Source organism: Carya illinoinensis, chromosome 11, assembly GCF_018687715.1.
Source record: "Carya illinoinensis cultivar Pawnee chromosome 11, C.illinoinensisPawnee_v1, whole genome shotgun sequence".
Lineage (NCBI taxonomy): Eukaryota > Viridiplantae > Streptophyta > Magnoliopsida > Fagales > Juglandaceae > Carya > Carya illinoinensis.
The window spans coordinates 9,749,295-9,821,383 of record NC_056762.1 but is presented as its reverse complement, the minus strand read 5'-3'; the positions used below and the strand labels follow the sequence as shown (position 1 = coordinate 9,821,383).

General features: G+C 34.8%; 6 protein-coding genes across 12 annotated transcripts in view; 2 read left to right on the top strand and 4 right to left on the bottom strand.

Moving 5' to 3' along the window:
* Positions 1 to 5,868, bottom strand: part of LOC122281661 (protein LEO1 homolog) — a 9,233-nt gene extending 3,365 nt beyond the window's left edge. Inside the window, exons 1-6 of one of the 3 annotated variants that reach the window (XM_043093385.1) lie at positions 5,662 to 5,868; positions 4,487 to 4,827; positions 3,570 to 3,696; positions 3,051 to 3,236; positions 2,201 to 2,377; positions 1,234 to 1,365 (exon numbers count right to left, since the gene is read on the bottom strand). In XM_043093385.1, coding sequence (XP_042949319.1) covers positions 1,234 to 1,365; positions 2,201 to 2,377; positions 3,051 to 3,236; positions 3,570 to 3,696; positions 4,487 to 4,827; positions 5,662 to 5,775 — 1,077 coding nt within the window. In that variant the 5' untranslated portion in view covers positions 5,776 to 5,868. The remainder of the gene's footprint in view (positions 1 to 1,233; positions 1,366 to 2,200; positions 2,378 to 3,050; positions 3,237 to 3,569; positions 3,697 to 4,486; positions 4,828 to 5,661) is intronic. The other 2 variants (XM_043093384.1, XM_043093383.1) reach the window with 2 other exon arrangements.
* Positions 5,869 to 17,426: 11,558 nt separating this feature from the next.
* On the top strand, positions 17,427 to 31,931 carry LOC122280518. Of its 5 annotated transcripts, none has more exons than XM_043091460.1 (11): positions 17,427 to 17,696; positions 23,458 to 23,567; positions 23,661 to 23,718; positions 23,855 to 24,073; positions 24,278 to 26,907; positions 27,067 to 27,191; positions 27,492 to 29,411; positions 29,669 to 29,717; positions 29,806 to 30,050; positions 30,171 to 30,275; positions 31,659 to 31,931. In XM_043091460.1, the coding sequence occupies exons 4-11, from the start codon at positions 23,881 to 23,883 to the stop codon at positions 31,891 to 31,893; spliced, it is 5,502 nt and encodes a 1,833-aa protein (XP_042947394.1). In that variant the 5' UTR covers positions 17,427 to 17,696; positions 23,458 to 23,567; positions 23,661 to 23,718; positions 23,855 to 23,880; the 3' UTR covers positions 31,894 to 31,931. The 5 variants fall into 5 exon arrangements, with proteins under 5 accessions (XP_042947394.1, XP_042947395.1, XP_042947392.1 ...); XM_043091461.1 differs by having other exon boundaries at positions 23,828 to 24,073; XM_043091458.1 differs by lacking the exon at positions 23,458 to 23,567.
* A 2,907-nt stretch (positions 31,932 to 34,838) lies between these two features.
* On the bottom strand, positions 34,839 to 39,281 carry LOC122280443. The gene is made up of 8 exons (XM_043091343.1): positions 38,956 to 39,281; positions 38,374 to 38,458; positions 38,037 to 38,078; positions 37,106 to 37,274; positions 36,474 to 36,526; positions 36,147 to 36,368; positions 35,562 to 35,608; positions 34,839 to 35,223 (listed from the first exon to the last, which is right to left on the bottom strand). The coding sequence occupies exons 1-8, from the start codon at positions 39,228 to 39,230 to the stop codon at positions 35,169 to 35,171; spliced, it is 948 nt and encodes a 315-aa protein (XP_042947277.1). The 5' UTR covers positions 39,231 to 39,281; the 3' UTR covers positions 34,839 to 35,168.
* A 4,977-nt stretch (positions 39,282 to 44,258) lies between these two features.
* LOC122282094 (expansin-A23-like) lies at positions 44,259 to 45,405 on the bottom strand. Its single transcript, XM_043094038.1, has 2 exons — positions 45,306 to 45,405; positions 44,259 to 45,061 (listed from the first exon to the last, which is right to left on the bottom strand). The coding sequence occupies exons 1-2, from the start codon at positions 45,403 to 45,405 to the stop codon at positions 44,436 to 44,438; spliced, it is 726 nt and encodes a 241-aa protein (XP_042949972.1). The 3' UTR covers positions 44,259 to 44,435.
* A 12,095-nt stretch (positions 45,406 to 57,500) lies between these two features.
* Positions 57,501 to 60,869, top strand: LOC122282193. The gene is made up of 3 exons (XM_043094143.1): positions 57,501 to 59,752; positions 59,884 to 59,971; positions 60,072 to 60,869. The coding sequence occupies exons 1-3, from the start codon at positions 57,501 to 57,503 to the stop codon at positions 60,867 to 60,869; spliced, it is 3,138 nt and encodes a 1,045-aa protein (XP_042950077.1).
* Positions 60,870 to 71,251: 10,382 nt separating this feature from the next.
* LOC122282034 (expansin-A23-like) overlaps positions 71,252 to 72,089 on the bottom strand; it is a 1,204-nt gene continuing 366 nt past the window's right edge. The window contains exon 2 of the mRNA XM_043093945.1: positions 71,252 to 72,038. Within this exon, the coding sequence (XP_042949879.1) occupies positions 71,413 to 72,038 (626 nt within the window). The 3' untranslated portion in view covers positions 71,252 to 71,412. The remainder of the gene's footprint in view (positions 72,039 to 72,089) is intronic.

Here is a 72,089-nt window from a genome sequence, read left to right as displayed (position 1 = left end):
ACATTCTAGGAAACGGAAAGTGACGACAGAAAATCATAAAGTATTTGTTAGAATATAGATTAAATGATTAAATTTACCAGTTTCCATTAGCTTCTATTCCCACCGATATAGATATGGCCATAAATGAGAATAATCTCGTCCTGTATGTGTACATTGAGTTTTAGTTTGCTAAAAGAAATTCTTTTTAGAAGTAATTTGATAAAAGAATATATGACGGCTCCAAGGACTTCATCCTTTCTGATCCAGCATCCAGTTCAAGGGAATCCCAGTACCCTGGCTTAAAATTCAGGTCCTAAAATAGTAAAAGCAGCCAAAAGGGGATTCCAACAACTTTACCCTTAGCACAAGCAAAAAAAAAAAAAACAATATGTAAAATAGCAACAAACTTCCAATAGGGGGAGTTAATTCTAAATCTTGACACAAGAAAGAAGCATGGACATCAGGGGTATGCCTATGAACTCTAAATACAGCAGCAGTCCTATGTAAACTTCCAAATAAAAAATATCAGAACTCACAAATTGCCTCTTTATTGGATTTATCTTCAACCCAAAGAATGAACACTACCATGGATTTCCAGCAAAGCAATTACAACAAGAGAACAAATTAAACTTATAAATAAATAAGAAAGAAGATGTAAGAATGCTCTAATTCCCCTTAATACTGACCATCCCACACACACACACATATATCAACGACCCCTCAATCTACTATGGTTTGGGAGCTCCATGCCTGACCTAATTGTAAGGGTTAGTGTTCAACTTACATGTGATATGATGTGCTCATGTGCTTGCAAGTACATAAAATGGGATAGTGGGATGGTTAAAGGAAGTTGAGTGATCTGATGACAATTTCGATGAGTCAAGGGATGCTATCGAAGGATGGAGAAATTTTCTCACCTAAATTATACAGGAGAAATCAACACAAATAGAAGTTTCTGACACAGTTAAACATGCCATCAAGAGAGAGTGAAAGGTAAAAGAACTTATTTTTTTATAAGCAAAATAAAATTTCATTGATATAAGAAAATAGGCATAGCCCAAATACATAAGAAAATATATGCATCTTACTAGACTGTTTACTCAAGGTTATCTTGAATCCATTTGGCAGTTCACTAGATTTGATAAGGAAGCAAAACAAATATGAAATCATTAAAGATATTATATTTATGGATCACATGAGATATAAAAATAATAATTAACTAAATGATCAGAAAAATCAAATGGCTATACTCACCTTTCCATGTCTGAGAAAAAGATGTGCTTGATCATGCTGAGCATCTTGCACAGATATGTCTAGAACTTCATTTCCAATTTGTAACTGCAAACTACCATCAGACCATCTCACAAAGCGTGCATTGCTTTCATACTGCAAATCACAAGGAGATATTGAAAACACTAACTGAAATATGATAAAAATGTTGCATTGTCAAGGTAAAATGTGCTCTTATAGTAGAGTTCAACATATTTCAGGATTTGAAGTCAGAGGACAGACAAAACTAAGAATCAATTAAAAAGGAAAAAGTTATAGAAGGTTGAAGAACCGCTATGTTTTTTTATTGGCACCAGGTGTCTGAGAATAAAGTCCCGACTAATCCTGAGGGTGCATAGGCCCTCGGCAAGGAGTTTCCCACAAGTGCACCTCAGTTAATTCAAGGTGAAGTTCCCCCAGTCAGATGGTCCCTAGAAATTGTGTGCACCCAAGAGGATTTCAAACCTTAGATCTTGAGAGAGAATATCACCAAGACCAAGGCCTTCACCACTTGAGCCAACCCCTAGGAGAACCACTATGTAGAAGGCGTTAATAATTGGAAAATTTATATACAACCATCAATCACTCATAATTTTGGTCTGAAGTAGACATTTGTGCAAAAGATCTCTAAATTCACTTTTTAAAAAGCATTTAATCTAGTCGACATCAAGCAACTTTATAAAACAATACGTGCAAGAAATTTGGTACTGTATTTTGTGCAATCTCCAATTGTACACATTAATACAAGAAAAATTCTCTTTAAATCTTAGCAAGTTTGAGAAGAAATAATCAGAGGACCTGCGACTTGTATTCATCCTAGCAGATTTGACTTCTGCCTTTTTCATACAAAAATAAATTTGTTTGAACTTATCAAAAACAAAAAATGTGTTTGAAACCTCTGTTACGGTGCATGTGTATGTATAACAGATAACAGCATAAGATAATTACTTACAGATGATGTGCCATCTGGATTTCTAACTGTCCTCCAGCGCACGATATTGTTCTCCAAGCGTATACGTTTCTTAGATCCAGACTCATCTGTCACAAAAGTATCCTCTTCCACGTATGTTTTAGGATCAAACGGTTTTGGAGCAATGCCCATTATATTAGAAACTTTGATCATGTTCATCTGCAAACAGATAACAGCTGAGTTCTAAATTTTGTGCTAACTCGTGAGAGTAAATTATCTGTGATCCTTTCTATAAGAAGATCTGAATGCAATCATAATGAAGAACAAAAACCATCAAGTACAATACCATGCACAAAGCTTGCAAAAGAAAAGTAAGAAGGCAAGCTATAAAGAACTTTTTTTTTTGTTATAAGTATAAAGAACTTCTTAACAACAGATAGATAGAAGAATATAGAAAATTTGTTGATACATATTGCCACACTTCAACCATGCATGTGCATGATGCCAATAGCGATATAAGTTGGAAATATTTAGCAATTTCTGCCAAACAGGTAAGTAAAGGCAGTTCTCCAAGATCTTTTTCAAATACAAGTTGGTCCCAATCCTCAACCTCCACCTCCATAACTGCATCCTATGCAAGAGGATATGCCTTGCATCCTATGCATGGCACCTAGTAATTCAAGAGGACATGCAGACGAGACCATTATTAAAATTTGAAGCGATGAGCTCAAAAAGCAGGCAATCCAGATAAGTTTTAACCTCAACTTTATGCTATACAAAACATGAAAAAATGCATATAGGTTTGTATAAGTTGTGCAAGCACCATGTAAAGCAAGAAAGGCAGATAAATAAAGAAAACATCAGAGCAGCACGTAGTAGAGAAAGTATAAACCTTTTCTGGACGAGCTGGGGGTGGGTGTAATGGAATCTCCAGCTCCAATGGCGGGCCAACCGGCTTCTCTTTATATTTAGCCTCAATGTTTTCCTCTTCTGACTCATATTGAGCATCTTCATCAGCAACTATATCTTCTGGTCTTAGACTCTTCCCATAGCTCCCTTCATCTTCCATAGGAGATCTCTAAGGCAGCAAAACACTTTACATTACACTTTTATAAGAAAAACACTTTGCATTACACATTGACCATGTATATATATATACACACACGATAATAGCATCACTAAGGCCTGGTTTGGATAGTGAAATCATCTCAACTTATCTCATCTAATCTCTACAATTTTCCCAAACTTCCAAACAAAATACAATAAACAATTGAACTTTTTCAAATCTGAAAACAAAAATAATATTCCAAAAATATTTTATTCAACTTTCATCTCATCTCATCTCAACACTATCCAAACCAGGCCTAAATTTAAAACATAAAGCCCATGCATCTAAACATCTGATACTTACATTTGAATCATGCTCAACATCTTCATGAACTGCATAGTCAGCTTCTTCTTCGTCATCAGACTCACCAAAAACATCACGAACAGCTGAATGTGAAATATGATTCTGATCCTTCTCTTCTTCTAGTGATCTACAGTTAAGAAGTCAAGGTTCTAGTCAAGTTAGCTTGCCACTTGTCACAATTGAGCATCAAAACAATGATTATGCTTTTGTTTTGATCAATGCAACAAACAATGCTTAGTGAACAGGCCAAGCATGCCAGCCCAAGCATCCAACGAGAAATAATTTGACTTCACAAAGAAAGACAATTTTATAAAGCTGTAGAAATCAAAATTTTGAATTATCAAATAAGGCATGGAAATAATGAACAGAGCCTATCAAAAAATTAAAAATAACTTCTCAAAAAATGAATTAATGAACAGGGAAAGAGAGCAATTTGAAAAGACTAAGTCAAAGCAAATGTTTCCGTATATGTAGCTCTAAAAAAGATAAAAAGGGTGGCCCAAGCAAAATAGAGGTTCACAAAAAAACCTTACCTAAAAGCACCTAATATTGTACACTTCTCATTAACATCCATGTCTCCTTCCTCAGAAAATTATGAGTACTACTCTCATAACATAGATACTCTCACTTACCTATTACCAGTTATTTCTAAAGGAATTAATTCTCACTGTCAAAAGCCTGTTGAAACAAATGCAACCATAAACATGCAGACAAGACATGCATATACAGAAATTTAAAACACAAAAAGCCCCCAAAAACATGCATTGAAACAGCAGAGATAAAGTAAAAGAGATGAAAAAACTCCTAATAAGCATAGTTGAATAGTAAGAGAACCAAAGAAAAGAGATTCTTCAATCGGCATTTGATTGAATTTGAGTGTGCACATGCACGTGTGAGAGTACTTGTAGACAGATTACCTTGGACTTCGACCCTGTTCAACCTCCTCATCTTCATTGTCAGGATAATGGCGTTCCTCAGATCTCTCTGATCCACTTTCAATAACATCACGTCTCTTGCTTGTTACTACTCTTTGACCATACTCTTCTTTTTCATCACTGTCAGTATCCTTTGCTTCACTTTCTTCCCTTTGATCACCAACCTCTACTTCTTGGGAGCTTTGATCTCTTTCACCCTCACTTTCTCCAGGATCAGGATCTACATTGTGCAACTCACCTTCACTCTCTACTTCTACCTCCCCATGCCCCTCCACTTCACCTTCACCTTCAGCCTCAGGCTCCAGCCCTCCTTCTGCTTCATCCTAGAAACAAAGTCATCACATTATGGTTTTTTTTTTAAATAAATAAATAAACAATTCCATGTGTATTTAATTCCAACAAACAATTCATGTGTAGAGAAATTTGCATCTTCTCTTGCATTTTATTTCCAAAAAGAGGAGGGTTATATTTTCATAAGCTTGATTTTAAGGGGAAAAGCACAAATTTCTAGCCGCAACTGTAATTTTTCTTACTAATTTCCTTCTTATACTTCGATCAACAAGACCCAATTTTAAGCATTTCATATATATGTATATACATATGCACGTATATACTTATATGCTTAACTACATATTATGTTGCTTTTGTACGGTTTCCTGGATTCCTCACCGTCAAAAAACAAAAAGTAGATGATCGAGTGATGAACAATTCAGAAGCAATTCTTGCTTCCAAAATCAGAATGTGAAAAATGCATACACATACACAAAATGGAAATATTTACCCATTCCTTAATTTTTATTCTTCCAACATTTTTTTTTATAAATATCAACATAAAGCATCAACACCGTTTCCCAAACCAAAAACTTCTAACATCGATAGTAATTAAGTAATTGGTACTTCAAATCTCAAATACACGTATAAAGATTAAACAGAAACCATCAGATAGGTATATGTGCATGAATTGCTCCTTAAATAAATACTCAACTTAGCAACAACAAAACCTACGGAACCTAAAAGCCACAAGCCAGATCCAGAGCCAAAATAAGAATATTTTTTAAACTGCTAAAGCTGGCATTCGGGGCATGAAATTGCATATTGAAACTTTTTGTTTTTCTATATAGTCTAGATATCAAAGAAAAGTGAGTAAGAGTAATTACAGAGGCGTAGTTGGGCTGGGGATTGGACTCGTGCTCGGAATCAACCTCTTCCTCCTCTTCTGATTGATCGCCAAAAAGGTTCTGCATCATCTGGTGCCGCTTCTCTTCCCCCATCTCTCTCTCTCTCTCTCTCTCTCTCTCTATGCTCGGAGCTTTCAGGGTACTTCTCTGTATGATCGGCCTCCGCTCCGCTCGAGTTTCTTTTGGGTTTTATCTATCAATTATCAGCCCAAAATATTCTCGACACGCCATCGTTCGGCGAACGGACGGGGGTCCCACTTAACTCAATTGATCGGATTTTTTTTATTATTATGAACAATTCTTAGTTAATTTAAGTAAATACTAAATACAACATAAATTTCACGTATTTCTTTTTTAAAAAATAAAGTTTATTTTTAAAAATAATTTTTTATATAAATTCTATATTTATCTACATTTTTTTAAAAGAGTACGCAGAACTTTCATACTTTAATACTATAAATATCATTTTTCTTTATTTAATAAATAATTTTCAATTTTATTAAAAATAAAAGAATAAGGTATTGTTTGAATCATGAGTTGAAATGAAAGTTAAAAGTTGAGTAAAATATTATTAGAATATTATTTTTGAATATTATTATTGTTTTATGATTTTAAAAAGATAAATTGTTTATTATATTTTATGTAAAAATTTAAAAAAATTGTAATAATGAAATGAAATGAATATTTTTAATATCTAAACAGGACTTAAGTCTTATATATCATCTTAGAGCATTCGTATTGGATTATGTAAATGCAAATATAAAATTTACATAATATAATATGATTATGCATTTGGCTTACATACTGGAGATTGTCTATTATAATCTCTTTCATCGTTTTCAGTCACTTTGGATAAAATGATGGCCCCATTCAAAATGGTCTTCCTTGATGTTATTTGTCAAATAGAGGACAATTAAACCATGCAACTTGTTTTGGACAGTGTAAATTAAAATTATTTTTTGTATAATTATTACTTGTAATTGACCATAATTTCGTAATAGACAACTTTGGTCAAATGTATTATTTATAAAATAGACAATTAAAAAATTACCATTTATGGTTTGTATAATGTATTGCTTGTAATTGTCTATAATTTTGTAGTATTATAGAGTGATTGTAATTAGGTAGCGTAATGGATTGCAGTCTAAATATTAGAAAAACATACCTTAAAAATAATGCTAATTTGAGTCCCTTCTATTATATGCACATCTAGCATATTATCTGAAATTAAAAGTTAGTGTCAAAAAAGAAAATATTACATTAGTAACAAAGTAAGAAGCATAAAAGAAAGAGTTATAATTTTTGTTTCATTTTATTTATGGCATTAAGGTCCTCAACTCTTTTCTCCTTTGAATTTAACATTTTTATAACCTTTTCAACTATAGAAACCCTTCGCCGTGTTGGCAGCCTCCATTTACCTCTTACAAAATTTGAATTAAATACAATTTTATCATTGCCTGCAATTCTATCAATCATAACTCTTGGTTTTGAAGATTTTGGTGCACACATTAAGTCATGGCAAATCTCTTTCATCGCAACTAAATATTCCATCATATTCATGTAATGCTTCTTACTTCTTGATATGAGTAGTGTTACATCACAAGTCAGTACCCAAAATGTGTGCTCACTGTATAACCTACTCAATCATGCATTACTATGAAATTTTGTATCTTCCCAGTAGCCTCCCCCAACTCTCCTCAAAGCCATCATATGTTTGACAATCACTCCTGAATGGAGGGTTTTAGATCACAATTATATATTGAATGTGAGCTAAGCTTTTATGAGAGTTTTTCATTATATGTCACAGACAATATTTATGTCTAGTGTGTGGAAAAATAATTGCAATTACAACCTATATTGCACAATTTTAATCAATTATGATTTAAGCTGGTGCGGGGCCATTTATACACTTTAATCATATTCGAAACAATCTTCACTTGATATCAACCCTGTGTCTAGAATATGAAATGGTCATGATGATTTACATCGACAAATAGTGCAAATGGCATATAGTGCTTATTAATCAAATAAGTCAAATAAAATATTATGACATCTCCAAAATATAAGAACGATACTCTACTCCCTATATTAGTTCATAATATATTTTTCAATTTTAATTTATCATCCAAACCCATAATGACATAAATATCATTACGCATCATCTTAAAATAATGTAAAAGTATCTTAGAAACTTTTTTATATAGGCTAAGGTGTCTTGGCATATCAATGAAATTTCGACAATTTTTTTAATGAACTCGAGGTTTTCAAAGCTTCCAGCTTCAATGACCAAAAAATTAAATCTCTTATTCATTCTTATCCCAGTTATGTCATTCAATTCTAGCTTCTATTTAGAAATTGAATCTATATTTTAATAGAATTTATAATATCTAGAGTTGCGTTAGCTCAATCCATGATTGTGAGTAAGTTCTATAATAATCAAACACCTCACCATTAACCAATCAAGCATTAGTTTTGGCCTTACATTCTTCTTGACTTTTAACACATTACTACCAGTACTTGCATGCTTTCTGTCCCTTGAACAATCAAATGTGATGTATTTAATTGTCTCATACTTTTGTTTAGTCCTTTGTGTGTTCATCCTAAATTTCTTTTGCTTGCATATTATTTGTAATATGCAACTACAACATCTTCATCCTTGTAACTCATTTTAGATTTGGGTCGTCAACAAGCATAAATCCAAAATTTCTTACACTACCATCCTCATTAACAACCCTTTTAACATTTATTTCAAAATCTTCTTCTATTATTTCATATTAAACATATATAGTTACATAACAAAACATTACGTGTTTAAAATCTTAAATCCTAGTTTGGTTATCGAGATTCTTATCTCATCTCATATAATTACTATAATTTTTTAAAATTTTCACATAAAATATAATAAATAATTTAACATTTTTAAGTCTCAAAATAAAATAATATTGAAAAATTATATTCTAACAATATTTTATTATACTTTTAACTTTAATTTTATCTCATGTCATCTATATAACCAAACAAGACCTAAGTGTTGAAAGAGAAAAAAATTGACAAACAATTTTAAAAAGTACAATTTGTAGCTTGCTCAATATTATGCTCACTTGAGTATTGGAAGCTCATAAGTTAAATTAATAAAATTAACATTTTGTTAATAATGTTAAATATAATAAATTAATAAAACCATATTATATTCACCTGACAAGCCCATATATAGGGCTAAAGAGTCGAACGAGCATTATTAATATTTGAGCGCGAATAATTAAGATATGGAGGAATAGCACATGAGTTTAGAGGGGGAGCATAGTTTGATTAAGTGCATGATGAGCATATGGGCTTGGAGCATAGAGGTTTGAAGTGAGTGCATATGGACTTGGATGAGAATAGGGATTTGAATGGGCATTGCGGGTTGGAGGAGAATATATAAGTTGTGTCTCAATAAAAGGAGTTGAGACTCTTGACTTAGCACCATTATAAGCTTGAATAGAAAATAAAAATATTAGTTTCAATTTGTACCAACAATAGTAAGAACAATATTGACCAAAAAAATCTATACGCTAAGACATCACATTCATAGAGCTTGACCCATTACCAATTTGTCAAAGATATATTTGATGGGTCATTATCTATCTATTTGCCCATCAAACTATTTGACCAAAAAACAACATACCCTACCCTACAATGATATTTTAAAAAATGGATATTAAGTTAGAAGGCTGTTGATAAGAATTTCATTCCAAAAAACTATTAAGGATAAGAATCTCAATATATTTCATATTGTTATTAAAATATGTTATTTTAATACAAATAAAAATTTTAATTTTTTTAAAACAGCATTAAATAAAGAATATTATTCTTTATATATTTTTAAGGTAGAGCCATAGTTACATAAAAACTTATTAAACTTTGGTCTTATTTTATAGAAGGGAAAATGGTCTTATTTATTTTGAAAGCATATGATCAATTAGAGAAAAAAATGAGATTTTTAAAAATCTAACTAGAGCAAAATATTTATTGAAAATATGACCATATTAAAAAAGCATGATCTTTTAAAAATATAACTCTTAAGAAAAGATAAATAATTCAATATATGGATATTAGAAAACATAAGCATTTAAGAAATATGATAATTGGCTATATATTTGTATTTGAAACATTTATTTTCTATTGAGAAATGTTTTAACTATAAAGAGATCCTATTAAAATGAGTTTATAGTCTGACGTGATTTTATGTGTTATATTAGATTGTAAAATTACTTTTATTGTAAAATATATTTAGTGTATAATATGAGACTATTTCAATATTAACACTTATTTTCATACCTTGCTCTGTAAGACAATATGCAACCTGATTACATTCATGTTTTACATGACTCACTTTTCAAACTAATATAGATTATAGTATTGTTTTTATATCTTCCACAAATTGCCAAAATTGCCCTCGAGGACTCAATTCTCATGATATATACTTAATGAAATATGTGATATATTTTGCATCACCTTCAAATTCATTTCATGGAAACATAATTCAGAGTAAATCATAATGTTGTGAATGCCCCCTATCTTACGCTATTGTAGGTCAAGGACAGTAACATCTCAGTAACATGCTTAATGCAAGAACTTGACCATTAGTATTTCGTACAATAATTCCAATCTCTATCATCTATTTTGACATATCTAAAGTTATATCCCAATTGGTTTTGATTGAAAAATCATTTGAAGATTGCTAAGTAGAGAGAATAATTGGATATAGTTGCAATTGCTCTTCTCAACACCTTTAGAATCTTGAAATTCCTTTAATGACATCAGAGCTCTTGTGGATAATGCAGTAGAGTGTTAGAACTTACCTTCATAGACTAGATTATTTTTGCCGAACCAAATCAATCTTGCAATACAGGACATGAGTTCTATATCCAACTTAGTGAGTTCTTTAGACTACATTGAAAAAACTTCAGCAAAACTAACCGTAACAATTGAAAACTTCTAAGAACCTCTAGGACCAACACTCAATACATATGAAGAAGATAGATATTTCAATAAAATATGTATAGTTATTTCCTCAGCTAAGTTGCAAATTGGATAGAAGGAAGTTTGAAATATATGTCTTCTAAATAAATTGTTTCGATTAGCCAATATATCCTGAAAAACCTTTCCTTATGAAGTGTTTGAAATATTCAAATCTCAAATGGTTCACCAATATGGACTACCTCTATTAGAAGAAGAAGAATTCCCTTTATATCGATGTTGAATATCTACCAGAAGATTTAATACATTGCGAACAAGAAAATAACTATTCTTAGTTTCCCTCCATAGCATCTTATCATCCCCATCTAATGGACTCACAGGCATTTGAATAATCTTATGGGTATCTTCATCAAAGTTTTGAATACCGTTTTGATGACCATTTCGGTTAAAACACTGAAATGAAATATTTCAGTACTGGTATGTTTCGGTGTACTGTTTCAGAATTAATTATATATTATATATAAATATTTATATGTATATATAAACTAATAACTAATAAAATAAATACATATATATATGTAAGTGTGTATCATGTTAAATATATGCTGAAAAAAAATCACAAACTTGAGTTAAGACACAAAAATAAAGAAACAAAATAAAAGAATAGATAAATTATTAAAAATAATAATATTTAAAAAAAATAGAGAATGAGGGAACATATTTAAAGTTATAAAAAAATTAAAACTATATAAATATATTTATATTTTATAATTAGTTAAATATGATTTGGATTTAAAATTTACAAAAATGTCATTTAAATATAAAAAAATAAAAAAATAGTCTGAAACAGAATGGGGACCGAAACACTCAATTCTGGCTGAAATGACCGGAATTTGACTGGAATGGCTGAAATGGGACTAGAATGATCGGAATTCGAAGCGAAACGGAATGGGGTGGTAGAGTATACCGGACACTACACCAGAACGGCAAATTCCGGTCGGAACAGAACAGAATTCAAAACCTTGATCTTCATCTAGAAGTAAATCCTTAATCAAACTAGTATTTCACTAACCCATTGCTGGATTAAGCAAGCTATAACTTTTGCATCCCTTTTAATACATTGTGAACAAGAAAATAACTATTCTTAGTTTCTCTCCATAGCATCTTATCATCCCCATCTAATGGACTCACAGGCATTCGAATAATCTTATGGGCATCATCTAGAAATAAATCCTTAATCAAACTAGTATTTCACTAACCCATTGCTGATGGAGCAAGCTACAACTTTTGCATCCCTTGAGAAAACTAAATATTGGGATAAAGCAATATAAAAAAGAGGTTTAAAAATATACCAATTACTTCATATCCTTATTTGTTGTCTATATATAACCCTCCATATAAGACCTTCTTTGAAATGATTTCTAGCACTCCATATACTTCTCCATATAAAAGATGGTTTAATACCTTGATTAGACTCTAACACACGACCATCTGAAAATACTTGACTTTAAGTAAAAGAGCAGACAAAGAATCAAGTTTCTGGAGAAGTCTCCACCATTGGTCTTCAAGAAGAGCTTAGTTAAAAACTTCCATGTCATGAAAACTCAAACATTTTAATTTAACTTGCCCCAAATTCTTCAAACTCATCCAATGCATTCTACCTATATTTTCCTTATGACCCTAAAAAATGCACGGCATAAGGTGATTAATCTGTTGTAGAGCATTTTTAGAAGTTGGAAAATACTCATGCAATATGTGGGAATTGCTTGGATCACTGCTTTCAACATAATTTATTTGCAGGCTTGAGACAAAAATTTTAATTTCTAACTGTTAAGTTTGCTTTGAATCCTATGAAGAATATGGTTGAAGGTTTTGATTTTCGATTTCTCAACCAAAGAAGGAATGCCTAAATATTTATTATAGTTTCATATAGCACTGACCCTAATCAAAGAGGAAAGATTATCCTTTATTTTTCTTCTTTGTATTCCTGTTAAAAATAATGATGTTTTGTTTTTGTTAACTTTTTAACTAGACCCTTTCATTTACTTCCATAATACTTTATAAATTGCTCTATTCAAGTGAGCTTTTTAATTTTTGCAAGATAGAAGAGAATCATCAGTAAAAAAAAATAGATGAGAGACTCGGATAGAACTTTCAGCTATTGAAACTCATGTAATGACACATTTCCTTGCCTAAGTCTTCTTGCCTAAATAATAAAAATGTAAGGAAATAAAAGATCTCCTTGCCTAAGTCTTCTTGTAGGAGAAAAACTCTGCTTAGGCTCTCCATTAAGTAGAATTGAATATGAAATGGATGTAACACATCCCATAAGGAGATTAATATAGTGCACATGGAATATCATTTTCATAATTCTAACTTTTAGAAAATTACATTCAACTTTATCGTATATTTTATCCATATTTAACTTCACTGTCATTTAACCAATTGCATTGTATGAAGAGTCTTATAAGTTGCTAGAATGTTGTCTAAAATAAGTCGATTCGGGATAAAAATACTTTGTATAAATAAAATATTCAGAGGTAAAACTTTTTTGGAGCGATTTGCCCGGACTTTAGCAATAATATTATAAAACACATTATACAAGCTGATCGGTCTAAAATCTGTCAACTTTTGGAGACTTTTTACATTAGGTATAAAAGCTATATAAGTTTCATTTACTAAAGTTATAGACATACCAGAGTTTAAGTATTTCAAAACAATACTTGTAATATCTCTCTCAATAGCAATTCTAACTTCATTCTTTTCAGTTACACAATGTTATACCACAACAAGACTAGTCTCCATACAATCTTAATCAGATGTTGTAAAAAGTTTTTGAAAATAATTTGTAAAAGAAACACTAATATCCTTAACATTATATAAAACATTTCTATCTTCAATTTCCACGTTAGGAATCAAACTGATATTCCTTCATTAATTTGCACATATATGATAAAAACATGTGTTTCTATTTTCATACCATAGCCGATTTTGTTTTGCCCTCTACTATCATATCAAATTCTCTTTGTCCATCATTTTAGTAATCTCTCTTTGGAGAGAGGATGCTTAAGATAGAAACATTATCTATCTTGCACTACAGTCGTCTCATTATCTTTGTTTTTGTCTTGAGAGTTGCACCTAAACACCTCATCTAAATCTTATTTCAATTAGTAGTTGTTGCTTAGTGCTACCAAGCTTGTCCAAAACCTATGACAAAGTTTCTCTAACTATCACTCTTTGACTAAATGTCCTTAATAATAGCATAACATTCCTCTTCTAAATTCCACCTAGCCACATATTGAAAGAGGGTTTTCTATGTATTATATCTTTGTAATCGAACAATAATATAACAAAAAGATTTTGATTCGAAGATATTGCAAAAAGGACCAAGATTTTATGCACAACAAATTTAGAAAACCATTTTTAATTGGCGACAACTCGACTAAGTCTTTTTGGGTGAAAGTTGGACCAAAGTAATAATTGCACCATATGTACCTAGAGCCCGATAATTCAATTTCACTCAAATGACAATCTACCAACACATCCTGAAAAGCTTACATTTGAAACTACTTAAAAACAAGTCAATGGTTAATTGCATAAACCCATGTTTAGGTGCAAGGGAAAGTCTTCTAAAATAAAGTAGTTTCATTTATAGAAAAAGAAAAATCTTCCTCAACTTTTTCTCCAAATATACAAAACGCGTTATCTCAATATCTTTTATATTGTTATTAAAATATGCTATTTTAGTACAAATAAAAATAAATTTTTTTAAAAAGAGCATTGAAAAAATAACATCAAATTCATTATATATATAAATATATCTTCAAAATAGGACCCATATTTAGAAAAAAAAAAACCTATAAAACTTTGTATCTCTCATCCATTTTTCACTATTTATAAAAAATCTTTCCATCATTTTACATCCAAATGTCTCCTAAATATCCTACAAATATTGTTGAGAATCTTCTAAGTTACTCTCTATACTGTACAATAAAAATAAAAATAAAAATAAAGAAACCATCTGCACACTATGTCAAGTTGTGTTTCAATCTTATCCTCTTTTTTTATTTTTATTTTTTTATTTTTTATTTTTATTTTTATTTTAATTTTTTTATTTGAACTTCAAGATAATAAACTTTTCACTTTTTAGTCATCAATATTACTTTAAATAAGTCAACATTTGTCGACAAGTTATGTAAATCTTAGGTTCGATTAGGATACCGAGATGTGATATAAACGGTAATCTCATATAAGTTGTACGATAATCTATTTTGCCTATCCAAATGACATAAGTTGTTTTTATTTCATATTTAGATTTTGAAATTAATAGCTGGCATAAACAATAAAAAGTGAAGTAAACAGTATAAAAATGATGAAAAACCTTAAATGAACATTGTACAATTAACATAAACAGTAAATGAACGGTTCAAAACAGTAATCCGTTTGTTTACCAAAACCTAAATTATATCATCTCATATCATCGTTACAATTTTTCAAATCCTCATACAAAATAAATAAATAATTCAATTTTTTCAAATCTCAAAACAAAACTAATATTAAGAAAATTATATTATAACAATATTTTATTCAACTTTCAATAAATATCTCATCTCATCTGAATTGTGTAATTAAATGAAACCTAAATGAACAGTTTAAAATAGTAAGTGAATAGTGCAAAACAGTAAGTGAACGGTTGCTGTCCAGATAGTAGGATTCACGCCTTTATCAAATCTTAAAAAGTAAAAATTATCTCATCTCCTCTTAACTAAAAATTTCACTATTATTCAAAATATTTTATCACATCTTATCTGAACTGTATAATCAAATAATGCCTAGATGATGAGGAGCAAAAGCTAAAGAATGTTTTTTTTGTTTATTTTAAATTTTAAAAAGCTTAAAATTTTATTTTGAGCTATTTGGTTGGTTGGATTTCCATTTCGCATTCCTCTAAGAGTAATTTATAACTCTTTTATAATTATTTTGTAAGTTTTATATGGAGTGGTGCAATCTTTTTTTTATTGTTTTTGATTGTTTGTAAATGAATAGTATATAATTTCCTTTCATTCAATAGTATTAATTTAATAAACAAAAACAACTTATCACAATCCAAGTAAATGCGTAAACAATTTTATGAAAATGGTCTTATTTATTTTAAAAGCATCTGATCAACTAGAAAAAAATATAAGATTTTTGAAAATTTGACTATGCAACTTATGAGAGTAAAACAAATTTTGAAAATACGACCATCCGAAAAGGAAGACTTTTTAAAAAAAGAGTCATGCTAGGTTGCCGCCTAGCAATGACTGGCAACCTAGCATGACTGCTGGGTGTGTCGCTTAGCTCAATTTTGAGTTTTTATTTTTATGTTCTTTTTCTTTTCATATTTTTTTGATATATTTGAATATTAAAAAAATAAAAAAATATACTAATATACTAAAAGTCACTTCCTTAATAATTAAGTAAAAAAATTTACAAAAATTAAATTGATAAGCGATCATTTGAAATGGTATAATTTAGGCAGCATACTATCATTCCTGTTAAAAAATTACTGTTAATAAAAGACAAATAGTTTAATATATGACTATTAGAAAACATAGGCATTTAAGAAATATAACGGTTGGCTATATATTTGTTTTTGAAATATTTTTTTATTGAGAAATATTTTAACTATAAAAAATTATATAAAAATGAATTTATAAAATAATATAGTTTTATATGGTACGTTATGTAAAATTAATTTTATTATAATGTATATTTAACATATAATATGAAGCTATTTTAATTTATGAGTTTACTTTTATGAAATTTTTTTACAGTTGTAACACTTCTTTTTTGATAATATTGTTTTTTGAAAAAAATATTTAAACAGAATAAAAAAATAAAAAGTAAGATGTATGCTATTGTGAAAAACAGGATTAATATTTTTTGGCCAATATATCTCTATTTTTATCATAAAGATGGATTCATTATAGACTTTTGACTAAAATTTAGAATTCTCAAAATCTAAAATGTTTTAAACATTTAAAGGCAAGTGCAAAGTTATTTTAGGACAAGTTTGAGAAGTGAAATGGGGTGAAAATTTTATGAATAATAATAAAATAGTTTGTGAATAGTAGAAGATAGTTTGAGTTATGATTTGTTTGCTATCTCATTTTATCTAATCTAATATGATTATTACAAATTTCTCAAATTTCTATAAAAAAGATAATAAACAATTCAAAATTTTTAAATTTTAAAACAAATTAATATTAAAAAATTATATTATAACAATATTTTAACTTTATAATATTTTTTATTTAATTTTTTCTCTTTCATTTCTTAAAATCCCATAAAATATTAAAGGTTGAATTGGTTACAGAGTTCAAATGAGATATTTTGTTGAAAGTTTAATAAAATATTGTTAGAATATAATTTTTTAATATAATTTTTTGTTTAGAGATTTAGAAAAATTGAATTATTTTTTATTTAAAAGTTTAGAAAAATTGTAATGATTAGTTTGAATAAATTATAATGATTAATTTAAAAATATTTATTTTTGAATGATGTTTGTAAATAAAATAGAATGAAATGAGATAAGATATGATGATAATTTTGAAATGAAATTTTATTCAGTCAAAACCTGAAAGTGTTATTCAAAATTGCCTATCAATGGCTCCACTGACACGTGGCAGAATGTAATTGCAGGACCACCTAATTCTCTCTCTACTCTCAACAACTCTTCAAATGCCATCTCGCTGTTCCCTCCCTCCTCCGGCCCCTTTAGACGCAGAACGCTTCCTTTCACCGAGAGACCAAATGCACCTTAGCTTCGGACCCGAACCACATCGCTTCGTCCTCCTAGCCTCAGCCTCGGTCCGAAGCTCAGTTTTGTTTCTCAGTTCGTTGAAATTTCGCACTATTTCCATCACTTTATCTCTCTCTCTCTCTCTCTCTCTCTCTCTCTCTCCGTGTGACGCCCATTCCTCTCTCTTCGATTCGAACCCTAAAGCTTCAGAATCAGACACTATCAGTGGATAGGTTCCGAGCTTCAATGGAGGCAGCACGACGTGACTGTGAGTCTATAGTCTCTCTTTCTCCTTCTAAAATCCCTAATTTTCACTTTCTAGGACCATTTCCATTTAGCAAGTAAATCTATGCTAGGGTTTTGTGTTTTAGCGTTGGGCAGCTTTCTTGCAGCTCATATTGTCGTTTTGCGTCGCTTTGTTGGTTTCATCATTGATTGTGACTTCAAATTATGGTGTTCTCTTCTCGATCTTGTGAGTTTTGGTTATGAAATGCTGGATTTTGAGAAAATTTCCGGCTTTAGACTCGGTTTGGTTGCTGTGAAAATAGAGGAAAGGGGATGAAACTGAATTTGACTCTTAGGTATATTGCCCTTTTTGTTTATTAAAAATGAAAATTTCGGCTGCCAATGCTAAAACCTCTTTGTGGAACCGGGCTTTTGTTTTTTCGTTTTTGCGGGAATTAGTTGTACCCGTCTTGCTACAGATTTTTTTTTCTATCATTTTCTTGCGTCTTTCTCAGTTCCTAAATAAGGAAAGTTTAGCATTAAATTGAATTCTTTTCTTTCTTCTCAATTGCCTACAACCACTCGGTAACTAAATGGAGAGGAAGGGTTATTTTGTCAGGTATTTACTGGTATTTACTGGTACATTCATTTTCAATTTGCTCCTGTTGTTGGTGTTTGGATTTTTCTAGAGTTGAGATTTGGTGACTTGGGTATGGAGATATCAACTGCTACTTGATAAGTTTACGGCCTAGATTCTAAATCTCTGTTAACTATTGTTTGTAACGAGCAAATTTTAATCTTGATTTCATATGTGATATGATATGAGTGGTAATTAACATCTGAACTTAAGTTGTTTCCTTATGATGATCCATGGCTTCAGGTGCATGCATTTCTGTGCAAACCAATTTACCTGGTAACAAGAAAATGTATCATAGTATAACTGTGCAGGACAGCTTGTGAAATGGTTAGATCTGTATCGTTTTGTAATTTAATGAAAATATCTGACTAGAGTTATGGAAATGATGCTTATTTGTTGTAGGAATAATGCTATACACTACACTCTCGCCCCACTTTTATCCTGTTATGTAAGATGTGACACATGTATTACCATTGGATGATAAATAATCATTCAATAGAGGATCATTTAATGGATGATCATTCAATGATAATAAATATGTCACATCTTACATAGCGGGATGAAAATGGGATGGTAGCGTGGTGTATAGAATTTTCCCTTGTTGTAGTAATTAGTGAAATATGTGGAACATGGAAAAGAAAGCTTTTTATTTTTTTATTTATTTTTATTTTTATTGGCACCGGATATTTGGAAACAGTGTTCCGATTAATCCTGAGGGTGCACAGGTCATCTGTAAAGAGTTTTCCGCAAGTACACTTTGGGTAATTCAAGGGGAAAATCCCCCAATCCGATAGTTCCTAGAGATTGTTTGCACCCAAGGGGATTTGAACCTTAGACCTGTGGGGAGCATACCCGCAAGCCCAAGGCTTTACCACTTGAGCCAATCCCTAGGGGTTGGAAAAGAAAGCTTTAACCGAAAAGATGCCTATCCCTGTGGTTGTTAAACAAGATTTTATCCTTAATTGGGTCAAAAAGTTCTGTTGTTGGGAATTTTCTAGAGTGTTGTCAAAGTTATTCTAGGGCGGTAGGTATAGACAATATTTATGATGGCTTATTCTTGTAGAATGGTAAACACTGATGAAAGAAACATGCTGGGTGGTTAGGCAGTTGAGGATGGTCAGGTGGTGGGATTACTGTGATAAATTCTATTAGCAAGAAATGCTTGAATTTTACAGATTAAAAAAATCTGTCTCTGTGTGCTTGTGCTAGGTTTTATGATAGGGAAAAAGTTACAATCTTGGGGTTTGTTGTGGCGAAGGACAGAATTTAGCACTTGCAGATTGAATCAGGGTATGAAAGTTTGAATTTTTGTGGCTGAAACAGATGATGACGGGTTGTAGAAATCATGGGCTTTGCCAAACCTAGGTATTTTATAGCTGGTTTGATAGGTAATTACCGTAACTTGGTGGCTAACTTGTAAGAGAAAATATGGTGTACTATGGTTTTGATAGGTAAGGAAAACGGCTAGATTTGGGGTTGCAAAGAAAGAAGAAAAAGAAAAATTTCTTGGAATTTAATGGGCAGTGATGAGGAAATTACAGCTTTAATTTTTGTTTTGATCAATGAAACAAAGATTTTATTGATGATATAAATAGACATAGCCCATGTACACGGGGCATATACAAGAGTAACACCTAAGCACAGTGTCCAGCGATACAAGAAAATCATGGCTATTCAAGCCATAGGTGACATGAAAAGTAGCAATGTGCTAAAGGGAGGGAGGCAAACTTTAAGACACACTAACTCAAAACTCAAATCATTGATATTTCATCAATCATTTTTTTAATTCATTGAATACTTTGAGGAAAAAAAATATTTTTTGATCGGTAAACAAGATTTTTTTTTATAAGTAAAAATAGCATATATATCAATAGGAGTAACCTATTATACTAGACGTATACAAGAAAACACCTAACCCATACTAGAGAGCTCCTAATGACCCAACAAGCCAGTGAAAATTAGAAATCTATCCAAAATACACCAAGCCTGAATTGGAATAGAACACATCTTCCCATCCCCAACCCCTTGTTTCCATTAAGACTAATACTCCTCCCAAAACTCCCTCTATGAGGATGTCTTCATAAAACCCTCCCGTTAGTCTTCCCTCGACTTGAGCTACCTCCCTTAGCGTCATAGTTGATTGCCCAAGAAAGATGCTTTAACTCTATGCTTTTCATAAAACTTGATTTGATTTCAAGTGAGTGGCCCACCTCAATTGCAGTGAGTAGTGTTTTAAATTGGTCTTCACATCCTCCATATGAAAGCCCCACAATATGTTGAATTTTGTTAACCTTATGTAGAACCTCATCCGATGGTGAACCCGCTATATTTTTTATCGGAGGGAGAGAAACTAGGGGAACAACATTATCCCCAGACACAGTTCCCAACTGCACTCCTGACCCTAGACATTTATCCTCACAAGGCACTAATGACAAACCAATAATTTCCTCCCTGCCATATCTTGCTTTCAAATCTGAACCTCCTCAATAGCTATATTGTCGCTATCCAATGTTGCTGTCACCATTAAAGGTTCCTTCTCCTCCAGCATAGGTGTCCTCGTTCCATCAACGAGGACATTGCTTGTAGGTGCCCCACCCCCCGACGATCCTTTCTGTGCCACTTTGTTAGAGACCCTATTGCTTCCTCAGGAGGCATAGAACAGGTAGGGGAAGCACTATCTTCTGTTATCCCATTTCATCTTCTGAGAGAGGCTCGTTTGCATCTTCCAAAGTACTCAAAACTTGGAAGGACCCCCATCTTCAACTGAAAGTGAACCGTGGAAAAAGGCACCAACCCCATTTGCAATTGGTGACTGAGGGTAGTTAGATGGCAAGCTGTTGATCTCCTGAGTGATAGTGGCATGAACTGTGATGCCGGCTTCCAAAGACCCTATCTGTGATGGTGTTAAAATGCCCTGTGTTGACGTCCTTGAGGCCTTCCAACACATAGGATCTACCCCCGGCCCCCTCGTTTGTTTTTGACCAGCCACCCAAACCCATGACCGGGTCTAGCGCATTATACACTTTAATCATAAGATCTCTTGCATACCCTATAACTCCCATCAATTGAGCTCTTAGAGCTCTTACAGCCCACAAAACCCCCTCCACCCCCTCGCTCTTTCTATAATGTCTTTTAGTCCTCATGGTAATAATTCCTTTTCTTGGAAAAAAGTTTGGCAGACTAAGGTTCCCCCAAGATTTGTGTTTTTTGCTTGGACAACCTCTCTAGGGAAGATTCTCACCATGGGCAATTTGAGGAAAAGAAACATTGTTGTGATTGAGTGGCATTGCATGTCTAAGAGTAGTAGGGAATGGTAGATTACTCCATTGTGAGATGGACACCACTTTGTGGATTCATTTTTTCAGTTGGGTGGTTCGGTGTGGGTCATGCTCTGCAGAATTGTGGACCTTTTTGACACTGGGAGAGGGCTAGGAGGCAGTTCACAATTTTTGTGTGGAGAATGGTTCCTACATTCCTCATATAGTCTATTTGAAGGAAATTAGCTGATAAGAGTTTTCGAGGACTGAGAATGGACAATGGAGGATTTCCTGACTTTCTTTTTCAATTCTCTCTTCATTTGGACAGCGTCTATTTACTTTAATGCACTCAATTCACATGATTGTCTCGTATCATTTTTGCCTCTTGCAATTCTTAATTAAATTTTAATACTAATAAAAAAGAAGGGGGGGATTTAGCTTTTGCACTTTGATGGTTAAAGTATGAAATTTGATGGTTTTAGGATTAAAAAAAAAAAGAGAGGAGGAATGCAAAGACCCTTAAGAACTGGAAAGGCTTAAGATACGAATTAGAATAAGCATTCTATCCTTCAGACCCTTGCCTCTTATATTTCAGTTTCGATATGGCCTTGATCTTCTGGTGAGATGGCAGTAATGTGAGCCTTATTCAATCCCTTTTCCAACCAAGGATACTGAGTCTGAGGAGAAGGACATCTATCTTGGCTGTCTGGCTATGACTGAAAAACCTACTTGTGACAACTTGACACTGGAAACTTTGATGATACTCTTTTTTCCAGCACACGACTGTAAGCTGTCTTGGCTTATTTCCTTGCTTAGCTACCCTTGAATGGTTTGGTACACGCTTGCCGGCCCCTCACCCCTATTAGTTAGATGCCACCTTTGTACCGAATCAAATCCTTGAGAGGGATTTATAATCATGGGCACACAAAGAACAAAGACCCTCATAGGGGATGTGTAATAACAGGACCTGAATATTTTTTCGATAAGTACCAGGCACCTGAATATAATGGACAGCAATTATCAATCAGCATATTGCTGGGTCAAATATTCCACACTTCTCTCTCATTCTCTCTTTTCCACCGTCTTGCTGATCGCCATTTCCGGTGTTCCTTGCTGGAGATAACCATTTTTAGCATCTTCTTTTCCTAGTTCACAATAGAGTGAGGTCACTAAATGTTCGCAGGGCTTTGCATCTTGGGTGAAGCATTGGTTGTTTGTCTTGGTTTCCTGTGGAATCTAAACTCTTTACTACTCTTTCGCCACACTGGGTGGTAGCCCACTTTTGTATTCCGAATTTTAGTACCCAGGAGTTTTTTGGCCTCTTCCCGCTCTCTTGTTAGGCGAATTTGTAGTATACTTGCTGTGTGTCACTGCAATTTGGAAGATGGTTCCCTTATGTCTCATGTGGTGCATTTGGCTGGAGAGGACTGACCGGAGCTTTGAAGATAGTGAATGTTCTCTGGAAGAACTTAGAAGATTCCTTTTCAGTACTTTATTGTTATGGGCTTCTGCTATTGATTTCAGTGGTGCTAGTTTTCATTATTTTCTTGTGTATTTTTCAAGCACCTAACTTTTTTTTGTTAAGTAATAAGAAATCAAGCACCAAACTTCTTATAGGTGTTTCCTCTTGTATACATCTTGTGTACATTTGCTATACTTATTCCACTTATTCAATATAATTTTACTTCTACCAAAAACAAAAAAAAATTGATGCAGACAACCCTTGTTATTGTTAAAGCTCCAGAATGATGCTAGATAACTGGCCATTCCCCTTTAAAGATTCCATTTCATGACATCACTTTTTTTTTAAGAAGTCCATTTCATGGTATTGCTAAACATTTGGAATTTGAATAATAATAAATAAGATTTTCATTTTTTTCCCGCCTTTGTGTTGATGCTTTTGTATTCAGTTTTTAAAGGAAACTGTTGAAGAGTCACTTTGCACAATCTTTACTCTGTTGACTTTGTGATCATTGCATCTTCTCCTGCCCCTTCCTTTTCTATCATACTCTGATTACAGGTGACTTGATATGACTTCTCGTACAAAATTTTAATAATTTTATTCTGCCAAATGACAATAGTTAAGTTATTTTGTATGCTGGACTGTGTGCAGGATAAGTTTTAAGGCTTGGGAACTTGGCATTTGCAGTGACTAAATGTACATGAAAGAGGTATGTTTCTTAACACATTTGCATTTGCAGAGACTTTCATATACTGTTATATGGTCACTGATGGAAGTGTAGGAACTTGTTATCTTGAATTTATTCTTATTTCTTTTAGGTAATTTTTCTCCTCTCAAAATTTTAGCTGCTGTAAATTTGTGGGCTGGTTCCATGCCTGGCAACGAAGTTGGAGACAGGGTCCACAATTTCTTTGGCCAAGAGAACTTGTCTCAGGGCCAGCATCATTCACAGGCTGGTCACGGAAACTGGCACGGTTTAAATAACAATCCTTTGGTCGGAAACCAGAGACAGTTTGGCGCATCTTTTATTTCTGATTTAAAGAACTACAATGTACAACAATCAGGTATCAACAAGTTTAATAATTTGGCCTCTTGCTTAATTGCTTTCTATCTGCTTGTATGGTCTTCCAGAAGGTTTATTGCAATGAATGAATAAACTTCTCTCAATCCCTAAATTGTTCCCATCACATTAAGGATATGATGATCATACTAATATGGTTAAGTGCTATTACATGTTATTAATCGTACTGCTGTTCTTTTGGTTCTAGCAGACTCTGAGAGGGGAGACGGAAGTCAGTCTTTGCATGTGCCACATGGTTTCAACTCACAATCAAATGTGAGGTCTGAGTTTGGCAGAAGTTTGCCTCAGAATCAGCATACAACTTTGAATGGCCATGTGCATGGGCATCAGTTTGTCCAGACAAGGCAAAATGAAGCAAACTTTGTTGGAGTGGATACAGAATCTGATCGCCATAATTTATCATTGAGAGGCATATCTATTCTTGAGTCACAGCAAGGGAATGGTCCTGAGCTTACCAAGAAAAACTCATCAAGGTTGGAAGCTGCTGAATCTCCCGTTAATTATGACTTTTTTGGAGGTCAACAGCAAATGAGTGGCCAGCAGCCTGCCATGCTGCAATCTTTGCCGAGGCAGCAGCCAGGGATCAATGACATTCAGCTTCTACAGCAACAATTTATGCTCACACAAATGCAAGAATTTCACAGGCAGCAACAAGAGGAAAGGCAGCAGAGTTCTATAAATCAGGTTTTCCCTGTTCCAAAACAGACAACTCCCAACAATTCTTCCGCTGTGCAAATCAATGGCATTCCTATTAACGAGGCATCTAATTCTCCATGGCTGCCTGAGCTTGTGGCAGGTAACACAAACTGGCTGCAGCGTGGTGCATCTCCAGTTGTGCAAGGATCATCTCGGGGACTTATGTTATCCCCTGAGCAAGGCCAGGCATTGCGTCTGATGGGATTGGTTCCTCAACATGTTGATCAATCTTTATATGGGGTTCCTATTTCTAGTGCAAGAAGTACTCCAAATCAAAATTCTCATGTTCAAATGGATAAGCCTGCATTACAGCAGGTATCAGCCAGTGGTAATTCATTTTCAGGTCATCAGTACTCTACATTTCCTGGTCAGGTTAGTGTGCAAGATGAAACTTTTTCTTCCAGACAGGATTTTCAAGGTAAAAATATGTTCGGTCCTGCTGGTGGCCAAGGCCTAAACAGTGGATTTAATTTGGACCACGTTCAGCAAGTGGATCCCCAACAAAGAAGTCCATCTATGCAAGAATTCAATGGTAGGCAAGAGATAGCTGGATCTTCAGAAACATCACAGGAGAAAACACTGATGCAGGTTGCCCCTTCACAGAGTGTGTCTTCCTTAGATCCAACTGAAGAGAAGATCTTGTTTGGTTCAGATGACAATCTGTGGGATACCTTTGGCAGGAGCACTGGGGTTTGTAACATGTTGGAGGCTCCCGATTTTTTTAATGGATTTCCTTCTTTGCAAAGTGGGAGTTGGAGTGCTCTTATGCAGTCTGCTGTTGCTGAAACTTCTAGTGCTGATATAGGGCTTCCAGAAGAGTGGAGTGGTCCGACTTTTGGGGACACAGGGCCTCCGACTGCAAATCAGCAGCCCTTAACCATTAATGATAGTAGCAAACAGCCAGTTTGGACTGATAACAACTTGCAGACTGCTTCGGCTTTGAGTTCTAGACCTTTCCCCCTTTCTGATGATGCAAATAGGCCTTCTACAAGTACGAATTATTTTAAGGTTCCAGGATTTCAGCACTCAGGGCTCAAAACTTTGCATCAACAGGGTGACAAGTTGCATTCTGGTTCATCTCATACAACTATTGAACGGTTTCAGCAAGAAGGAAGCAAATGGTTAGATCGTAGCCAGCTACAAAAGCCACTTGCTGAAGGCAGTCATATTTATGGAAATGTTGCTCACTCTTCAGGGTTAGAAATGAATGCCAAAAGCATTTCGGGTTCATTGGCCCATCAGCAGAGTATATCTTCATATAATAGTGGTAGCCAGCCATACAGTAGATCAAGTGGTTGGAACTTCAAGGAATCTTTTTCACCTGATAGTGGTGCCACTTTGAAACATCGCGAGAATGAAAAATCATCTCTGCTGACTCAGAGTAGTGATCATAAGGAAGTCACACAAGAGGAAATTGCCCGCGGTGCTGGTCTATGGAGGGCTGCTCCTGTTCCCAATTCATCTGTTGGATTGGAACATGTAAAACCTGGCATGGGTAGCTTGCAGGTTTACAGGGAAGTTTCAAGTTCTAGTAGTATTCCTGCAGTTCCTAATTCAAGCACTGCAAGGGCCAACCAGGAAAGAAGCCACCAGCTTCAAAATAATAATAATCTTGATTTCTGGAAGGATGTTCAGTCTTCAGGGAACTCCAAAGGAAATGAGGTTGTGGGGAAATACCAGCATCATCTCGATGAGAGCCCTCAAGTTTTGCAGTCATTAGGGAATAATGGGTTGGACAAGGGAGCAGTTGAAATGAATGAAATGGAGAACTTAAATAAAAAAGAAAACTCAAGGGACAGTGTTCGTTCTAACATGTTGCATCATACTTCCACCGGTGGCTTAAGAGAGAATGTTTGGTTAGATGCTAGTGATTCTCGTACTTCGATTGGGGGCAATCAAAAGTTATCCAATCAGGTTAATCAAAAACCTGGAGCTCGCAGATTTCAGTATCATCCAATGGGGGATGTAGATGTTGTGGAGCCTTCTTATGGCCCAAAATATAATGCTAATCCTCAGGCCTTGGCTCAGCAGGTTTCTCAAGGATTAAGAGGTCATGACCAGGTGCATGCTGACCAGCGATTAGCTGATCATACTGATAGAAGTTGTATGGGATTGGAGAAGGTGATCATTTGAATTATTTGAGAATAATGTCAATGCTTCTTTTGTTTGTTTTTGTTTTTTTTGTTTGGTTAAGAATGGTATTTTAAAACTCCTATGAAAAAAGCTCCTCGGCACCTTTTTTATTTAAAATTTTATTGTGGCCATTTACCTGGTTTTCAGGGTGACACCAAAGGCTTAGACGATTTACCTTCGAAAGGCATGCTTCCGGGCTATGTACCTAATTCATCTGCTTCCTTTCTCAAATCTTTGGGTAATTTTACCCCTAACAAGACAGCTACATCAAGGTAGTTGAATACTTAAGACTAGCTGTTCCTCTTTTAGATTTGATATTCCGTAGATTGATTTTTTACATTGCCAACTGATTTTCTTTTGTAACTGTTGTTCAGTAAATTAATGTATAGCTTATATCTTTTAGACACTGTTGTAATAAGAGCATAGTTGTATTTGCTTTCAATAGATGACAGCTAATATGTTTGGTTAAATGTTTACATGCTTCTAGCGCTCTTTTCTGTTTTCTTTGCTGTTATATCATAAGTCACTGGTGAGTTGAGTTGCATTTGTCTTGTCTTGTTTCTTATTTACAGTCAAAATATGCTGGAGCTTCTTCACAAGGTGGATCAATCAAATGAACATGGCGGCACCAGAAGACACAGTAGCTCTTCTGACTGCTATCTGTCCTCTGAGATGCCTGAAACAGAAACTTCTGATGGACCATACTGTCACCTTCAGCGAAATCAGTCTTCTGCTACTCAGGGCTTTGGTTTACAGTTGGCCCCTCCATCTCAACGGTTGCCAATTCCTGACCGTGCCTTATCTTCCCAGAGCTCCTCACAAACATTTCTTGGTTCATCTCATGAAGCTTCCAGGACTGAGGATAAGGGTAACATGTGGTTGGCTTCCACAGCCTCTGTTCAGTCTCTGACATCTTCGTGTGAATCACCTCAAGGTGAATTTAGGAATAATGTTTCTGGTAGTTCAGGCCAAACAGAAAATAAACTGTCACAGTACAAAGTCCAAGAAAAATTTTCGACAGCTTTTATGTCTGGTTCTTTCTCTAGAAATCATCCTCAAGGTCAGCACACGACTGTTGCAAGTGGACAACAGATGCCAAACCAGTCTGTAAACATGTCTTTCAATAGGTTTACTTCCCAGTCAAAACAGATTGATGAATCTAGTGAGAGAGCTCAAGCTGGTCAATCTGCCCTGGAGTCAGCGCCAGATGTCTCCATGAGTACTCAAAATAACCTTGCTTGTTCTGCAGAGAAGTCCCAGCTGAATAGTTGTGACCAAACTCGTTCAAGAGATCCAGCTCAACAAATCTCATCTTTGAAGGGTATGCCAGTCTCTCTGCCTTCTGTTACAGCTGGCATTTCTCGACCAGATTCTGTTAAAACAATATTTCCTAATTTTTGGAGCAGTGATTCAAGCCAGCAACATTTATTAGGTGCCCAGCCACCGAAGGCTTCATCTAACTTGTTTAAGTCTCACCTACGATCAGATAACCAGAAAGGAGGGAATGGTCTATCTGGATTTTGTGCAAGTTCTTTAAATTCAGAAGGCCTTTTAGAGCGATCTGTGAAAGAAAGTCCCAGGCAGCAACTATCAGCTGACAATATTGACCTTGTCAAAAGGACATCGAGTGTATTGCAGGGGAATGAGCCCGTTGTAAACAATCCTTCTGATTCATTTCATTCATATGCTGCTGCTACTCAAAGAGACATTGAAGCTTTTGGCCGTTCTTTAAGACCAAATAATGTTACGCATCAGGATTACTCCTTACTGCATCAAGTACAAGCCATGAGAAGTGCTGAGATGGATCGAAGTAATCACAGTATGACGAGATTTAAAGGTCCAGATTCTGGTAGGGATGTACAGCACATAGCTTCTAAAGGAGGACAACAGCCACCATATGGATACAATGATACAGTTAGAGATGCATCGTGTGATCACAGTTCAGGTCCATCTGGAGATTCTAAGATGCTAAGCTTTTCAGCTAAGCCAGGGGAAAGTCGGGATACAAATGCATCTTCTCAGGATATATTGGCATTTGATCTGGACGGTTCTCATAATCTATCAAGTAGTAATAGTGTAGCTGCTGTTCGATCTGAGAATTTTCAGATTAGTCCCCAGATGGCACCATCCTGGTTTGATCAGCATGGAACCTTTAAAAATGGACAGATGTTGCCAACATATGATTTGCAGAAAACTGCCACTACAAAGGGTTTGGAACAGCCGTTTATTGTTGGGAGTTCATCTGACAGTGTACTTGCTTGCAATTTAATGGATCAAGTTAGTGCTACCACCGATGCTAGTTATCTAAGTAATGTCTGGCAAAGTCGCTCTACATTGGCAGAAATTGAAAAGTTGTCATCCCCTCATTTATTGCTTCCTGATGTCACTGATCAAAGTCTGGTTGTGAGATCGAAGAAGCGTAAAAGTGCTCCATCAGGACTTATGCCATGGCATAAAGAATTGGAGGTCTCCCAGATGCTTCTGAATATCAGGTGATTGTCATATGCACAGCTCACCAATTCTGTAACTTCCGGATGTCAGCATTTATTGACTTCAAATCTCTCTATCTCATTTGAAATTTAAATTTTGGTGGTTAACTTTCTCATTTTCATTTTTATTAAAAATTTAAATATTCAATGTGTTATTTGTTTTGTTGACATACACTGTGGTTTCTGCCCCCTTCCCCTTATTGATTTGTCCTGTTCTTTTCTCTTTTTTGTTAACACAAGCAAAATTCTGCCTTTTACAGTGCGGCAGAATTAGTCTGGGCCCAAACGGTAAATCGACTGATTGAGAAGGTGTGTTAAGTAAAATGTCGTCCGATATTATGTTTTTCCTTTGGTATTCATAGTTCTTTGAGAGTTCTAATTGCTTATTTGATGACAGGTGGAAGATGAAGAAGCAGTGGAAGATGGATCACTGATGCTTAGAACAAGCAGAAGGCTAATTTTGACAACACAACTTATGCAGCAACTGCTTCCACCTCCTCCAGCAGCAGTTCTATCAACTGATCCTAGCTCACACTATGAGAGCGTGCCTTACTTTATTGCTAGATCAGCATTAGGAGATGCATGCAGTGCAATCTCGTGCTCTGGAAGTGATACCCGTGTGCCTCCTGACAGCGGAAAACCGTAAGAATAGCTCAAAAGTCATTTGAATTTATGTGCTCAGGATGGATAACATTTATGATAAATTATTTTAGTATTATGCTTTATGTACTAATGCGTAGTTTTTCCAAAATATGCTTTTAGTCTGTCTGAGAAGCTTGCAACATTTGGAAGAATTGATGGTCAGTACTTAAAAGTCATGGAAGACTTTATTGGCAAAGCGAGGAGGCTCGAAAATGATCTGTCGAGGTAGCATTTATGTCTTTTCTTTTGGTATCTATTCTTCTTACTGCTTACATATTACTATTAGTTATATTAATAAAAAAAACATCACCATTAATTTAGTCACTTTATTTTTCTTGGATATTCCCTCTTTTGACTTGTTTTTTGAATCATTTTTGTTTACAATGTTCTTTACAAGGTTTCTCCATCATGTGACTAAATGTTCCTAGTGTCATCCAAAAGTGGCAGGGCATTTATTGAGTTACAGATTCATGACAATTTATTTGTATGAAAAATAATATTGCACGTATAAGTTTGTCTTCAAAAATCTCTTCAAGGTCCAAGGTTCAACACCTCATGGGTGCAAACAATCCTTTGGGGCCACACCCCCTGGTGAAAAGCCAGCGATTTAACCAGTTCCGTGTAGGGAAACCTCCGAGGGTGCGGTGCATGAGACCGGGGTTTATTCTGCAAGGGTGAGTCCAAAGGGCTCTGACTTGGAGAGGTTCCCCGACATAAAAAAAAAAAAAAAAAAAAAGTTTGTCTTCAAAAATCAGTACTGCAAGTGGATCGCTGAGCCATTTATTTTTCTTATGGTTCGGTCTCGCTCTGGATTTAATCAGAACACTAAATCTTAAACTTTTTGTAAGACTTCTCTGATCAGTCTGCTGAATATTGATTCGCATGTCAGTCTGATAAAGACTATTTGATATAGTGCACCCAAATAAGACTTTTCGGGTGCCATTATATTGGGTTTGTTCTTTGTGTGCTTTAATTGCACAGCTTTCTTTGTTTAAACAAAAAATAAGTAACTTAAATCTTCTTGATGTAACCAATGAACAATGCCAACTTGTAATAATTTTAGGAATTTTAGCTATTATTTCCAGAAGCTATATGACGATTGTATTATTTTCTTGTAGGAATTAATCTTCAATGCATATTTTTCCTAGATTCTCCAATCAGCCATCCGAACATCCTCCTTACACCACAGTTACACCTTCACAACTTTTTCTATGTTAACAACATAGGAGCACTAGCACAGGCATTCTCTTCAAGTTCCAAACTACTAACATTCTATTTTGGAATATAATACACAGCACAAAAGAAAAAATCCAGAAAAGCTACCTGGACTTCCAGGTAGCAGGCAAAATGCTCCTTGATATCCGTCAATATGCGGGATAAAGAAAGGCAGCAAATTGCAATGGAGAATAAACAACAGAGCTTTATCGAAACTACCTGGATTCTACAAGATGAATTAACGCATACCATGTTGCTCTAATAAGTGCAATATTATTTTTTTTTATGGTATTTGGTGTATTTCTTTGCTTCATATTCATAGCATGCAGATCTCTCTCTCTCTCTCTCTCTCTCTCTCTCTCTCTCTCGCCCCTAATGGTTGTGATTTTGCAGACTGGACAACAGAGCCTCAATGGTAGACTTAAGACTGGAATGCCAGGAACAAGAGAAGTTTTCTGTCATCAATCGTTTTGCGAAATTCCATAGCCGGGGCCAAGTTGATGGGGCTGAGACCTCATTGTCTTCTGATACAAATGCAAATTCTCAAAAATCTTTCCCCCAGAGATATGTTACTGCACTTCCAATGCCTAGGAATCTCCCAGACAGGGTACAATGTCTTTCACTTTGATCATTAATTAATTGATTTTTTCCTCTTCCTTGGGCAAATTGTCTTCATCCCTTGTGCTTCTCTGGTCCATTTTCTTTCAACTTATATGATGGTGCGCTTTGACACAAAAGAACCACAGGAGTGGGAATGTAGGAGAAGAATGGATGGTAGACTGCCTCCTTAAAACCCAATGGAGGCTGTTAGATCTTTGCAATCTAGGCCATTGATGCCATTCTTGAGAAATATAAGTTGGTCCTGTATACTTTGGTAGTCTAGAAAGAAACTGCACTACTGCGATGCCCCGTCATTTTTATGTAGCTGGGGAGGACAGAGGCAGAGTGTTTTTTCAGCATTTCAGGTAATAATGTGATTTGGGCATGAGTTTCGAATCAGAAATTGGGTTCTCTCTCTTCTTTTGGGAAAAAGGGAATAACAGGGAGGAGTTGTGTGCAGAGATTTCCAATTTTACTGCATTGATTAGGCTGTTCGGCTGTTAAACCTTTCTAAACTATTGGTACCGAGTGCTCGCTCTCTCTCTCTCTCTCTCTCTCTCTCTCTGTGCGCGCGTTTGGAGAGGATGATTAGGCTGTACATCTCATCTCTGTCAGCTGAATTATATCGAAGTGTAAATTGGACCTAATTGCTTTAATTGAAAAGAGACAATAACTAAAAATAAAGATTCCAATTCCTCACCTGCCTGGCAAACTTAATTCATATAAATAAAAATAATGCATGGGAAAGAAACAACTCTCAAATGGTCTGCAATCTGCCCCAGCAATCATGCAATTCGAGGTCCACAAACAATACTAATCAATCGTTAGTACGGCTTTTATCTCTTTTTTATTTTTTTGTAAGTCTGTTTATTGATACACTGAACGTTACATCAATTAATATAAAAATCTATTTTTGAATGTTTAAAAGTTAACTGGTAACTAGCAGAACTATAGATAGGGTGTCACTATAGTTATGTATGTATCCATAGTTTTGAACTCTTTTCCGGTTGAAGCTGTTGGAATTTTCTGTTTTGGTGTAGTACTCGATACATAATACATTTGCATTCTGTTTCGTTTTAAATTCTGATTCATCTGGTTCGTTCTAGTCAATTTAGGCCAATTCCGGACTATAATCCGTTCCAAACCATTTTGAGTGTGGATGACATTTTTATAAATTTTAAAACTAGATAACATTAATGTGGTATTTTAAAATATATTAGTCATTTATATCATTTTATTTTATTTTTATAACTTTAAATTGTCCCCACATTCTTTTTTTTTTTTCATCTTATTATTTTTAATAATTTCTGGGTCATTTTATTTATTTATTTATTTTCTTTGTTTCTTTGTATGTCTCAACTTAAATTTGTGCTTTTTAATATTTATCTTTTAACACAATTACCTCTAAATTTTTTTAATGTTTTCAACTTATATTCATTTTATAAACCTCATATTCTTCCATATATATATATATTTATACACATAAATTATATATACTTATATATACATGTATTCATTTGATTATTTATCAGTTTATATGTTTAAATATATATAGCTAATTCCGAAATGGTATATCGAAACATATTGGGATCAAGATTTTCTGTTCCAGTGCTTAAACTAGAATAATTATCGGAATGGAATTTAAAACATTGAAATTACCTCCGGTTGGTTGGCTCCTCATCTAAGGCATTCTTTATGAGAAGCTAGCATTTGCCCTAACAACCATTCCCTCCTCACATCTCTCTCACCACATAAAGGTGAACTATTTGACTCTTTGGAGTAGAGGAAACTTAACTAGTGAATACATTTTTCTGTTTAGGCTAATTTAAAGATATTGCGCACACTTTGCCACCCAATAGACATCTCTCCGTCGTCATTGTAATTGCACTAATGACTATAAGACAACAATAATAAATGTGAAAAAAAAAAAATGTAAAGGGCTTGCTACAAACTAAAGGCAAGCTCAAAACTAAGGATAACTGGATGTAAAAATATAAAACATTGTTCTCTCTTTTCTCTCTACCCAAAGCTCGCCATCATAGCATCTCCGCCTTGCCGGGGGGAGGAGAGTCTATCCTTATGCTTGTCTAGCCTTTGTTTTTAGGTTTATTTCCAGTTTCTTTTTAAATTTTCCGATGATAGTACCAAGATGTTCCGATTTGCTACTTACCGGTCATCTTCGACTGTCTTGCATCCCTCCAACGGACTCCCCATCTGCCAATTTGTTGGACGGTAGAAGAAATCTATCCAAATGTGTTGTGCGTGTAGCTTACGCGTGGCTTACAGTGGGCGTAGGCCTCACGCGCCTTGGCACCATTAGGAGTTTTTTGTTGCCATGAGCGGCACCATTAGGGCTAGTGGCTTCGGATCTTTCAAAATTGGGTGCTACTTTTTTTCTATGTGTGGCGCGTCCCACACACACCACCACCATCGATGGAGATCCTTTGTTGGTGTATCAAGTCATCTTCTGTTTGCTATTCTCTTATGTTCTTGCTTTTCTTAACCAGAAATCAAGACAATATGATTGTGATAATCTCCTATAGTTAGACTAGATCAACAAAATACAACGCATCAAAATGGGTTGGAGTCAATCTTTTGACTTAATAATTAATTTTTTTATTTTTAGTTTTGATGCTACTTTTGCTTGTTTTGGAATAATTGTTAGAGACTCACACCTCATTAAATCTTATATCCTTGTAATCGTTTAGTTTAACTATGCAAAGCTTAACTTGTCAAGAAATTAAAAAAAAAAAAAAAAAAAAAAAAAAAAAAAAAAAAAAAAAAACCCGAAGGGCGACTGTTTTGTCCTCCTTTGTCTTGTGCTCATGTAAAGCAAACTTGGTTTTATTGAAAACCAAACTTCTAGATACCGTTTAAATAGTGAATTAAGATAAAATAAATAAAGATAAAAATTAAAAGTTGAATAAAATATTCACAAAATATTATTTTTTTAATATTGTTATTATTTTAGAATTTGAAAAAATTAAATTATTTATTATATTTAGTGTGAAAATTTAAAAAAATTGTAATAATGAAATAAAACACTTTTTGTATCCAAACGGGGCTATTAGGACATCAACAGTGATACATTGCTGATGAAAGAATCATCAACATGGATACAACTCTATGGTTGGGACAGTTCTTCAATCTTTTGGTGCTCTGGCAAAAGTAAAGCTTTCCATGTAAAGCTTTCCATGTACTGCTAGATGCTAGTGTTCTGTCAATGTGCCTTGAACGTTAAACATCCTTCACGGTATGAGGAAATGACAAGTTAAACCCAGTGATTCTTCTTCCAAGAGTAGCTTATGAGAGGCTGACATGCATTTCCTCGCCAATTAGAGAAAATATTTCGTCTATCCTGTGAAGAAACAAAATTGAAGGTGACTTTTGTGACAAGTGATTCTATGTTGAAGGAAAGATATCTTAGAAAGGTATTTATCAACACATATTCCATAGGTGAATATGGTTCTATCCTCAACAATTTGGAAACAGACATCCTATTTTAGTCTTCAACAATTTGAATATGTTTCTGCTCTCTCGCTGCCAACTCACTTTGGGGCAATAGTTGCTGCGTGGTCGCACATTCAGGCAAGAGTCATGCTTCCTGTTCTTTTTTATTTTTCCCTTCCCCACATACAGCTGATGAAAAGAAAAGGAAAAAAGATTAAAATGAGCTTGAGTTATTGAGTACTTTACCTATGAGCATTTATGTTGACCTCTGCAAGCCATGTTGTAAGATAAACCTGCAATACAAGTCAAGGGATTCGGTAAAGCACCGGAGAAGAAAGGCTCAATGTTGTTTAATTGAAAGGGCTACAACCTAGTGAATTCAGTACAGCTCATTTTTTTTTCTAAAAGTGCACACCACTATTAAAAGTTGGCAACTAGTCATTTACTACAACACTTTGCATTCCAATATTTTTCAGGACCAAAAATTTGAGAGAAATGTTCTCATAAATTGCCAGGATATGGGGTATACACATTGTTCATGATGGTAATCCTATCTACATGGCCCATGAGTAAGTTGAGAACTATAGGATCTCCCCCATTTAGCATCACCTCGAGATGTTCTGACTAAGATATCTTTGATTTATTTGACAGCAAACTGGACTCTTTATAACATACCATGCATTACTCTTATGTTGACTACAAAGAAAATGCGGAAGAATTGGGTCCTAGACTTAATCCACCATCAGTCAACTGTAAAGTAGGAGTGCGGGTGTGCAATCACATATGTATTTATTTAGCCTATTGGGTGGTTTTTAAATGATCAATAAGTACCTGCAGAACCTCTGGATTTGGCTGGTTTTTACATTGTACAGCAGGTGTGTCAGATTTCCGATCCATCAATTTTGGTGGGACTGGCTCACAAGTTTCTTCAGAAAACAAGTTCAACGTACTCAAATTATCAAATTCTCCTTGATAAAGCTGATCCCCCCAGTGCAACCCAATGTCTTGTGGAACTTCACAACTAATGGACAGTAACTCCAGTACTAGCAGCCGCTGGCCCAACCACACAATACGGTCATGAATCAAGAAAAAAAATGGTCCTGAACAAGTTCAAATTAAATCAGAATTTCCTAATAGCCAAAGGAAACTGCAATTTACCTTCACATTTAGTTCCATTATAAACATCCGAACAAGCTGCTTCGCCAGTTTCTCTGACATTGTTTGAGTATAAGAATCATCACAGAAAATGAAACTAGTATTATGCAGAGGGATTTAAACTTAAACCAAACAATTTAGAATATACTGCTTAAATAAGCAAATAAATTTATTGAGAACAATAGGGAAAAAAAAAACCTAGCAGACTACAGCATACAGGAACACACCAGCAACAGAGGGCAAAACAAAAGGCAGGAAAATATCCAATGAGCTCCTCAGCATAAAAATTCCAGAAATTTCTGTAAAAATGCTCCATTTATTGTTTAGACACTGCCATTTTCTTTCCTTTCCATTAACTAAAGAGTTCTGACATCACTCATCTTCCTGGGTTGGCCAAGTTTTTTAAACTAGTTCAGTGGTTTGTTTCAGACTTTCATGAAGAAATGATCTAATAGGACAACTAATTAGCAAAAATGTTAAAAGTAAGTCAGGGATGATGTAATTTTATGCTATCAAAAAATGAAAAAAAAAAAAAGAAAGCTCATCACTAATATGAAAAAGAACAGGACGCGGAGAAAAGAGTTGCAGATACATATACCGATTAAAAAAAAAAAAAGAGAGTTTCAGATACATACCATGAGAAGAGATTGACAAAAATACAAAGACAGAGACTCCACCACCATCTCCAGTGTCATTCTGATCTCCAGCAGAATTAGAAAATTGTACAAGTGTACAATTACTTGTCCCTGTTTGATAACATCTCATGGATCTACAGGCATTGACCATTTGGATTACAGCAGCCACCTGCAGATGGCTTATCAAAACAAGGAGAACAGATACGGCTACTGACTTATTTGTATCACTTATAAAAAAATGTATCAATTAATATAAAAAGCAGATGATAAAAATGATACTTAGGCATTGCTTGAAACACTACAATCTTTCTCAAGATCAGAAGATGTTCATTTGACATGATTCAGAAAAAAAATAGCAAACGAATCTTATTTTTCTTCATTAGTTCTTGATAAATTTTCTATAACAAGATTCTAGCATATCAAAGTAAAAAGATCAAATGATACCTTTCAATTCATTTTATAGAAACAAACAAGAATTGACCACATTGTCAGGTTTCAGGCTAAAGTACCTATAAAAAAAAAGGTTTCAGGCTAGAATAGAAACATTGGCTTTGCATTAGGTGTTGAACCAGGCCAACACCAAAGTCAATCAAATTTCTTATATTTTCCAAGATTTTCACAACACAAAAAAGAAGCCCACTCAAATATTTTGCTAGATAGTAGATTCTTAGATGGTCAAATAGATAATATATTTACAAGTACTTAGATGGTCAAATATGGTATTCTAAAATGAGGGCGGCACCATATGATTATTTCCTGTCAAAGTTGACTTGGAAATAGGATATATTTGCACAAATGTAACACGTATGGCTACATTAATTAATATTAAAAAGATGCAGTGAAAAGAATTTGAAAATACCAAACACTAAAGAGGAGAAAAACCAGACCATGCATTTGGCAAGAACCATTCGAAATTATTAAGCATACGTACCATGTCCTTGTATGATGATAAAAGTTTGATCCGGTAACGTTCCTGAGACAAAATTCAGTAGATTAGTCCTAGAGCAAGGAAACCAGATTAAAAAGTACTGTATTGAAGATTTGAATACACCATATCATAAAAGTAATTACAAGAAGCTTGTCTGCATGTACCAAAGGTCCTCTTGTGATTTATTAAACCCTATTCTTAATTTGACCTAAGTAAAAAACCAAAAAACTGGTTGATGTTCAAAGAGAACATATCTGTTTGCACCATTATTATTATTATCAAAGAGAACATATCTGTTTGCACAATATCAAGCACAACCACATGCATAGATAACAATTACCTGCTGCTTGCACAATTTCCGACAGGCTTTCTTTCTTATATCTGGCATATCGTTTAGAACACCTAGCTCCAACGAAGGCATGTATCTGAATCAATCATCGACCCATAGGAAACCGAATTTTCAGGACTTAAGTAAATCACAATAACAAGAACCTCACTGATATACAAAGCAAAGCTTCAATCATAGCCATGGCTTTATATCAAAGTCAGCCCACATCAAAATGAAACTTAGAGTCCAAAGTCCGCACTAACTTTTTTGAAGCTAAATCAATACCGGGCACAGTTAAATGAAGCTTCTCCTTTTTTAGGATACCAAAAAAAGGAATACTCATGATCCAAGAGGACAAAAAATAAGTTAATTTTTTCTCATATCACTCAGAATTCAGAAACCAAGCAGAGCACAACTTGTAGATTTAATAACCGATCCAAAACACATAAAAAAATGTATGGACTATTAACATCCTAAATTTTATGTCAACAACAAAGCAGAGCATAACATCCAAACCCCATGACACAACAGGAAAAAAAACACCTAATGAAATTCCAAATATAAACAACAAACAGAGGACAAAATGTACCATACCTCTGAGAAAGATGGGCATTGACCAGAGAATTGGCGTGGGACTTTCCACTAGAGGAAGAAGAAGCCCATTGCTGCCTATGAGAAGCCAGTTTTGACCACTGGTTTCGGAGGTTTCGCTGGGCAGCTGGCCTCCATAGCCTGCTCATCAATGAAGGCAGCGGTGAAGGGGTAGAGCTAGGGATCGGTTGAGACTTCAGATAAGAAGAAGAATAAGAAGAAGAAGGAGTAGGCGACTCGAGGGCTTCCATTGGTGTGGTTTCGGGTGGCTCTGCCATTGATCTGTCTAGCTATGCAATTGACGACTCAATTTCCTAAAAACAGAAATTTATAAGAACTTAGTAAGAAAAATAAATTTTGAAATTCGAATGTTAAAGTTCTAGGAGTGGGCTAACAAAGTTTGATCAAAATTTGATTAAAAAATTTACTTTTATAAATTTAGCTAGTCATTTTTTAACATCAAATAACAGATTCAATAAATCTGTTACTATTCTATTAAAATATTGATTTTAATATTTTTATTTATTTTAATTCTAATTGTAATTTGAATATTTATTAGTTATCAAAAAATTATGCATCAATTTTTTAACGTTCATATTATTTCAACGGATAAAATTTTTTAACGATAATTTTTTTTTTCAATGATCATATTTTTTCAACTAATATAATTTTTCAATGGTCATATTTTTCTAAGTGTAGTATAGATGAAAATTAAAGTAAAAAGCTACGCAAAGGATTAAATATGTTTAAGAAACAAAAATTAGGAAATGCAACAAGTAAGAATCGAAAAGCAAGAGGGAGAGATAATTTTTTATGCCAAAATAATATTTGGCCAATGGCTGGGGCTCAACAAATTTGGCTAGTGAAATTGATGAAAGCTAAAATTATTGTAGCTTTGTTGAGTCTACTACCCTTTTTTATGCTTCCTAGTCAAAAGTTGGCCAAATTTCAACTTTGTTAAGCCCACTACTAATGTTCTTATAAGTTAAATTTTACAATTTAAATAAGATGATAAAAAATTATCTTATTTATTATCATTAGATGATAAAAAATATCCAATAAAGAATCATCTAATGATAATAAATGTGTCATATCTTACAAAATATGATGAGAATAGAATGGTAGTATGGAGTATAGAATTTCCTTAATAATATAGATGATTTATTTTATCTGCCCACTCAAAAATAGAATAAATTCTATACAATTTGTGGGTTAAAGTCATTTGAAAAAGAGACTTGCAAAAGAAAATTTTAACAAAAATTCTATTTTCAGCAGTGTATAGAGGACATTCAATAAAATATTTACATGACATAGTTTGATTTAGAAAATAAGTTTTAAAACTTGAATTTTATAAATCAAATTTTACCATTTAAATGATGTGGATTGTGTGTTTTAAAAATTAGCTTGAGAATGGAATATCTCAAATTCTAAAACTGAATTTGAGTGTTTCGAGTATAGAGTTCTTTTTATTATAAAATAGATCTAATCAGAAATGAAGTTAGGATTATAACTTTGGAGGGACCAAATACTTTTAGATTTAGAATAAATACTAGAATTGAAAATTTTTAGGAACACCTTTAACAAATTGATAAAAAAAAATTGAGTAAAAAATAAGAAAAAAAAAAAAAAAACTTCAAACTCGTATTCTTCCATGAATTCCAGTGATTTTACATCTAAACTTTTCATATATTGCAATTAAGAGAAGATGTTGAACTACGGAAATGATCTATATCGGAATTATAAAAAGGATGTAATATATATAAATCATAAACTAACTTTTGTGTCTTGCTTAATAATGTAGAGACGTTATCTGTTCAAAAGTTTTCAAGTATCGTAATTGCATACTGCGTAATCAACTATCTAGTGAACTGGGGTTTTTGTTAAGGAAAATTTTTCTTGTCATCCTCACACTTCACACATCACATTTATTTTAATTTTTTTTTCATTTTTTCTATGATAAATATATAGTGTGTAGATGATAAATAGAATAATTCAATTAGTTTAATAAGAATAAAATGAAATAAAAAAAATAAAAAATAATATTTTAATATATAAAGTGTGTGGTGTGGGATAATGTGTAGCATTTCCCTTTTGTTAAATATGTTTCACTTAGATAATTATAAAATTTAGAAAATAAATAATCTAATGTGAATATTATATTCTAATTTAATTTCTTGAAATAAAACAGTAAAAAAAATATATTTATCATAAAATATTAAATGTGACCAAATTCTTATTTGATGATATAGAAGAAAGATCTATTAAAAAAACAATTTACACCCCTTCAAACTCACCATTTAAGAGCATTGGCCAGTGTCAGCTAAAAATTGTCAACAAGAACAAGAACAAAAGTATTAAAAACTAAAGGAGATATACAACTTAGACAAGGTTATTATATAGTGCCTATCTAACAGTTCTGATAGTGAACAGTAATTCTTTCTTGTTTTTTAAGTCTCCATTTGTATTTTATTATAAATCTGCGAAAATGTAGGATCAGACGACGCCGTTTTCTCTCTTATTCTTCCTCAGGCTCTTCTCCCTATCCGAATGGGTTGGGCCTAAAAGAAAAATAAAACACACTCAAACAGGTCCAATCTGAAATAAAAGAGTTCAACGAAAGAAAAATGTATAATAAAAATAAATAAATAAGAGTGAAATATAAACTCTACAACTCAATATTAATAAAATAAAATAATTAAAGTCCAACGTTAAACTAATTTAAGGTAGAGAGCAATTTAAATGCAAAATAATAATTAATACCAAGAAAGTACATCAAAATAAATTTCATAACTTAAAAATCATAACATAAATCCAATGAGAAATCCGATAAATTTAAAACAACTTATCTCATAATTTAGCAAACAATTCCATTAATTAAAGAATTAATTTTAATAAAAAACTTATTAAAGAATTAATCACATTTTTTATGTCTGTAATGTGATGTACAGTTATGATCTCTTAAAAATATGTTAGTTTGGAATAATTAAAATAGTCTGATAAGTAAGAGAAATAAATCTCACACTGTTCATAATTTGTATTAATTTTTTTTTGCAAAAAATCATATTATTTTTATTAAAATTCTTGTCCCACTCAATTAGACAAACGTCCGACCTAATATATATATTTCTTTTTGTTAGAGCCTTAGGATTGGGTGGGGGGACAAAGCTCCCTTGGTCTCTAACATCACATATCAAATCATATTAATTTATCAATTTAATTTTATAATATATTCATATATACCTGATACTTCTAAAGTATCATTTTACATTACAATATGAAATAGTCTAATAAATTGATAATGATACACCGCCAACTATATTACAATACAATTACTACCACTACATTTTAAAATATTAATATTTTTCTATTCAATTCAAAATTTTTGTACTTGTAACAGTTCAAAGTAAATAAAATAATAAACAAACTTGTAGTATAGTTGTTCTCATATCATTTTTCTTAATAAAAAATAATTTATAGAGGGCGGAAGATGTGGAGAACCACAAGACCTCTAAGAAAAAGGTAGGGTCTATATTATATATATATATATATATATACTTTTTCAAAATGGATTCCATTTTCTTTTTCTTAAAGGATCCATTCTAAACTTGTATACTCTACGCTTATATCAAGCATTACTCGAGACTTTGGAAATGTATGTACCCACTACTTGCTGAATTTTAGGATAGGGGTAGTAGCTGATTGTGGAAAGATTGTAAAGCTAGCTAATCTTTTTTCTATTTTTCTTTAGTAATGTAAGATATAAGTTTTGTAGGAATAACATTTGAAGAAACGAAAATTATCATTAAAATATATTTTTTATTTTTTGGGGGTGAATCCGACCTTTTATTTCAAAGGAGTAGTACACCTTAGATTTGCACAAATGATCATTTACTATATATTTCCCAAGCTATATTAATATAGAAGAAAGAATTATTTATAAAGATCCAATATCATTAATGTTACTCAAGATGATCACTTGTATTAATTATTTGAGGCAATCGATCAGCACTAGCATTCCCAAGCATATTGACCTTGTAATTCTTTCTATATATGTATATAAAGTTAAAGAAATTAAAATTAAATGGCTGATCCTCACGGAAAAATGTTGTCAAAATATATTAAAGTTGACGTTGCGACGATATAAGAAAAACGGACTTTTACAATCAATTTATTGTAACGAAAAGATTATTAGCAACCAAAATAATCTTTTCGTTGCAATAAATTGATCGCAAAAATCGATTTTTCTTGTAGTGTGAAGAAAAACAAAACAATAACGATTTGAGGAAAAAACGTGCATTTTTCTTTGGAAAATGCTAAGGTGACTACCAAATGTGCACACTATTACAAATAATTTTTTTAATAATTTTTTAAACATTTTTAACCATTAAAAAAAATATAAATTTATCAATAGTCACTTCTTTAACCATTAAAAAAAAATATAAATAGACATATTTAATAATTATTTTCCTTTTTGTTTAGCTGAAAATTCGATATTGGGTATGTACGTCTGTATAAAAAAAAATTAGCGTTTAAAAAACACTTGTCAAAAGTGTTAATTAATTCATTTCAAATATTTTAATTCCCTCCACTTTATCTTTTTGCACCTTTGAAGTTTCATTTTCTAATATTTTCTTTTCATAGTCTCAAGTTGGAATTTAAGACGAGAATTTTTAGTGCTCTATAATTAATGGATGCATTACACTCGGAATAAAATTGGAATACACAAGTAGACACGCAAGCATTATATGTACTAAAAAAAAGAATAATGCTATATATAATTGTGAAATGTGTAAATATTGTATAATTATTTTAAAAAAGAGTGGTATCTACTATTAAAAAAATTAATTTTCTTTTCATATAGTATGTGAGTCTTGTATTTATTTTACTTTTTTTTCAAAATAATTGTGTGGTACTTGCATACTTACAACTGTAAGTATCATTTATCTAAACAAAAAAAAAAAAAAAATCCAATTGAGGAAATAATAACATTTTTTTTATTATTTAAATTATTGATATATGTCAGTCTCCCACATGAAATGACACATTTTTACTTTAGAAAAAAATAGAAAGTGAAAAAAAATATATATTGTGTGAAAAAATATATGAAGAGGATGATCATGATCATATCGTGTGGTCAAAAGCTGGCTTTGACTATGAATGTATTGAATAAATAAAACTTTCCTCAAACAATATTGTACCTTTTTAATTAATATGCGATGAACTGGAGATATTTTATTAATTACTCCATTAATTCAAAAGTAAAATTACCATTGATAAGCATAGAGAAATTAATCCTATATTCTTTTTTTAAAGTGCTTTCAATTGCCATTACAATCAATTCCATAGAAAGACATTAGGATGATTCTTTTCCAAATGAAGAGATCTATTCCATAATAATTCATAATATCCCCCAAATTACCATACATAAATAAGTAGATTATTCTTTTTTATTTCCAAATAATAAATCCCTATTATCATGATCATCAATTGAAATTCCTACGTCCCTCATATGCCGTATTGAATTGCCAATTTGGTGGTGCAACATTTTCAGACTGCAAAACCTTACCATCAGAAGCAGTCACTTGGAAAGACAAGCTTTGCCCTTCCAACCGCTCAAATGTCTGCCAATTTTGGCCCCAATTTCTTGTCATTTGTATCCAACCAGTACCACTGTTGGAACCCTTGATCTTCACATCAGCAACTTGGCCAACACCTCCAACATTATACACAAGCACAAGTAACCAGTCCGGATTTCCCTTTATCTTAAACTTAATCCCACCTTGTTTGTAACACATGACTTGTCGATACCAAACAGGAACAATCCCAGCTTTGTATTCTGCAATCTTGAGGAACATTGGCATGGAGAGATCGAAATGTTTCTGTGGTGGGTTGCACCAAACCCCTTCGGTTTTGGAATAGTTAGGAGGACAGAAGTTGGTGGCTGTTACTCGGATTGAACCTGCCCCATGTTTGCACCACGGTGAATCTGTGCATCTTAGTTCAAAGCAAGCCCCACATGCCGACCCATTGTTGAAAAGTGCAGTGCTTAACGCTGTTGTTGCAAGACCATAACCTTGTTCGAATAGATCTTCATAACCACAAGCTCCCACTGCATGCAACACAAGATATGATAAATACAAAGACAAAATACAACAAACAAACCAAAAAAGTATCAATTCTATTATATGCATATGCATATATCTATTATAATGATCTGAATTTACTACAAAAACACTGATCTGTGCATGTGTGATGGTGGTGAAATAAGATTTGAATTCAGTAAGTGCATTCAGTTTTTGTGAAATATATTAAGGAGATGAAAACATCAAACACACACATACACACACACTTACTCATGGTGTCAGCGCCACTCATATCACCATAGAAGGTTGCACGGGCATACTCCCACCCTGCATGAACACCATTAGCAACAAAGGCCAGAGCCATAATCATAGCCCAATAAGCCATAATATTTTCACGACCAGTCTTCATTTTGACAAGATGACTTGAATCAACCTTTTTTTTTTAAATTTATTTATTTATAAGCAATACAAAAATTGGGGCTAGTTAGTTTCTGAATTTATAGGCGTTATGAAGGAAAATGGTGAATGGAGGATAAGAACAAGCATTAATTGAAAAAGGAAAGAAGTAACAATAGAGGATATTTAAGATCATCCATCTTTATATAATATATGCATACAAAGAGTAATTAATTCCATTCCTATCTAATTGTGCAACAATGGTACTAAACGATTCTGTGTCCCAGGAACATTGTAAATGATATTAATGACACATAGTAGGATTATTATTAATAAGAATAATATTATCATTGATTAAAATGGCTGAAATTGGGTGCCAACAGTACAAATTAGTTTGTATACCGTACCCACAAAACTTAAATAAATCAAAAGTAACATTAATCTTGTACATGAAGTGTTGACATGTTTTGTACGCTCTTGGGTCTGGCCCTCGGGCACTTGTTTCTTCGATTTAGGTCTTGTAAACATAGGACAACTCTTGCGTCTGGTGGTCGGTGTGGCGACCTAGAAGAGCCTTCGATACCTAAGTTAGTAACAACCAAAGGAGGAAATCTGAAGGTCATTATTGTAGGTAGAGTTTAGAGAGTCCAACTCCCATTTTCGATGTTTTGGGTTGCTTTTTATACCTCTGTCCAGGTTAGAGACCCATGACCTATGACTGAGTGGTGGGTGTCTCTTGGCAGATCTCATTTAATGCGGTGGGGCCTTTTGGTGAAATAATTAATGAGGTGTGGCTTCCTAGTGATGCTGAAATGTGGAGTCCCATCGATATGACATGTTTCCCTCTTTCTTTGTTCGAACGGCTTTTGATACTCCCCAAGCTGTGGCCTACCTCGAACTCAGCACCCATAACCACCCGTCTTGGTTGGGATTCCTCGGGTGGGCTATAGAGGAGCTCTGTGGGCACGAGCCTTGAGTATTGGGCTCTGCTCTTAGGCCTTTATTGGTTAATGGGAAGTGCTTCCGTTACCTAGGTTGGGCTTGTATCCTCGGGCTTGAGGTTCTGAGGAAAATCTACCCAACAGTTACGCCGCCAATTTCTACTGAAGTGGTTCGATGGGAATTTTGTAGATTCTCGTTCTCCCGCCGTTTCACTAGCTTGATTGTGGTTGCTTTTATTTTCTGTACTGTTGACACGTCAGCTCGACAATTTCCTCACATGTCTTGTTACAATTGGCTCTCATCCACTGTTGTTGTGGCTTTACGGTTCCCCTTCTTTCGGTAATGACATGTTTTGACGGTTTTCTCCATGCACTCAATAGTGTGTGCTTTGTTCTGTCCACATTGATGCTCTACGACGGTTCCTATCACGTCTCCTCATGGCACTCTAGATTCGTTGTTTTAATGCATTGTAGGGGTTCCCTTAACCCCAGAATTCAAACCATTCCTATGGGTATGTATATAATAGCAAGAAAAAGAGGGGTGATCATACTGCTCGGTGCCAAAGTACTACATCCCATTGCATGTTGCTCAAGCCTCCTCGTTTTCGATGTTAATCTCCAACTTTTTCTCTTTTAATGGCACCCAAAAATCTCTTTCGCTTGGCCTCGAAAGGCTTGAAGGGCCCTAAGTCCGCTAGACCCCCTAGTCCTTCTTATGTCCTAAAGGAGGCAGGACCTTCGGAGCCTCCCACAGGGATGCAGAGGTACATAGGCTCCTTGTGGCGCTTGTCGGTGACCAGTTGAGGGGGTTGTGGATCCTGAGATATATGCTTACGAGGTCTCGCTGTTTCTTTTTATGTTTTCAGAAGGTCTTCGACTACCGTTCCACCTTCCAGTTCGGGATGTATTAGACATGGTGGGCTTGGCGCTAGCCTAACTTCACCCCAATGCTTGGAGGACTCTTGTGGGGTGCAATATTATTTGGCAGCGTGCGTTGGTTGAAGCCTGAGAGGCTTGGCCAGATCTTGCCAGCCGAGATATTTTGCTCACCCATCACGTCTTGAAGAGGAGCAGGAACTCTTGCAGCTTCCATTCCCTTCAGGCCTTTGTCAACCTGGAGTAGAAATACAACAAGAGGACCTCATGGTTCAAGCACTTTTTCTTTGTGTTTGTCGTTGGGTGGGAATATCCTTCTGGGAAGGTTGCTTGGTAAGACTTTCTGGTTCGCGCAAACTGAGGGGTTGTGCAGGAGGAGGGTCACCGACCCCGGAAGAGCTCCATCAACTAGATCGTACAGAACTAGGCCACTGCCCATTCGAAAGAAATTTGGACGAACCCCTTGTTGAGCATTGACAATCTTTGACTGTATCTGCTTGCCCATACGGCATTGCACCAAGTTGGGTTCTTTATTCTACTAGAGTCGGCAGGTCGTTTGGCACACAAGCACTCTGCTAGCCCATCAGTGAAGGGGAAGGGGAAAAGGCTTAGAGGTAGTTCACCGGTCACGTTGGATTCTAACAGAGTCATCGATCTCCCTTACGGATAGCCTTTAACATATCTATTCACCAGCTAGATCCACCCCTGATAGGGGGTAGGGGGATTTCGACAGGGTTGAGCCCAGACATTTCGCCCTCTCGCTAGCGGGGTTGAGGGAAGTTGATCTTGCTTTTGTGTGCTTGGCGCGCCTCATCCCAAGTAGGTGTCGGCCCCTTGAGTGTAGCATCGAGCATTCCTTCTCCGACCCCATCAGGCGGAAAAGGAATGCAGCAGACGGAGACCCAATGAAAAGCAGAGGAAAGAAACTAAAATAAATGAACAAGGAGAAGAAGGGAAGCAGCAGCGCATGGGTTGAAGAAGTGGATGAAAGCTGAAACGAAAAGGATGTGGAGCTGCAACGGCGCACAGGAGAACGAAGGAGAAGAAAAGAACAGAGGAAGAGGCCCTAAGGGCTGGACCAAACGACGTCGTTTGGCGGGATTTAGTGGGCTGGGTTGATGGCTCACGGGTTGGGCTGGGTCCAAAAGAAAAATAAAACACACTCAAACAGGCCCAGTCTGAAAATAGAAGAGTTCAACAAAAGAAAAATGTATAATAAAAATAAATAAATAAGAGCGAAATATAAACTCTACAACTCAATATTAATAAAATAAAATAATTAAAATCCAACATTAAACTAATTTAAGGTAGAGAGTAATTTAAATGTAAAATAATAATTAATACCAAGGAAGTGGGATTTAGTGGATTGGGTTGATGGCTCATGGGTTGGGCTGGGAACCGAATGGGCTGGGTCTAAAAGAAAAATAAAACACACTCAAACAGGCCAAGTCCGAAAATAAAAGAGTTCAACGAAAGAAAAATGTATAATAAAAATAAATAAATAAGAGCGAAATATAAACTCTACTACTCAATATTAATAAAATAAAATAATTAAAGTCCAACATTAAAGTAATTTAAGGTAGAGAGCAATTTAAATGCAAAATAATAATTAATACCAAGAAAGTACATCAAAATAAATTTCACAACTTAAAAATCATAACATAAATTCAATGAGAAATCCGATAAATTTAAAACAACTTATCTCATAATTAAGCAAAAAATTCCACTAATTAAAGAATTAATCGCATTTTTTTATGTCTATAATGTGGTGTACAGTTGTGATCTCTTAAAAATATGTTAGTTTGGAATAATTAAAATAGTATGATAAGTAAAAGAAATAAATCTCATATTGTTCATAATTTGTATTAATTTTTTTTTTTTTGTAAAAAATCATATTATTTTTATTAAAAATCTTGTCCCACTCAATTAGACAAACGTCCGACCTAATATATATTTCTTTTTGTTAGAGCCTTAGGGTTGGGTGGGGGGACAAAGCTCCCTTGGTCTCTAACATCACATATCAAATCATATTAATTTATCAATTTAATTTTATAATATATTCATATATACCTGATACTTCTGAAGTATCATTTTACATTACAATATGAAATAGTCTAATAAATTGATAATGATACACCACCAACTATATTACAATACAATTACTACCACTACATTTTAAAATATTAATATTTTTCTATTCAATTCAAAATTTTTGTACTTGTAACAGTTCAAAGTAAATAAAATAATAAACAAACTTGTAGTATAGTTCACTACAAGAAATTCTACCTTTTGCAGCGTTTTTAATTTTGCTGCAATTAAAATCGCTGCAATAGAGAGCCTTTTGCAGCGAAATATTACTCCTTGCAATATTTGTACATCGATCCACAGTTTAATGAAGCGGGGCGCTTCGCTTAATTTTTTGCAGCGAAATTTGAGGCTATAGCGACGACAATATGCGTTGCTAAAAAAAAAAACTTCTTGCAGCGGCCTAATATCGTTGCTACAGGCTACGGGCGCGAAAACGGAGGAGAATTTGTTTTTCCCCCCCCGAAACCTCTGTTACCCAGTTCAGAGTTCTCCACTTCGCGCCTCGATCCCCTTTTCTCCTACCTTCAGTACCCAGGAGACCAACTTCATATCTTCGGCTGGAAATCTACCACCATTCTCGCCTACGTTCCGAACCCCTCCCTCTCCACCACCTCATTTCCCTTCCGCGGAAGCCACGGTCCTCGTTTCCTCCCCATCCCGCTGTGTGGGTTTGTGTTTACTGTCGGTGTGATTTTATTCTAGGGTTCTCTTTGCATCGGACGTTGCCATTGTCAAACCTAACAATTGTTGCAGTCCTTCCGTCACCACAGGTATTGATTCTACTCTTTTTCCTCTCTCTCCCCCTTCATCCGTGGTCGCTGCTTTGCATAAATGGGAGCTTATTAGCCGAGAAGTAGAGGTTATGGTAGAAGCTGGTTTTGATAGCTGCCATTATTTTCTTTCACCAATTTTTTATTTTGTTTCATTTATATCTGCATTTTTTGATCGCTGTAGATGTTGGTTTTATGAAATTAGGCCTAAATTTACTAGGTTATAGTTTTAAATTGCTAACTAACCGCTTATTGACATTCCCTTTTGCTTGAAATCCCTAATTATCCAGATTTTAGGTTAGGATTTGAATAGCATCGAAAAATGGGAAGTTTATGTTTGCAGGTATTGGAGGAATTACGCTTTTCTTGCTTATTCCAACGTGAATGCAATAGGTACATCTTTAGGATAGTTGTTTTCCTAAATTTGTTATCTTCTTGAACAATTTGTTATCCGCGGATATCCATCCGGTTATAAAAATCTGAGTACGTATTCTTGGATCCCTATCCGTATGCACAACCCTATCTATCATGATGACATGAGTAGCTAGAAACCTAATTTAGTTGCAACATCTCGTGTGTGTATATGTTTATGTGTATATATCTCTTATACCATAAAAGCCGCTATCGACATATGAACAGGAATGAATGGTATTTTTGTTTTGACACTTTTTGTTTTGTTGATGCCCCTATGTGATCGACTGTTATTATAGTTGTGCCCTTGAGTCTTATGTTCTTTGTTTGGTCCCTACCATGTGTTGCCTGACCAAGTTGTCTTATCTCTTACGTTTACGCCCTCTGTGACTGAGTCATGTTTTGTTCTTTTTTTGTACCTATAGTGTAGTCTCATCCTTGCTTGACCGAATATGAATCTGTTTTTTTTATGTTCCTCCTTTGCTTCCATTTTTTATTTGGTTGTTTGGGTGCCGAATTGTGTTCTTGTTCGTTGGTTTCCATGCATTTGGTTGGTTCTATAGTTTCGTTGTGTGACGTTGTCAATTGAGTGGATGTTTTGGCCGGTTGATGGGAGGGGTGGAGGACAAAGTCCTCTGTCGTGGCTCTTTAGCATCGATCACAGAGATTTTAGAATGGGGTGCCAAGAAAACATTTCTCTCGTTCACAGTGTTTCTCAGTTGTTCTTCTTTGTTCTAGTTGCTGGTACACACTTTCGTTCTTTTTTCTTAATTTCTGATTCTATTTACTTCGGAGAGCCTATGTTAGATAATTAATTTCCATTTTTTGATGTTGTTTGATTTTCATTTTTGAATTTTCACAACTGGGTTGGATTGGGTCCCGCATATTTCTGGCCTCGGATTTTCATTTTAGATTTTAGTTTAAAATAGATTATTTCTGTTGTGCTCCTCTATTTCTATTGTTGTTGGTGGTGGTGGTGGTGGTGGTGTCGTTTATTTTGTGGTGATCATTTGTTTAGCAAAAAATATAAAAATTGGAGTTGTTTTTATTTTTAGAATCGGTATGTTAGGATGGGGCAAGTAATTTGGGTATTGGTTACAAGATGTTAGAATTTAATGTTGTTTGATATCTCACAGAGATGGGGAATTTCTCTCAACCTTAGAGAGAGAGAGAGAGAGAGAGAGAGAGAGAGAGAGAGAGAGAGAGAGAGAGAGAGAGAGAGAGAGAGAGAGGGGACAGATGGAGAGACAAAAGGCTTATTGTGAAAGATCAAAGTCTTTTCGATTGATTGTGTCCTCGTTCAATCTGATCTAATGATCTTATTTATTTTTATTTTTATTCAGTGCTAGTGTTTTCATTTTTTTGTTTTTACTTTTGAAAATGGAAGATTATTGTGGTTTACAGTGATGGCCATTTATTTTTCTTAAATTCTTATTTGAATTTCTTTGTTTCATATATATGAAGAAGGAAAGCCAAGCTTAATGGGCAAGTGTGTGCAAGTTTGAGGAGTGATTAGGGGGTTTTTGGTCATTGGGTAGTGTTGGACTTGATAAATATGGTTGTAGTGGAGGTTCTAAAGTCATGGGACCCCATGGTAACATATATTATACTTATCATGATATTTACGATGAGACATTAATGGTGGTGGCCAGTGTGTGAATATGATAACCAGTGTGTGATATTATACTTATCGTGATATCATACTTATCATATTCCAACTAAACCCATAGGTTTAGTTTGAATATGATAACCAGTGTGTGAAGATTACACTTTTGAGTGTAGATCAATACCCAACATTGGTTGCTTTTTAAGTATTTCTTGCCACAAAGAATTTCCTAAGCCAGCACTCAGACGAGTTTTTCTTTGAGTTTTAAGCCAACAACAAAAGCTGAGTACCTTGCACTCGGCTTTGTATTTCTTGACAAAAACTGAGTTCCTTGCACTTATCAAGAAATGCCGAGTCTTGTTGGGAACTCCCAGGCCAACAAAACTCAATTTTTAAAAAACAAAAACGAAAAGAATCGATTTTTGCTGTAGTGATTGGAAATTCCTAAGCCATCTAAGCACTCATCTAATTACCCAGCATGTTTTAGTATTTCTTGCATAAAGGATGCCCAGCATTGCTTTCTACAACTCGTTCCTTTCGTTTTGTTTGAAGGAACTTTTTTTTGAGCGAGTAGTTTAAAGGAAATTGATGTGTTCTCTTTAGAAATCTTTTCATAAAGAGAGAGCATAATTCCATTTGCGAGTGTTTAGATGAGTGCTTAGATATATACCAATCAATGCTGAAGGTAACAAACAAAAGACCCAATTTCAACACGGAGGCCAAGAAGTATATACATGATAGTATGATTAGTTTATTTCTTTCCCAATGATTTTTGTTGCCTCCCCGCGAAAGAAACTTGCCCAAAATCTCTACTTAGTGGGAAAATTAGTACATTGAGAGAGGATTAAATCCTGAAAAATTATGATATTAACTATAACAGCAATGACAATAACACTAACTGGTTGCATCTCTCTCCCTCTCCCCTCACATGACCATGGAGATTTCTTTAGGCCCTCCTAACCTTCAGCATATGCTTCCTCCCTCTGCTGCTCTTTCTACTGCAGTCCCAGCAACCTTTTCCATTCCCAACCTCACATGTACAATGTTTGCAGGTATTGGAGGAATTCTGCTTTTCTTGCTTATTCCAACGTGAATGCAATAGGAACATCTTTAGGATAGCTGTTTTCCTAAATTTGTTATCTTCTTGAACAAATTGTATAAGATGCACCCAATATATTCATTGATGATGAACATTATGGTCTATGATGCATTGAAATGAATTTTTATTTTTATTTTTCCTGTCTCATACTAGGTGCTAAGTTGCTACATGAGGTGGAAATTTTAAAACTTAAAGCACCTAACAATTAAAGTATATGAGTTCAATGCCTTGGTCATAGATACACTTTGTTGTGTATGTCTAGTGCCACAAAGATGTCTAAAATGATTTGCAAGTTTTAGTTAATTTGTTCACTGAGTATGGTTTATTTTGAGAAGCAAGTGCACTTCTCATGTCTTTTTGGACAATGAATGAGAAGCAGTATATGTATATGCACATTATTTATTCTAATTATTTCTTTCAAGTAGATTGCAAATACTACATTTTGCCAAATTATTGATGCACCCTATATTCTGCCTAACTCATGAGTTTGTCTTGCTAGTGTTTTTCTGGTCTGGTCACCATGCTTGTGCATACCCTGTTTGTCTCTCTCACTTTACAATTTGGCTCTTCTTGGATTTTTCTACCATCTCTAGCTCTTTTCTGACATTTTCCTGCATCTTTTCCTCATTGAGGTAGATTTGTCAATGACCATTTAACTAGCCAGCCAACCTATAAATGTGGAAATTTACTTAATTTCCATTTCAGCTAATCTGCCATGTTGTAACTCACAAGTTCCATCATATCTGTCCTCTGTTTTTGCTATTTTTAATGTTAATGTGATGCATGGTGGAACTTAAGGGACCGTTGCAGCGATCCCTCTCAATAATTTTTATATGGTTTGTAATGTTTGCATAAGTTGCTCTGCTAGCATACAAGAAAATGCTGTAATTTCACATCTAATTCTAAACTCATTAGTCTTTACCTTTTGCTACTGCCATAAACAAAAATAGTTTACTATTGCTGGTTATCCATGATGCATGATATTATAAGTGATATTGTAATTTAATTATAAACAGAGAGAATTGTGCATATTTTCTGAATGTTGAGATGTTTGGATGTTGAGATGGGATGAGATGGATTGAGACCATCTCATCCTCCAAACATCTCACCCTAGGTAGTCTAATACACCAAAATTTACATACATATATATATATATATATAGGAGTACTATAATTGCATGCCTGGATGATGAAGTTCATATGTAGCAAATTAAGAAAGGTTGACGGCAAGTGGGGCCAGCCCGCCAGTACAAGAACGAGGTAGAAGCTGGATTCTGATCGAGGATACATGCTGAAGGTGTGTAGGGGGTGGAAGAAAGATGAGGACTGAGGAGCACCTCAGCTTAGAGCAGGGTCCCATTAGATCACGAGCTTCTTGCATGCAGTTGTGTATATAAGCTGTAAATTATAGATGACAGTTGACACAAACACAACTGCATGGGCAGGACAAAAAGCTTTCGCCCACTCAGTCTATCACGTTAGATCATGACACTACCTCCTCATGCATGCATGTTCGGTTCTGGAGTGATCTCTTTCTTGGTCTCTCCCCAGCAAAAAAAAGCTAATTAATCATAATATAATAATGAGGATAACTCGATGCTTATTACATGTTCATGATCATGTAAAATATCTTTTTACTTATTTTTCCAGGAAAGAAAATGAGTACATTCTGATGTATCCTAAGGTTTGGGTGTATCAAGAATTTCTACGGAAAAATCTCGAAATGTGTGAAGTTCTGAAAAAGATAAGAAAAAGTACCAGAAATGTACTAAGGGCCTGGCATATCATAAGGCCATACTGATAGTTGTTTTCATGTATATATCTATAGAATGGCTCTAAATGCTTCATGTAAAACTAGGAATATCACATGAGATGTCTTTAGCATTTGGTTTCTCTGCTAACCACAATTTGTGGGTGGCATGGAAGGAAGCCACCCAACTCAGAATAGGTCACTGTATAGAATGTCCACTTTCTGCCGTAATGTTGGCCAAAGAAAAGGCAAAGTGTGAGAGGTTTGGCCTTGTTAGGTGGCTGTGATCTCTCAGTTACATGCAATATATAGTGGTGAAATACTGGGAATTCATTAGGTGTTCAGAAGATAGTAAAATTATGTCATGTACGTTTACTTTATAGTTTGGATAAGGGAGAAAGTGATTATCTTGATGCTCAGAAAGATCAGATATTGAAGAACTTTTTTGTGGAATTTATGGATAATTTCTTTAGCATGTGGTGAAGCTAATTTAGGAGACAAAACTCAAATTAAGCCAACTAATTTTACTTGCATTTCAAGAAGCTGCATGTAGAAACAGATCAAAGATTAGTGGAGGCCAGAAAGCTTAAGGCCCCATTTGGGTAGTCGAATGTTCTGAAAAAATTAGTGCACTATTCCTTAATTTGACCAATTATTTTTTACATATTGAAAACTATTTTTCCTCTTATTCACTATTTTTAATATTGTTACATTATTTTTTTTATTACCATTTACAAAATATCTAAAATTACCTCACTACCTAATTCATATTTCCCAAGTCACACTTAATTGGTATGCAGAACTATAAGGTTTTAAATAATTGACAATATTGCTTGGACATCCTTCATGTTTATCTATAGATAATGTAGGAGCTGGCAAAATGCTATAATCCTTGGAACATGTTGGTGAGGCTCTAGGTCTCCACTGGTCATAAAACAGTTGCAAAGTGAGATGGTCCATATTTTGTGAATTTACCTTCATGTAAGTAGTGAGGCTAGAAATTATAGAGCATCAAAACCACTGATTAGGTGTTCAGAAGAGTTAAGTGTCGATGGTCCATATTTTTCTGATTATACCTCAGAATTATTTAAATTCAACTACGCTTAAATTCTATGGGCATTTAAACTCAAATACAGAATTGACTAGCATAGACAAAATTGGTGTATTGAAAACTATGTTAGAATTGGACAAGGTATATAGAATTTGAAGTGGTTGTTGGATTGAAAAGACAGTGGGTACATGGAGTTACTATGTTGAAAAGACTTTTATTGAAATGAATAGAAATTGTCCTAAAGCCTGAACCATGTAAGACCAAATGTCTGGCTACTTGAAAACATACACACACAGCCCATAACTATTAAATTGTTATGTAAAAATTATCTTTTGACAAGCTCAGATTTTTGTTGCCCCAACCTTCTCTTCTTTGTGAATTATGTCCAAAGTTGTGGTATGGTTGCACATGGGAATTTTTGGGAAATGTGTATGCTGGGCATAGAAAAACCAGCTGGATTCTGAAAAATCCATCTTCGATTCTTTCAGCATAAACTTTAATTTTGTGGCTACCTTAGATGCACCACATGATCATTAACTTCTCTACTACAAAACGAACAGAACCCTTAAACTCCAGATTATGGCTTTTGTTTCTTGTGGCTTCGCTTTCAAAATATCTAGAATTTGTGTGTACTTCTAGCCTCATGTGAAGGACCTTGCTGGGTTTTGATGATACTTAACTCTCTTGCTCTCTCTCAAGCACATACTAAATCTCTTGAAACTTCCATCACGTTTTTCACAACCTCCCTATTATTGCCCAAGTACGTTCGTTTACAAGTGCAGTTCATTGAGATATGTTTGCAATTTCTTCATTAAACCATTGAATCTTCGTTTTAAATAATCTGTTGTAAAGTATACCAACAACAAGCTTATACAACCTCCATATCAATGTCCTTTCTTCTTAGCATCTTTATATGCATTCCTGTGCCATATACCAACATACGCTAGCAAATATTACAATGTTTAACATGATGACATATGCTGCAGCACTTCAATACTCCTGGCATAGACACACCAAAAGTGAATACACAACCTTCGTCATTCCCTTACGACAAACATGACAGCCCCGATTAGTATAATCACCTCCATATTCTACAACCCATCTATCGTATAGCTAAATTGAACCTTAAAGGGAAACCTTATATACTAATATGCTGATTTCAACCATTTTAGATGGACAAAAGCTGGATGCACTTGCCCAATAGACTTCGATCAACTGCATATGCCGAGGGGGTTAACACTTTCCTCAACATGGCACGAAACCATTCCGGAGGAAGTGATCACATTCGATGTCCATGCCGTTCATGCTGTAACACTCTCTTCTTGCCTATATTTGATGTGGAGACTCACTTGTTCTTGAATGGGATCAATCCAAATTATACCCAGTGGATCTTTCATGGGGAGGAGGAAACACAAACTTTCAATGACAACGACGACGACGATTATGTTGCTGATTATGCCGATGACTACATTGATGACATGGACCATATGTTAGCTGACATTCAGGCAGGAACATTTGTTGATGTGCCCCAAGATCATAGTAATCCATTGCCAACTGGTGGATCAATACCAGATCCCTTTCCAAGTTCATCTTTTGAGCAGCTACTAGAGGATGCCCGACGTCCACTTTTTGCTGGTTGTACAAAATTCTCAAAACTATCATTCATTGTGAAGTTGTTACACATTAAGACACTCGGTGGATGGTCAATAAGGTCGTTTGATATGCTACTTAACTTGTTACGGACTGCCTTTCCTGATGCTGAATTGCCACATTCATATGAGGAATCAAAGTCATTGGAGCGGGGTTTGGGTATGAGTTATCACAAAATTCATGCATGTCCCAATGACTGCACCTTATTCTGGAAGGAAAATGCTAATCTTCATGAATGTCCTACCTGTAAGGCTTCAAGGTGGGTGCCTAATACCCACAGGGCTCGTCTTATCCCTCAAAAAGTGTTGAGGCATTTTCCTTTGAAACCAAGATTGCAACGTCTTTTCATGACTGCAAATATAGCCCGTGAAATGAGATGGCATAAAGAGCAACGGCCCATCGATGAGTCCAGTATGAGACATCCTGCAGACGCAGAGTCCTGGAAGAGATTTGATGAGGACCATAGTTGGTTCGCACAGGATGCTCGCAATGTTAGGCTTGGCCTGGCAAGTGACGGTTTCAATCCCTTCAATAATATGGCAAAACCGTATAGCATTTGGCCAGTAATCCTGGTACCGTATAACTTGCCACCTTGGTTGTGTATGAAGGACCAATTCTTCATGACATCCCTCATTATTCCTGGGCCAAAATCTGCGGGTAATGACATTGATGTTTATTTGCAACCATTAGTCGATGAATTGCTTGAATTTTGGGAACAGGGGGTACCTACGTATGATGCCTCCACGAAGGAAACCTTCATGTTGCACGCTGCTTTAATGTGGACAATCAATGACTTTCCAGCATATGGGATTCTTTCTGGGTGGTCAACAAAAGGAAGATTGGCTTGTCCATCTTGTAATGAGGGCACTGACTCCAATTGGTTGAAGTATGGTCGAAAACATTGTTATATGGGACATCGTCGTTTCTTGCCGTCTGATCACATGTGGCGAAAGAGGAAAAATTTGTTCAATGGTAAGGAAGATCATCGCATTCAACCAAGAGTTTTAGAAGGATCAGATATTTTAGCTCAACTTCTGATGCTTGGGGATGTGCAATACGGTAAATCTCATCGAAATAGAAAACGCACTGTTGAAGAGTTGAACTGGACAAAATATAGCATTTTCTTCAAACTACCGTATTGGGTAACCCTGCGTCTTCGACATAATCTAGATGTCATGCATATTGAAAAGAATATTTTCGATAACATATTGTGCACTTTAATGAACATAACTGGTAAAACTAAAGATAATATCAATTCTCGACGTGACCTGGAGATTTTGGGATTCAGAAAAGAATTACATTTGAAGTATGATGGAGAACGTGTTACAATGCCACAAGCATTGTATACATTACACGGTGAAGAAAGGAAGAAATTTTGTGAATGGCTGGCCGATGTGAAATTTCCAGATGGATTCGCTTCGAATATCTCGCATTGTGTTTCTGTACGAGATTGCAGAATCTCAGGGTTGAAAAGTCATGATTGTCATGTTTTCATGCAAAGACTACTTCCTGTTGCTGTGGGGGGGTTTTTACGAACTGATATTGCATTGGCCTTGATTGAACTGTGCACTTTCTTCAAGGGGTTGTGTGCTCGAACCCTGGATGTTTACCAAATATCCCAGTTTGAAACTGATATTTCCACAATTCTATGCAAATTGGAGATGATATTTCCCCCATCTTTTTTCGATATCATGATCCATCTAGCAGTCCACTTACCCCGTGAGGCCATACTTGGGGGTCCAGTACAATATAGGTGGATGTATCCATTTGAGAGATATCTCGACAAGTTTAAGCGGTATGTTAAGAATAAAGCCCGACCAGAGGGCTCAATAGCCGAAGCCTACATTCACACAGAATGCCTGACATTTTGTTCATTGTATCTCCAAGATGTTGAGACGAAGTTTATTCGAAATGACCGCAATATTGATGGTGAAGCCGAGAATATAGATGGATTCAAAATTTTCAACCAGAAAGTTCGGCCCATTGGTACAGCTACCAACAGGCAATTATCGGATAAACTCCTAATGGAAGCAACATGGTACGTCCTCAACAACTGCGCTGAGGTTGGACCCTACCTAGAGTAAGCATCCATTATCCCTCAAGTGATCACAATATTTGTTTAGGGCTTTTTGGGACATCTCCATTTATGTTGTATGTCCTTAGCGTATCTTTCTGAAATTGCTGCATGATTTTGTGTTCTCCAAAATGCAGGGAGCACGCCGAGAAATGTAGGGTGCACATCCCTAATTGTATCGATCAAACACATCGTACTGAATTTCCAAATTGGTTGAAGAAACGTGTAAGTTAGCTCGCTCCCTTTATATTTAGATGAACCCGACCCTTTCTGACTATTATAAAAAATCTATAAGTGATGACTTTCCACCAAAATATTATTGTAGGTTCAGGACCAGCGTATCACCAACCCAATTGAGGTGACAGATGATCTATATGCATTAGCCTGTGGTCCAGAACGGTGGGTTGCATCCTATACTGCTTGCATTATAAATGGCAAAAGATTTCATACGAAACAACGTGAACTTCGGCGCCGTACACAAAATTCAGGAGTAGTGGTAACTGGGGATGAAAATACTAATAATGTAGACTTCTACGGTGTTATTAATGAGATCGTGGAGTTGCACTACATGGGTAGGCGGCGGGTGTACTTGTTCATGTGTGATTGGTTTGACGTTGGTGATCCGAGACGAGGGGTACGAGTTGATAACCATATGACCAGTATCAACATGGATAGGACTTGGTACAAAGATGAACCATTTGTGTTGGCATGCCAGGCTTCCCAGTGTTTTTACATCAGAGATATAAGGGCCAAAGGGAGATGGTTTGTGGTGCAACACTACACGAACAGGAATGTATATGACATTCCATTGGTGCCAAGAGTGTTAGAAGATATTGATGGCTCCTTGAGTGATGATGATGCATATCAAGAAACTGAGGAAACATATAATTATGCACCATTGCAGTGCGATGCATGTCCAGTGTCAACTCCACTGAATAGGAATGACATAGAACCTATATTGATTGATGCACGAGAAGTGACAAGTACGGCTGGTCAAAACGCAAGTTCGACAGACTTTATTGACGATGGCATGATGGATTCTGGTTCAAGAGATTATTCTGGTGATGAGGAATATTCAGATGAGGAGGACCTTTACACAGACGATGAGTCTCTATCAGCCTAGGCAACTGGCTATTACTTGTAGCGGAACTGCTTGCGTAATTTGAGTTTACCTTTTTAGTAATGTGTATATGTACAATATAAGGTATCAAGAAATACAGTTGTTGCTCCATTCAACTAAGTTTGCATGATTTCGATACTTTTGAGTTTACCAATTGGGAAGCAAGTTATGTTGCATTTCACATTAAATTTAAATTGAAAAATCTGGAGAGTTCCGGAAGCCTCTTACTATGATTGTAGCTGTAATGATGTACATAAATTGTGAAAAAATATTGCGGAAAACATTTTTTGTGCTTTTTAATTTAAATATCAATCCCATGCTATATTATATTGGTTTGAATTACTTCTAACCCATTTGAGATTTTTTAAATAAATGCAGGTGACACGATGGAAGAAAGTTCCCGAGGAAGAGGGGCTGGACGACGTGCCCGAGGTCGTCGATTTGTACCATACTCATGTAGAGCACGCCGACCACGAGGAGTTCGTATTAGTTCATACCACAGCCCTTCACTTCAAGATAATGAGTCAGGCTCGGATGACTCAACTCAGCCTCCTAGTCATCCATGGGAGCCTCCATGTCCCATTCCGATGCCCCCACCTGAGCTGAATAGAGAACCCTCACCAGTTAGAGAACCCCCACCTACCGGGAATAATATTGTTACGGTTGTGACCCCACCAAATAGAGATAATACGGGCGCTGAGGTTGTCACCCCACCCAACGGAGACAATATCGGTACGATTTTCAGTTATGTTCTATGCTTTTACGACAAAAAACTCTTGACATGTGTAAACTACGTATGATGCTTTCTTAATATTGATCAAGTACTTTTTGTTATCTTGTAATACAGACGCGACTGCCCCCACAATGACTGCAACAAACCAGGAGCCACCCAAACGGAAACGTGGGCCGGCTAAGTGTATTGCATTCGAGATGTTGAGAAAGCAAGGCAAAGTGTTTTTGAAGATTAATGATGGCGAAACCGCACCTTGCTGTACGAACTCATCCCTGTTTACTGCACGGCTCACGCAAATTATAAAACAACATTGCGACATGAGCTATGCGAGATGGACCGATGTGCCACAGGCACAAAAGGACGAGTTGGTCGACCGTGTGAGGGTAAGATATGTGCCATTTATATTGACTCATTGGAGTGGGAGTACAATAGATTCTACATATTGTAATAACGTGACGTTCATCCATGTAGGGTGACTTCGTGTTGGATTGGGATCGGGAGAATCATAGGTTGACCGTCTTCAAGCAGCTGCGTAAGAGGTTCAATGCATTCCATTACCAATTACACAAAAAATATGAATCATACGGAAGCCACGAAGAAGCATTGGCTTCTGGTTGTTCAATGGTTGATGTGAATGTTTGGGAAACCTTGTGTTGGAGGTGGGGAAGCGACGAATTCAAGGTAATTATTGCTTACTCAAAAAATTAAGCTGAAGGAATTTAACTTTGGAAACGTCTCATTTTCCGTTTATTATGCCGTTTGGGTAAGCTGACATATGCTACTTAATTTTAGAAAATGTCAAGGCAAAATTGGGAAAATAGAAAGGCTTTAACCATCAACCACACAGCCGGCCGGAAATCCTTTGTTAGGATATTGGAGGAAAAGGTATGTAATTTCAACCAACAAGAGCGTAGTATGATGTCACAACCCATTCTCCTTTAAATCTTTCTATCACAACCCTATTGCTACCATCTCACTGGTCTATGATTTCCCCCGTCTTTTCAATTTCCGTTGGTTATTTAACATACGCTGTTATATAAGGTTAGAACGACCTCTTATATAGAATGAGAGAATTAGTTAGTGAGGATGACGTATGGGAGTGGCATGGTGCTTCCCGAGGATTTTTGGGTTGGGGTTTTATTGCATAACACACAATATGACTGTGTGGCTATCAATTAGCTTCATGTACAATGTCTAGTGTAAAATATGGGCTTTGTGTTTAATATTGATGTTCTTGATTGAACAACTACCTGACAATTTTACACACTTGTAGAGGGCTGCAAATGCGGATTTGGTGGAGTTCTATAAGGAGACGCATTGGTCAAAGAAGACCGGTAAATTTGTCACCTCAGCAACTGAAGCAACCTATGTGAGTATGATCAATATATTCTAATCATATATTTCTTTTTATATGATGGTTTCCAGCTTGTTACATTAACAGAGAACTTTCATATGTCACTACACGATTGAAAAAACTTCATGTTAAAATTTCGACGTGCAGAAGGAGATGGTTGGGAAGCTAGATGGTCTCGAGCCTGAGCAACGCACCAATGAGGCAGCAACAAGTGTATTTAGGGAGGTACTTGGCTGTAGACCAGGATATGCAAGGGGCCTAGGTGAGATGGTCATCCCGGAGTCGACAAGACAACGGGACATCCAAAGAGAAAAAGAGTACCTAGCCTTGATTGAAAAACACAAGCAAGATGCAGACACTTACAAGAAAGATGCAGAGAATTACAGAAAAGATGCCGACAAGTACAAGACATAGCTTGATGTACTTCAGGATGAAGTAATGAAATTGCGTGAGAGGCAAAATGAAACAGATAAGATCATGAGGGAATTTTTACTCAATTTCCGTGGGAACACAGAGTCGCTCCAGTCTCGTGGAGAGACTCTGTGAGCGTCGCCGATAAATAAAGAGACTTTCTTTTTTGAGTGGGTTGGGCACTTTTTGGTTGTTGGAGATGGTGGGCACTTTTGTAAAGGGTCAGAGGCATTGGGCAGTTGAGGGGCATTTTGGGCGTGACTGTATGAATATTCATACAGTCACGCATTGCTGTTGGATAAGGATGCATGTGACTGGCGTTGGGAAATTCCAGAATTGGTTTGACCATATCACGCAATTGTTAGACGGCTTATGGGCATAAGCAAAATCATTCGTGATTCTATGGAAGTTAAGTAAGTCTATAAGTGATTCCAGGAGATTAATTTTATTTTACACTTGTGAATTTAGGTGATAATTAAGGTTGCTTATAATGTTTACATCATTGTGATGGACTTATAAGCAACCTGTCATTGTGAATGTTTATCCACAGTTATGTGCATTAATTGTAGTTTCTAAATGCTTAACTTCATTCTGAACAGCTTCATTAAGGCTACATGATAGATGGATAAGTAATGAAAGTTTCATGTGAATTTATGGGTTTGGGTTTATGGGTACACTGCCTTCTTATACAGACATTCCCTTAGATGGATACGGCATGAAAGTGTATAATTTGTTTAGTATATTTATCGTATTGCCATGGTGCCTGATCTTATCATGTATTTCTAAAATAATAGGACAGATGATGCAATTGGGGTGCAGACTTCCGTATTATCAGGCATCAACAATAGTATTGGAGTGACCGGGGACACATGATATGACTTCAGGTATGGTTTCGTTTTATGGTTATTTGAATGCTAGTGTATCCTTATTTTTTTGGTTACTTGCCACCTTGGTTATGTCTTCCTCTTCCTTTAATACATCACCAAGTGGTATGTGAAAGTTGACTTGCAGACATTTTATTATAGATTTGGGACATCTCCATTTGGGTGGGGCCAGTAAACCTGGGAAAGCAGATTTGTGTAAACACATTATTGTGCTGCTGAATACTTCGTCCCAATCTGAAATAGAATCTGTTCTGTTGTTATAGCACTTTTAGGAGACAGGCAATTAATGGCTGAACACAATACCAAGCTTTATGGAGCCTCTATGGAACATTACTGCTTTAATGTTTTCATAATCAAAGAAGTCTTGCCTTAGAGTTTAGGTGATGCCCTTAGGATCTAGTGTATCCTAAGAGATGATATTAGGTTTACTTATAGAGTTGCAAATAAATTCATTCGCAATCCAAAAATGTTTTTTGTTGATGGAATTCTGGAGAGTGTTAATTGCTGATCTCACGAGACATTCATTGTGAAGTGACAGCTATAAGAATCAGTAAATGTAGACAAAAACATGCGTTTAAGGTTATGGTTACATTATGTGTCTAACAATATGGAGAGAATCTGTTAATGTAACAGAAAAGAGAGACAGGTAAAGGCAAAGAAATAGCTTTTTATTGGGGTACTAGTTTTCTATTCACTTACCACGTATGCACCAACATTTGACAATTAATCACTGTTCTTTTACAAACTTTGTTACCGGGTGATTTTTTCCATCCTTTGCCGGGGAAACTTATTAGACCAAAGTAGGTAATACGGTCTCTTCCCTTTTCTAATTCAGGTTTTCCGTCTTGGTCTTGGTTTACCATTCATATGTTCCCATACTGTCACAAATTGGTAAATTTTTTTGGTTCTTCAGATATGAGGATTCAATGCTACACTTCACATTGTGGTGTTTTCCTAGCTTTTATCATTCAAGGTATGGTTTTGCGACACATGTGTAATATGTATTGAATCTTCCAACCAGTATTGGCTATTTTTCTCTGTGATGGCATAAACTTGGATCTTCATGTTGAGGTGTTTTATGATAGCATCAAATTCAGTTTTAGGAATCATTGAGATAAGTTCCTAAATTTGGCTTGCTTGTCCACAATTAAAGCCTCCTACAACACTTTCATAATATGAAATGGGGTAAACCTGAAATGGGTGTTTCATCTATTTTTACAAGCTGGTCCTTGAAAGGATTATATGAGTTGTGAAGAGTAACTTTGAACATGACACACCAAACTGTAAGACCAGATCGTGGGAAAATGAGTTGGTCATTTTCCCCCTGTTTTTAATGCAAAACCAGGATAGGTATTAGTACTCCCGAGAACAAATGTCCAAATGGTCCCTCAAGAAATACCAATTCTATGCAAATATGGCTGAAGATGTACCAGTAACTAAACTTTAGAGCCATTAAAAAAGGGTTGGATCTGTCCATATTTTTTTTTTTAATGGGAATTCATTGAATATAGCAAATCTGTTCATTAGGTGAATAGGAAAGGAGAATATAGAATATATGTTACCTTTGGAATCCACGTTAGATAAAAAAAAAATCTGTTACATATGTCCAAACTAATGCTATTCCATGATTAGTTATAGCCAATGTGAAACAGATGTGAAAAGCTTTTATTAACTCAACCACAAATAAATGGAGGCTGATTCAACTTGTATAGGCTACGATCTTATTTAAATACTAAGCAGATGGGTAGGTAACAAACCATCAATTTCTATATCCATCGCCTCTGGGTATGGGTTAAACAGCTGGATTCTGGAGTTACTGGTTTGATTGCCAAGCCCCGGTTTCATATCTCAATGTACCTTAATCAATTATGGACTGAAAACAAGCAGAAACAAGTGCAGAAAAATTTGTTCATATATCAATGTTGTCTTAGCATCATTTTTTACAAACAGCAATGTTGAAAACTAAAGTATTACTGTCTTGCTTCATGTTTCACTCTTATGTTTGCACTTAAGAATTTTCCTTTGCTGGTTATTTGTGAAATATATTCTTAGAGTGGGCATTAACTTATCAACCAGAGCAGTTGGTCTTGAAGTATACGGGAAATGAGGAAGTGGAGCACTGACAGGTAAAAATGGATGACTATAGTTACTATTGATGTACTTGGAAAAAACAGTTTAGGAGAATTTTCAAGAATTTCATTATCATAAAGGTTAATGAAAGTAGACCAGCCAGCATACAACATATTCTTCTAAAGTACACTCTCAAGCATCTCATGAATGTGTTATCTTATGATTTGGTGTGAATTCTACTTCATATTTATTAATATCCAATATGAAGGCAATTAGAATCATAAGATTCCGATTTTCACATTATCAAGGCTGTATATGAACTATAACTGTGGTTTGATTTTATAATTGTTATGTGAAATGTTGGATTTGATTCAAATTTAGGATGTGATATAAGTGTAGGGGGTGGCTTTGATGATACTTCTACTATTTTGAGTCAGTGACATTCTTCTAAGCCAGTACAACCATTTCAGAATCTCAATTATTGTTGGTTGTAAGTAGGTAGATAATGACAATAGCTATTGATACAGTGTAGAAGTTCTGCACTGACCCGTAGAGCAGGTAAAAAAATGCTAGTGTTTGGGCTGTTTAAGCTGTAACTACCTAATTTACATTCACATTATTTTTTATCTTGACTGCTGAGTGATGGGATTGGATGTCTAAAATTTGGCAAAAGAAACTTAGATAAAAGAATAATGTCTGGCCAACAATAGGAGACCAGATTGCTGTAATGCACAAGTTATGATGAAAAAACCAGTGCTAACTTGATCAAGTGTTCTACAACATTGATTGATGAAGTTCATCAAGATATGCATGTCTTCACATATACATCCAGATTTCTTCATGCTATTTTCTGACATAGCAGGGATCCATTCAGCAGAGGGAAACAAATGTAAAAAAAAAAAAAAAAAAAAAAAAAACTGTGAGGAATAATGGCAAAGAATGAGATGTGAAATTAGCAATCCATGGTTAGGTTTGCATGACAAATTATGGGGTGCCTCTATTGTATATGCACTGAGATCTCTCTCTCTTTCTCTCTCTCTCCCCCTCCCTCTCCCCAAATCAAGTGGTTTGTTTTAAGGTTTTAAATTTTTTTGTGAAATTTAAATGTTAGGAGCAGCAAGAGGTTATTGGTTAGATGTTGGCAAAATTTCAATCTAGCCATCATAAACTTCCATGTTGTATACTGTTGGGTATTGCATGGTGCAGTCCTTAATTAGATATGTCCATAGTCTAATTAAATGTAATGGTTGTTGGAGATGTTTGGAAGTTGTAATGTTGAGTTTTTTTGGATCTCAGCTGTTGAATATGATCACATCTATTGCTGAGTGTATTGGACATTCCATACCAGTGACTGCTGTTTTTTGGTTGATTGGTTTTGATGATTGTCCTGCTATAGATGTATCCATACAAGTAGAAATAATTGGATAGTTACCCCGTGTACATTTTTCAGCTAAGTTGCTACAGCAGGCATTTGTTGAGTTCTTGGTAATAAAAAATTCCATATTACTAGAATAGTTTTCAGAAGTATCATGTCTTTATAGAATTTTTGGGACTTCTTTCTGTTCTTGATAATAATAAATCGCTACTTTCCAGCTGCATTGCAATCACTGACATCTCATTTCTGTTATCACTGCTAGGTTGAAGCATGGAGAGAAAGATGAGAATATAAAGAATGCAACAGATCAAGTTCCCCCGCATGATGCAAGTCGAGAAGTTGATATATCCTGCCTACAATGCCCAGGTGCACTTGGTGTAAATAACATTTTTAAATATAAAAGAGCAAGACTGGTTGCACTATATATTTAGTAGTTAGAAAAGTTGCAGGATCTTGGTTCCATTTGGTCCACCCCATTGTATAGCCCATAACCATATTAATGTGAATTCCCAAAGAGGACTAGATTCCCTCTGTGTTTGATGTTACATTTTATGGATTTTTTATTCAAGATATTTATTAGTGTATATAAGGCGTGGCCATGCATTTTTTATTATGTGCACTAATTTATAAGTACTTAATAAAGTGATTATCAGCTAGGTGTCATTTCATATAGGTGAAAAAATATTGAAAATATTTTTAATTGGGTTTAAGGTATTTTCACAAAAATAAACTATTATTTGGACATATAAATAACTAACAATTAATAATAATATTTGGACATATTAATTTATTATTTTAAGTTAGTCACTAAATTGGACATTTAACTAAGTTAGTTGACTTAGTTATAAATCGAAGTGGAGGAAAAAAAAAAACTGTAAAGCCATTTTTTGCAGAGTTTTTTGATCGCTGCAAAGACAGAAACATTAAATCCGAGCTTTCAATTCATAATTTACAAAATTGCTGCAATTACTCATTTGCAGCGTTTCCTAACGTTGCAAACAATCAAAAGCAACGATTACGGAGCGTTGCAAAAACAATTCAAGCAACGAAAATAAATATGTTGCATTTGGTTTACATTCTATTGTAGCGCTATATATATATTTGCAGCGATTTAATTACGTTGTAAGTGAACTAAAGCAACGAAAAAGAATTGTTGCTTTGGCATAACCTATAGCAGCGTTTTTTTTTTTTTTGTTTCTTGCAGCGATCAAAAGACGCTGAAATTCATAGCAAAGGCCGCTAAAAATGATATGTTGCTTTTGAAATATATCTATTGCAGCGCTTTTTCATTAATTGCAGCGATATTTAGTGTTGCAAAAAAGTGCAGAAGCAACGATCCAGTTGTAGCGCTGCTGTTGTTGGTTGGCTATTGCAGCGAAATGTAGCGATCTAGCAAGGATAAATTTCGCTGCAATTAATCAAATGCAGTGCCATACCAGCCACATGTTTTGGCTATTTGCAGCGTGAAAAGAGCGACTTTGCAGCGGTTGAAAAACGCTGTAACTGAGATCTTTTGCAGCGTTTTTTCAATAACGTTGCTATTGATCAAAAATATCACTTTTATACTGTCGAACATGCAAGGAGGGTAATAACGCTGCAATTGATTAATTGCAGCGTTTTTTGAAGGTATTTGCAACGATTTTAAGCGCTGCAAAAGGCCTAATTTCTTGTAGTGGTTGTTCTAGTATCATTTCCCTTAATAAAAAATAATTTATAGAGGGCTTAAGATGTGGAGAACCACAAGACCTCTAAGAAAAAGGTAGGGTCTATATCAAATATATATATATATATATATACTTTTTCAAAATGGATTCTATTTTTTTTTCTTAAAGGATCTATTCTAAACTTGTATACTCTACACTTATATCAAGCATTACTCGAGATGTTGGAAATGTATGTACCCACCACTTGCTGAATTTTAGGATAGGGGTAGTAGCTGATTGTGGAAAGATTGTAGAGCTAGCTAATCTTTTTTCTATTTTTCTTTAGTAATGTAAGATATAAGTTTCGTAGGAATAACATTTGAAGAAACGAAAATTATCATTAAAAGATATTTTTTATTTTTTGGGGTGAATCCGACCTTTTATTTCAAAGGAGTAGTACACCTTAGATTTGCACAAATGATCATTTACTATATATTTCCCAAGCTATATTAATATAGAAGAAAGAATTATTTATAAAGATCCAATATCATTAATGTTACTCAAGATGATCACTTGTATTAATTATTTGAGGCAATCGATCAGCACTAGCATTCCCAAGCATATTGACCTTGTAATTCTTTCTATATATGTATATAAAGTTAAAGAAATTAAAATTAAATGGCTGATCCTCACGGAAAAATGTTGTCAAAATATATTAAAGTTAACGTTACGACGCTATAAGAAAAACGGACTTTTACAATCAATTTATTGCAACGAAAAGATTATTAGTAACCAAAATAATCTTTTCGTTGCAATAAATTGGTCGCAAAAATCAATTTTTCTTGTAGTGTGAAGAAAAACAAAACAATAACAATTTGAGGAAAAAATGTGCATTTTTCTTTGGAAAATGCTAAGGTGACTACCAAATGTGCACACTACTACAAATAATTTTTTTAATAATTTTTTAAACATTTTTAACCATTAAAAAAATATAAATTTATCAATAATCACTTCTTTAACCATTAAAAAAAAATATAAATAGACATATTTAATTATCATTTTCCTTTTTGTTTAGCTGAAAATTCGATATTGGGTATTGGTGTACGTCTTTATAAAAAAAAATTAGCGTTTGAAAAACGCTTGTCAAAAGTGTTGATTAATTTATTTCAAATATTTTAATTCCCTCCACTTTATCTTTTTGCACCTTTGAAGTTTCATTTTCTAATATTTTCTTTTCATAGTCTCAAGTTGGAATTTAAGACGACAAGTTTTAGTGCTTTATAATTAATGGATGCATTACACTTGGAATAAAATTGGAATACATGACAAGTAGACATACAAGCATTATGTGTAGCAAAAAAAGAATAATGCTATATATAATCGTGAAATGTATAAATATTGTATAATTATTTTAAAAAAGAGTGGTATCTACTATTAAAAAAATTAATTTTCTTTTCATATAGTATGTGAGTCTTGTATTTATTTTACTTTTTTTCAAAATAATTGTGTGGCACTTGCATACTTACAACTGTAAGTATCATTTATCTAAAAAAAAAAAAATCCAATTGAGGAAATAATAACAATTTTTTTATTATTTAAATTATTGATATATGTCAGTCTCCCACATGAAATGACACATTTTTACTTTAGAAAAAAATAGAAAGTGAAAAAAAATATATATTGTGTGAAAAAATATATGAAGAGGATGATCATGATCATATCATGTGGTCAAAAGCTGGCTATGACTATGAATGTATTGAATAAATAAAACTTTCCTCAAACAATATTGTACCTTTTTAATTAATATGCGATGAACTGGAGATATTTTATTAATTACTCCATTAATTCAAAAGTAAAATTACCATTGATAAGCATAGATCAATTAATCCTATATTCTTTTTTAAAGTGCTTTCAATTGCCATTACAATCAATTCCATAGAAAGACATTAGGATGATTCTTTTCCAAATGAAGAGATCTATTCCATAATAATTCATAATATCCCCCAAATTACCATACATAAATAAGTAGATTATTCTTTTTTATTTCCAAATAATAAATCCCTATTATCATGATCATCAATTGAAATTCCTACGTCCCTCATATGCCGTATTGAATTGCCAATTTGGTGGTGCAACATTTTCAGACTGCAAAACCTTACCATCAGAAGCAGTCACTTGGAAAGACAAGCTTTGCCCTTCCAACCGCTCAAATGTCTGCCAATTTTGGCCCCAATTTCTTGTCATTTGTATCCAACCAGTACCACTGTTGGAACCCTTGATCTTCACATCAGCAACTTGGCCAACACCTCCAACATTATACACAAGCACAAGTAACCAGTCCGGATTTCCCTTTATCTTAAACTTAATCCCACCTTGTTTGTAACACATGACTTGTCGATACCAAACAGGAACAATCCCAGCTTTGTATTCTGCAATCTTGAGGAACATTGGCATGGAGAGATCGAAATGTTTCTGTGGTGGGTTGCACCAAACCCCTTCGGTTTTGGAATAGTTAGGAGGACAGAAGTTGGTGGCTGTTACTCGGATTGAGCCTGCCCCATGTTTGCACCACGGTGAATCTGTGCATCTTAGTTCAAAGCAAGCCCCACATGCCGACCCATTGTTGAAAAGTGCAGTGCTTAACGCTGTTGTTGCAAGACCATAACCTTGTTCGAATAGATCTTCATAACCACAAGCTCCCACTGCATGCAACACAAGATATGATAAATACAAAGACAAAACACAACAAACAA

Excerpts from the sequence above, each read along its gene's own strand:
- LOC122280518 (XM_043091458.1), top strand. The coding sequence starts at position 23,881 with ATGCCTGGCAACGAAGTTGGAGACAGGGTCCACAATTTCTTTGGCCAA. Across the intron at positions 27,192-27,491 it reads AACAAGACAGCTACATCAAG|TCAAAATATGCTGGAGCTTC; the intron begins GTAGTTGAATAC and ends TCTTATTTACAG. Across the intron at positions 29,412-29,668 it reads CAGATGCTTCTGAATATCAG|TGCGGCAGAATTAGTCTGGG; the intron begins GTGATTGTCATA and ends TGCCTTTTACAG.
- LOC122280443 (XM_043091343.1), bottom strand. The coding sequence starts at position 39,230 with ATGGCAGAGCCACCCGAAACCACACCAATGGAAGCCCTCGAGTCGCCT. Across the intron at positions 38,079-38,373 it reads GGAAATTGTGCAAGCAGCAG|GAACGTTACCGGATCAAACT; the intron begins GTAATTGTTATC and ends ATTTTGTCTCAG. Across the intron at positions 36,527-37,105 it reads TTTGTCAATCTCTTCTCATG|AGAAACTGGCGAAGCAGCTT; the intron begins GTATGTATCTGA and ends AAACAATGTCAG.
- LOC122282094 (XM_043094038.1), bottom strand. The coding sequence starts at position 45,405 with ATGATTATGGCTCTGGCCTTTGTTGCTAATGGTGTTCATGCAGGGTGG. Across the intron at positions 45,062-45,305 it reads GAGTGGCGCTGACACCATGA|TGGGAGCTTGTGGTTATGAA; the intron begins GTAAGTGTGTGT and ends TGTTGCATGCAG.
- LOC122282193 (XM_043094143.1), top strand. The coding sequence starts at position 57,501 with ATGGACCATATGTTAGCTGACATTCAGGCAGGAACATTTGTTGATGTG. Across the intron at positions 59,753-59,883 it reads GAGGTTGGACCCTACCTAGA|GGAGCACGCCGAGAAATGTA; the intron begins GTAAGCATCCAT and ends TCCAAAATGCAG. Across the intron at positions 59,972-60,071 it reads CAAATTGGTTGAAGAAACGT|GTTCAGGACCAGCGTATCAC; the intron begins GTAAGTTAGCTC and ends ATATTATTGTAG.